This window comes from Sinohyriopsis cumingii, chromosome 16 (genome assembly GCF_028554795.1).
Source record: "Sinohyriopsis cumingii isolate HCF-2022 chromosome 16, ASM2855479v2, whole genome shotgun sequence".
NCBI classification, from domain to species: domain Eukaryota; kingdom Metazoa; phylum Mollusca; class Bivalvia; order Unionida; family Unionidae; genus Sinohyriopsis; species Sinohyriopsis cumingii.
The window spans coordinates 93460482-93532570 of NC_142976.1; the positions used below are offsets into that span (position 1 = coordinate 93460482).

General features: G+C 34.5%; 3 protein-coding genes across 3 annotated transcripts; all 3 read right to left on the minus strand.

Moving 5' to 3' along the window:
• Positions 1 to 10370: 10370 nt before the first annotated feature.
• LOC149781005 (uncharacterized) lies at positions 10371 to 13871 on the minus strand. The gene has a single exon (XM_089936262.1). The coding sequence runs from the start codon at positions 13869 to 13871 to the stop codon at positions 10371 to 10373; it is 3501 nt and encodes a 1166-aa protein (XP_089792388.1).
• Positions 13872 to 14799: 928 nt separating this feature from the next.
• On the minus strand, positions 14800 to 18300 carry LOC149781006 (uncharacterized). The gene has a single exon (XM_089936263.1). The coding sequence runs from the start codon at positions 18298 to 18300 to the stop codon at positions 14800 to 14802; it is 3501 nt and encodes a 1166-aa protein (XP_089792389.1).
• Positions 18301 to 19228: 928 nt separating this feature from the next.
• LOC149781007 (uncharacterized) lies at positions 19229 to 22729 on the minus strand. The gene has a single exon (XM_089936264.1). The coding sequence runs from the start codon at positions 22727 to 22729 to the stop codon at positions 19229 to 19231; it is 3501 nt and encodes a 1166-aa protein (XP_089792390.1).
• Between the last annotated feature and the right edge of the window lie 49360 nt (positions 22730 to 72089).

Here is a 72089-nt window from a genome sequence, read left to right on the forward strand (position 1 = left end):
ATGTTGTTCCGAGAGAAGTCGGTGATGATGGCTGTGGATGTCGAAATTGAAATTTACCACATCAAAAATTGATTTACCAGCACCAAGCGTGACAACACAAATATATGCATGAAGGTAGTATATGAAGAGTATGCCAACAACGTACTGTGGTTGTATGAGATATATTCGTCCTATTAATATTGCTACCTCTATTTCTCTTCTCTGAGCATGCGTGTAGTACCATTCTAACGGGTGTTAGCGCTTACGTAGGTTACAATGTGGAAAAGAATGTTTCTAAAATTCTTTCTGGTATCAAAAATAAATTTTAAAAAATGAACGACTGAAACATGTTGTCAGAAAAGAAATGCTTCGAATTGTATCCCTTGAATTGTTTGTTACAGCTCCTAACGTGGACCAAGTTAGTTAGGAGAAAGAAATATTGCCTACAAACGAGATACCAGGTGGAGTGTAATCGAACAAAACAATTGTGGGCTGACAGAAGACTTTAACGCTGTGTTTCAGTGGACAGCGTTGTTCTTTAATGGATACTTGAGCAAACGTGTTACAGAAAGAATATACCGGCCGTTTCTTAACCAAAAGTGTTTTCTCTTTTTTTAAGTTCGATTTTGTTTGCAATGTCCGACCTTTAGAAAATTGCACTCCTCCGTGGTATTTATAAAACGAAAATCTTTTGTCTTGTTTCGTGTTTTAGAGACTATCCATGGTAGTTGTGCTTTCTCTTTCAACAGAACTCTAAAAATAAAGAAAATGCCCATGGAACGGGTCTCAACAACAGAGAAACTGATAGAGAGAATAAAGAATGATTTATGTTGCTTATAAGAACAGTCAAGTTAATGTTGCAAGGATATAAACAAATTTACGAAGAAATGCAAAGCAAATTTGGCTGGAACTGAAACAAGGGTAGAATGCTTTATTGTCGTGAATACAAGCGGCGAACCGGACTTTGCAATTAGGAGCCATCTCTTTAGGACGTAGGCAAGAATCTGGCAAAGCTTGACCGCTCTCAGCAGTACATCTGCGTGTTTTCTCTTCATTAACTTTCCGTAACGTACGACTTTGCGAAAAGTAATGATATTTATATATGTTAAATTATTAAATAAGTGTACTATATGAGAAAGAAAAGGAGAGAGAGAGAGAGAGAGAGAGCGAGAGAGCGATAGAGAACGAATATATTTATAAAGACGTGTACCTAATTTTATACTCTATTAAAACTCAGTTGGTTATGATTAATACTAAGTACTTTCATTCACTTACTGTGCTGTTTGCGATCTGAAGTGCGTACGTGCTGTTTGCTATATGATGTGCGTGCGTGCTGTTTGCAGTATGATGTGCGTACGTGCTGTCTACAAACTTATGTGTGCACGTGCTGTTTGCGATATGATGTGCGTACGTGCAATTTGTGATCTGATGTGCGTACCGCCTTTCATAATCTGATATGTGTACGAGCGAGATACCTTAAACAGATTCCACTTCGAGGGTTTTTTATAAAAAAATAATTTGCGAATGTTTTGAAAGAGTTATTGATTTGTTGACACATATCTTGCGCGTTTTTCTTTGGTTTTGTTTTTATTAATTGCTTTTTTACTGCGTAAATTGACCAAACCATTTTGAAGGTACTGAACGACTTAGCACAGACATTGTCTGTTTAGGAGAAATAAAAACAATATCGATACAATGTTAAACAATTATATTAGGGATTCAATTTTCCTTCAGCAGAAATTTCCAAGTATTTTTATATTTTTATTTTGTTCATTGTTGTTCTTAAGCAACTAAGCTCATTATGTCTCAGTTTGTTGATACCACCAAGAGAAACAAAGACAAACGAATAACATCCAAATGCATCCAATAAAAAAGGGTCCCTATGGATTCAGTCCTACCTAGAGATGCTAGATACGTTTTTGGTTCACACCAAAGAGTAACTTATGCGAGCAAATACACGTGAGAATGTAAAACAAACTGTCTGAACAATCAAAACAATTGCTAGATCAGAGGTCGGCAACCCCCCTTTTCCACGGATTAATTATAATGAACGCGTGCCACAAAAGAGTAACACTTTTAACATCGAGATTTTTGGCTAACATCGGGTGCAACACAAAACCTCTTGGCATGCCCCTTGTGGCACGCGTGTCGTAAGTTGCAGACCCCTGTGGTGGATCTACGTTGTCTATTTGTAACGATATTAGGTTACCGATTTGTCAGATCCTGGTCACCAAATATGTCATTTCTAGGCCATCTATCAGTCAGTAACAGATTACTGATTCGTCAGTTATCGGCTAACGATCTGCAATTTAAAAGTTACACATGTTTCAGTTCTGAATTTTCGCTCTGTGACTTATAGGTTACCGATATGTCAGTTTTAGATTATCGATCTGTAAATGTAAAGTAACCAGTTCTAGGAGAAGAAGAACGAAATGGCAAAGAAAGCAGTTGTGTATTATTAATCAGGATGCCATAGCAAACCCTATGCTTAGAGTATAAATTGTGTACTAGCTTTTCAGAGTGTGTGTGTGTGTGTGTGTGTGTGAGAGAGAGAGAGGGGGGGAGATAGGGAAGATTGAAGGGGAGAGAGGGTTGGTTTATGGAAACAATATTGTTGCGAAAGAAGTCACGGATGATGGATGTGGGTGTCGAAATTGAAATTTACCACATCAAAAATTGATTTACCAGCACCAAACGTGACAACACAAATATATGCATGAAGGTAGTATATGAAGAGTATGCCAATAACGTACTGTGGTTGTATGAGATATATTCGTCCTACTAATATTGCTACCTCTATTTCTCTTCTCTGAGCATGCGTGTAGTACCATTCTAACGGGTGTTAGCGCTTACGTAGGTTACAATGTGGAAATGAATGTTTCTAAAATTCATTCTGGTATCAAACAAAAAATAAATGAACGACTGAAACGTTGTCAGAAAAGAAATGCTTCGAATTGTATCCCTTGAATTGTTTGTTACAGCTCCTAACGTGGACCAAGTTAGTTAGGAGAAGAAATACTGCCTACAAACGAGACACCAGGTGGAGTGAAATCGAAACAATTGTGGGCTGACAAAAAGACTGTAACACTGTGTTTGAGCGGACAGGGTTGTTCTTAAATGGATGCTTGAAGCAAACGTGTTACAAGAAGAATATACCGGCCGTTTGTTAACCAACAGTGTTTTTTTTTTTTTTTTTTAAGTTCGATTTTGTTTGCAATGTCCGTCCTTAAAATAACTGCACTCCTCCGTGGTATTTATAAAACGAAAATCTTTTATTTCGTTTCGTGTTTTAGAGACTATCCATGTTAGTAACAATAAAGGACACTTTTGATATTCTAAATAAACTTGACAAAAACAAATTAGCTGGTCTAGATGGAATTCACCCCAAAACTCTGAAAATGTCGGCTTTATCAATCTCAGAGTCGTTGAAAGAAATAATTAACTGTAGTATCACTTCCTGTATATTCCCGGAATCATTGAAGTTAGCAAAAGTATTCGCAATTTATAAGGGAAATGAAAAGAATGATCCATCCAACTATCGACCCATATCTGTTCTATCCGTACTTTCAAAAAATATCGAAAACCATGTCACGTAAGCATATTTTGAGTATCTTGACAAGTACCGACTCCTCCATAGATCACAATCAAGTTTTCTAAAGAATCATTCATGTCAAACTGCAATGACAAAACTTATAGACCAATGGCTCATAGCAGTAGAATCAGGCGAACTTACTGGCGCAATCTTCACCGATTTTAAAAAAGCATTCGATTTGGTTGACCATTCGGTGCTCATTAAAAAAATTTTCAGCCTACAAGTTTTCTCCAAACTCAGTTGCCTGGTTCACGTCGTATCTCACAAACAGACACCAGGTTGTTTGCACGGGTAAATATATATCCGAACCAAGTCGTATCTTAAGTGGTGTTCCTCAAGGATCTATATTAGGGTATCTTCTTTTTCTACTATTTATCAATGACTTAATCTTGTATCAAGCGCACGCTAACACAGATCTTGTCGCTGACAATTCCACATTGCATTTATCTGGTAAGTCTCTAGACTCCATTAAAAATAAACTTCAAATCGACCTCAACAATATATCAGTTTGGTGTCATCAAAACAAAATGCATATTAACATCTCTAAAACGAAATGTATGACAATTGGAACAAGGCAGCGTCTATCTACTAACATGGATTTACTTCTAACTCAAAATGGCTTAGACGTGTATATTGTCAAAAATCAAAAACTTCTTGGTATCTACATTGATCAACACCTCAGCTGGAATGCGCATATCGATCACCTATGTGCAATGGTAGTCAAAAGAATAACTCTGTTAAAATTGCTTTCGAAATTTCTACCTCCAGAATCACTTGAAATTTCTTTTTCGGGTTATATACTACCACTGATAGATTACGGCTGTACCATATGGAGAAACACATCAAAATTATAATCTGTCCTGAATGGATAGACTCCAGAAAAGAGCAGCCCGAATAATACTGAAACTTCCTGTTATGACTCCCTCAAATGTTTTGTTTTCACGTCTGCAATGGCTATCTATGCAAAAACGTATTCTTTATTTTAAAGGAATCATGACATACAAGTCTTTAAACGGTCTTTCTCCAGATTATATCTCTAACATAACTGAACTAAGATCATCAATTACTGAGCGTAATCTCCGATCCACGATTAACAATGGTTTCCAGATTCCTTGGTCGAAAACCAACCATTACAAAAGATCATTTACTGTATCAGCACCTATTGTATGGACTTTCTTACCAATGAGGATACGAAATTCAACTTCCCTTGTTTCTTTTAAGATATCATTAAAGAAATTCTTTCTAGACCAGCTGAAATGACATATTAAAAGCTCTGAATATAAAACTTTATAATCATCTCCATAATTGATATATCCAGATTTCATTACACACACACACACACACACACACATATATATATATATATATATATATATATATATATATATATATATATATATATATATATATATATATATATATATATATATATATATATAATAAGTAAGACATGCTGAAATGTATGTACCTGTGTATTGAATATTGTTCATATTTGTATGCTTCCCAGTATAGTCACACATAGACATTCATGTTAAATATGTACGAATGAGTGTGCGACGATACCTGGTTATGTGCATGGTCTTCTATTTTTATTTTGCGTATTTTGTATCTTCTTCTTATTTTGTATTAAATATTTTTTAATTTTTTTAACATAGCCGATTACAAAAACTGAGGATCACATGGCAGGTGTGTCAGCCATGACCAAATGTGTTATCCTCGGTAAATATAGTTGTTTAATTTTATTATTATTATTATTATTATTATTATTATCATTATTTGTGCTTTCTCTTTCAACAGAACTTCTCTACAAGTCAAGAAAATGTCCATAGAACGGTTTCCAACAACAGAGAGAATGACAGAGAGAATAAAGAATGATTTATGGGGCTTATACGAAGAGTCAAGTTAATGTTGCAAGTATATAAACAAATTCACGAAGCAAATTTGGCTGGAACGGAAATAAGGGGTGACTGCTTTATTGTCGTGAATACAAGCGGCGAACCGGTTTTTGTAATTAGGGGCCATCTATTTAGGACGTACGCAAAAATCTGGCAAAGCTTGACCCCTCTCAGCCGTACATCTGCGTGGTTTCTCTTCATTAACTTTCCGTAACGTACGACTTTGCGAAAAGTAATGATATTTATATGTTAAATTATTAAATAATTGTACTATATGAGAAAGAAAATGAGAGAGAGAGAGAGAGAGAGAGAACGAATACATTTATAAAGACGTGTACCTAATTTTATACTCTATTAAAACTCAGTTAGTTATGATTAATACTAAGTACTTTCATTCACTCACTGTGCTGTTTGCGATCTGATGTGCGTGCGTGCTGTTTGCGATCTGATGTGCGTACGTGCTGGTTGTGATTTGATGTGCGTACCGGCTTTTATAATCTGATATGTGTACGTGCGAGATACCTTAAACAGATAACCGCTCCGGGGGTTTCTTGGAAAAAAATAAGTTGCGAATGATTTGAAAGAGTTATTGATTTGTTGACACATATCTTGCGCGATTTTCTGTGGTGTGGGTTTTTATTAATTGCTGCTTTTTTACTGCGTAAATTGACCAAACCATTTTGAAGGTACTAAACGACTTAGCACAGATATTACCTGTTTAGGAGAAATAACAATAATATCGATACGATGTTAAACAATTATATTAGGGATTCAATTTTCCTTCAGCAGAAAGTTCCAAGTAGTTTTATATTTTTATTTTTTTCATTGTTGTTCTTAAGAAACTAAGCTCGTTATGTCTCAGTTTGTTGATACCACCAAGAAAAACAAAGAAAAACGAATAACATCCAAATGCATCCAATAAAAATATGTCCCTAGGGATTCAGTCGTACCTAGAGATGCTAGATACGTTTCTGGTTCACACCAAAGAGTAAATTATGCGAGTAAATACACGTGAGAATGTAAAACAAACTGCCTGAACAATCAAAAATACTGCTAGATCAGGGGTGGCAACACCTTTTCCACAGATTAATTACAATATGAACGAGTGCGTGACACAAATAAGAGAGTAACACTGTTAAGATCGAGATTTTTGGCTAACTTCGGGTGCAGCACAAAACCTCTTGGCATGCCACCTTGTGGCACGCGTGTCCTAAGTTGTCGACCCCTGTGCCAGATATATGTTGACTATTTGTAACGATATTAGGTTACCGATTTGTCAGATCCTGGTCACCAAACCTGTCATTTCTAGACCATCGATCAGTCAGTAATAGATTACCGATTTGTCAGTTCTCGGTTAACGATAAGTAGTTTTTCTGAATTATCGTTCTGTCCCTTATAGGTTACCGATCTGTTAGTTCAAGATTACCGATATGTCAGTTTTAGGTCACCGATCTGTCAATGTTAAGTGACCAGTTCTAGGAGAAGAAGAACGAAATGGCAAAGAAAGCAGTTGTACATTATGAATTATGATGCCTTAAGCGGCCCTATGCTTAGAGTATAAAATTTTGTACTAGCTACTCACTGTGCGTGTGTGTTTATGAGAGAGAGAGAGAGAGAGGTGGGGAGGAGGGAGGGAGAGAGAGGGTTGGTTTATGGAAACCATATTGGTGTCAGAGATATCGCTTATGATGGCTGTGGATGTCGAAATTGAAATTTACCACATCAAAAATTGATTTACCAGCACCAAACGTGACAATACAAATATATGCATGAAGGTAGTATATGAAGAGTATGCCAATAACGTACTGTGTTTGTATGAGATATATTCGTCCTACTAATATTGCTACCTCTATTTCTCTTCTCTGAGCATGCGTGTAGTACCATTCTAACGGGTGTTAGCGCTTACGTAGGTTACAATGTGGAAATGAATGTTTCTAAAATTCATTCTGGTATCAAACAAAAAATAAATGAACGACTGAAACGTTGTCAGAAAAGAAATGCTTCGAATTGTATCCCTTGAATTGTTTGTTACAGCTCCTAACGTGGACCAAGTTAGTTAGGAGAAGAAATACTGCCTACAAACGAGACACCAGGTGGAGTGAAATCGAAATAATTGTGGGCTGACAAAAAGACTGTAACACTGTGTTTGAGCGGACAGGGTTGTTCTTAAATGGATGCTTGAAGCAAACGTGTTACAAGAAGAATATACTGGCCGTTTGTTAACCAACAGTGTTTTTTTTTTTTTTTTTAAGTTCGATTTTGTTTGCAATGTCCGTCCTTAAAATAACTGCACTCCTCCGTGGTATTTATAAAACGAAAATCTTTTATTTCGTTTCGTGTTTTAGAGACTATCCATGTTAGTAACAATAAAGGACACTTTTGATATTCTAAATAAACTTGACAAAAACAAATTAGCTGGTCTAGATGGAATTCACCCCAAAACTCTGAAAATGTCGGCTTTATCAATCTCAGAGTCGTTGAAAGAAATAATTAACTGTAGTATCACTTCCTGTATATTCCCGGAATCATTGAAGTTAGCAAAAGTATTCGCAATTTATAAGGGAAATGAAAAGAATGACCCATCCAACTATCGACCCATATCTGTTCTATCCGTACTTTCAAAAAATATCGAAAACCATGTCACGTAAGCATATTTTGAGTATCTTGACAAGTACCGACTCCTCCATAGATCACAATCAAGTTTTCTAAAGAATCATTCATGTCAAACTGCAATGACAAAACTTATAGACCAATGGCTCATAGCAGTAGAATCAGGCGAACTTACTGGCGCAATCTTCACTGATTTTAAAAAAGCATTCGATTTGGTTAACCATTCGGTGCTCATTAAAAAAAACTTTCAGCCTACAAGTTTTCTCCAAACTCAGTTGCCTGGTTCACGTCGTATCTCACAAACAGACACCAGGTTGTTTGCACGGGTAAATATATATCCGAACCAAGTCGTATCTTAAGTGGCGTTCCTCAAGGATCTATATTAGGGTATCTTCTTTTTCTACTATTTATCAATGACTTAATCTTGTATCAAGCGCACGCTAACACAGATCTTGTTGCTGACAATTCCACATTGCATTTATCTGGTAAGTCTCTAGACTCCATTAAAAATAAACTTCAAATGGAACTGAACAATATATCAGTTTGGTGTCATCAAAACAAAATGCATATTAACATCTCTAAAACGAAATGTATGACAATTGGAACAAGGCAGCGTCTATCTACTAACATGGATTTACTTCTAACTCAAAATGGCTTAGACGTATATATTGTCAAAAATCAAAAAACTTTTTGGTATCTACATTGATCAACACCTCAGCTGGAATGCGCATATCGATCACCTATGTGCAATGGTAGTCAAAAGAATAACTCTGTTAAAATTGCTTTCGAAATTTCTACCTCCAGAATCACTTGAAATTTCTTTTTCGGGTTATATACTACCACTGATAGATTACGGCTGTACCATATGGAGAAACACATCAAAATTATAATCTGTCCTGAATGGATAGACTCCAGAAAAGAGCAGCCCGAATAATACTGAAACTTCCTGTTATGACTCCCTCAAATGTTTTGTTTTCAAGTCTGCAATGGCTACCTATACAAAAACGTATTCTTTATTTTAAAGGAATCATGACATACAAGTCTTTAAACGGTCTTTCTCCAGATTATATCTCTAACATAACTGAACTAAGATCATCAATTACTGAGCGTAATCTCCGATCCACGACTAACAATGGTCTCCAGATTCCTTGGTCAAAAACCAACCATTACAAAAGATCATTTACTGTATCAGCACCTATTGTATGGACTTTCCTACCAATGAGGATACGAAATTCAACTTCCCTTGCCTCTTTTAAGATATCATTAAAAAAATTCTTTCTAGACCAGCTGAAATGACATATTAAAAGCTCTGAATATAAAACTTTATAATCATCTCCATAATTGATATATCCAGATTTCATTCCACACAAACACACTCACACACACACACACGCACACACGCACACACCCACACACCCACACATATATATATATATAAATATATATATATATATATATATATATATATATATATATATATATATATATATATATATATATATATATATATATATATATATATATATATATATATATATATATATTGTTACGGGGTACAAAAGTTGCAAACAATAACATCCAACACAAAGTATATTCCCAGCCAATTTTTAATGTTCACCCAAGCTAGGGCTCAAGACGACTGCTCCTTACAGAGAACAATTCTTTAGTTTTACACCAGGGCAATAGTTTATCAAAACAACAGTGATGACAACTGCAGACTCCAACTCCAATGGGTCAGAATCTTTATCAGTATCAGATGTGAACTAGGTAGAATTTGTTTCTAACATTACCATATCTGACCGCTTAAAATCCATTAAACTAAAACTATCATGTACACTACTGTCTCTTGTCTTAATAATAATCAATATTTATACAATAAATTGGAGGGAAATGTTAAGCATTAATATGACGGCAACACCTTCCCCCTTAAGAGAAAACCAGTTTTCGAACAAAATTATAAAGGATGGACAAGCAAGATCAAAGGGTTAATATTTGGCTGTATACAGTTCTGTGCAATTACCTTACTTCAAGAAATTTAAAAGTTCTAGCATCTCCCTGGCAATTAGAGTTCTATCAAAAGTATATAGTACAAGCATTCAATGACTCGCTAAATATTTCCATATTCCGAATACAACATTTAGCATAACATCTAAAACAAACATTTTGGATTCACTTAAAATCAAACTGATCTGTATTACGAAAGTACTTCATTAGTACACAAGCTATAATGCACATCATCATATGGGTCTTAATTCAGATAAGTCCAACAAGAATGAACACTAAAACACATGGTCTTAGACTCCAGCACGTGACAATCCATCAGCATTTGCATTCTCTGCTCCCCGACGGTGTTTGATCGTGAACTCGTATGGTTGCAGACAAAGGGACCATCTCAGAAGCCGTTGGTTTTTTCCTTTGTTTTGGCTTAGCCAAGTTAGTGGGTTATGGTCAGTTTCACCACTGAATGGAGCACCACACAAGTAGTAGTGAAGAGATTCTATCGCCCATACTATCGCAAGGCATTCCTTCTCAATTGTAGAGTAATTCTGCTCCCTGGGCAATAGTTTGCGGCTGAGATACGCTATCGGATGTTCGTCCTTATTGTCATTGTACTGACTCAAAACAACTCCAATGTTCACATCACTTGCATCCGTTTGCAGTACAAATGGGCGTTCAAAAACAGGATTGATCAAGATAGGTGCCTTTACAAATGCACTCTTCAAGTCACTGAATGACTTACCAGCTGTCTCATCCCATGTAACACGATTTGGCTGTCCCTTCCTTGTCAAAATACAAAGCGGAGCCGAGAGCTCAGCGAAATTCCTGATGAATTTTCTATAATAGCCCACCATTCCTAGAAAGGATCGAACCTCTTTCTTTGTTGTCGGGAGTGGGAAGTCAACCTGTCCTCCTCCATCAAATTCATCACACACAGTTGCTGATAACAGTACAGCTCTTTTGTACTGACGTAATAGGTTACTATGGTAGGTTACTTGTCCTCGCCTACCACCAATGTTAATCTTGTAATTAACATCATTGACCTTACAAATGACCCGATAAGGTCCCTTCCAGTGAGCTTTCATCTTCGATGCATCAGATGGCAACAAAACTAGGACCTCATCTCCCGGCCTAAATTCCCGTTTGGTAGCATTTTTGTCGTACCATGATTTAACTTTCTTGTGACACTCTGTCAGATTTTCTTTCACTAACTCACTCACATCAACCAATCTCTGGCGAATCAAAAGCACATGTTCTACAACTGACTTATTTGTCTCACCCTCACCAGTGAATAGATCCTTAAGAATCTCCATCGGCCCTCTTACTGGCCAACCATACAGCAGCTCAAATGGCGAAAACCCAGTTGCTTCATGTGGTACCTCCCTATAGCAAAACAGTGCATAAGGCAGCATCACATCCCAGTCTTCACCGTTCGTGGAACACAGTTTCTTCAAGACAGCTTTGAGTATGCCATTCAATCTTTCGACCTTTCCATTGGATTGTGGCCTGTAAGGAGAAGTTGTGATCCCCTTGATGTTCAACATGTTGTAGAGTTCTTTCAGAAGTGTGCTTGTGAAGTTGGTACCTTGGTCTGTAAGGATAATCCTAGGTATACCAACCCGACTAAATAGGCCAATTAAGGTGTTGGCCACTGTTTTGGCATCAATGTCCTTCAAAGGAAATGCTTCCGGATACCTGGTAGCTTCATCTACTATGGTTAGTATATATTTGTTCCCCGCCTTTGTGCGCTGTAGTGGGCCAACGATATCCATCGCAATCTTGACAAAAGGGTCAGACACAATTGTTGGACACACCATTGGAGCTTTCTCCTTCCCTGTTCTCCTTGCTGTCTTTTGACAGATGTCACAGGCCTGACAGTGCCTCTGAATATCCCCAAACATTCCTGGCCAATAAAATGCGGTTGTTATTCTTGCTTTCGTTTTCTCCCTTCCTAGATGACCAGTAAGCGGTCTATCATGTGCCAACTCTATCACTGCTTGACGTAACTGCTTTGGCAAAACTAATTGGATTCCATATTTTTCTCCATCCGACGACTTCCACTTCCGTTTTAAAATTCCATGCTCCCAGAAAAATGCATTGTCCATGCCTTCTACTTCACTTGCGGATGACAGGGCCTTTTCTCTTACTCCAGCCAACGAGCTGTCATTCTTTTGATACTGAGAAATTAATTCCACATTAACATTGTGCAGCTGATCAAGTGACAAGTTCTTGTCATCAGCCTCATCTTCACAATGGATGTCATCCTCATCCTCATCAAGACCATGATCACTATTTTCGTCCGAAAATAGCCTATCTAGATGCACATCATCCAATTCATGGGATCGGACCCCACATTCTTTTATTTTCCTTTCACTTTCTTCAGCGTCCTCTTTCTGTGCTCTTGCCTGGTTCCTCGTTACTACCATAGTCCTTTTTTTCCTACGTAGAATGTCCATACCCAGCAGCGCTTGTGCTGCCAAGTCAGATACCAGTCCAACCTGGACATGACCCTTGTAGTATGGCGTGTCTAATTCTACTATGGCTAATTTCGCCTCAAAAGGCTGTCCAATGGCAGTGTAGAGTGTCAGGTTCTGTCCTTCAAGGATACATGACTTATCGACAAGGTCGTCACGTATCAAGGTCATTTCTGCGCCTGTATCTTTAACAAATAATACTTCCTTGTTGTTCACTGTTCCCGGTACATGTATTAACCGTTCACCAATGGTATTCTGGACAAAGTAGGTTGCTTGATTTTGTTTTCTGCTGGGACAGTCACGCAAAATATGACCCTTCTGGTGACATTTATAGCACTTTTTGTCTCCATAGGATTTTTCTATCAAACCAGTTTTCTTGGACTGAGGTGAACTTGATGCTTGGTTATTTGCTTGTTGTCGGCTGTGCTTATGGTCGAACTTGCTGTCACTGATGGGCAAAACATAATCCTCAGCAGCATCGACAACAGAGCCATTGCCTTTATTGCGCCTTATCCACTGGGCCTGCACTGGTGGGAGAGCCTTCAAGAAGTATTCATCTGCTAAACATCTATGTGGATCACGACTATCAATGAACCGTGTTAAATACTGCTCTATACGTGCCATCAGACCTCTGTATGTTTCATTAGCATCTCTTCTTATGCTAACTAACTGGCTAAAATATTCATGAGGTCTTTTCCCAAACCTATTTATCAGGGCCTTTCTTAGCTCAACATAGCTTTTACTTGTTTGTTGTGCTACCTCTCTTGCCTCCCCTGTTAGCAGCGTTCTCAGTTGCAGGGTTTTCATTTCTTCGCCCCATTTGGCGTGATCAGCCACGGCATCAAATTCTGAGAGAAATGTAAGAATGTCTTCATTCGCTTGATGATTGTAAGTTTGAAGCTTGACTTTGAATGGGAGGCTGTCATTCTTTTTATCTATGTCTTTCTGATGTTTCACCCTTTCTATCTCTAACTCCAGCTCTTTAAGTTTAAGACTGTGCTCCATTCGCAACTTCTCCCTTTCAAAGTCTAATTTTTGTCTCTCAATTGCACATTCCCTCTCTAACTGTAACCGGTCACGTTCAGTTTGCTTGTTGGTGTCCTTGGATGTTTTTAGTTTGCTCTGTGTTTTCTTTAGTTTTCTTACAGGCTGCTCTTCCTCTATTTCCATGTCATATGGTTCTTCACCACTGAAATCTCCCTCAATATCTGTGAATTGCATCAAATTTGTTTGCTGTTTCCGTCTGGTTCTATCCCGTGCAATGCTGTGTTCTTCAACAATCGTTCCTACTTCCTCATCTATAACGCTACCTTGGGTCGTCATTTCAATCCTTATTTTGTTTATCCTTGGCTTAACAGGAATCTCACCCACACAAAGTTACAGAGTATATCCAATAGCAATTTACAGCTACACTACTCAGACAAAACTTTGGTACTTGTGCTGTTTCAATGTTACTGTCAAATTTCCAACAACTTTGCTATCCCGCCGCTGCCATCAAAATTGTTACGGGGTACAAAAGTTGCAAACAATAACATCCAACACAAAGTATATTCCCAGCCAATTTTTAATGTTCACCCAAGCTAGGGCTCAAGACGACTGCTCCTTACAGAGAACAATTCTTTAGTTTTACACCAGGGCAATAGTTTATCAAAACAACAGTGATGACAACTGCAGACTCCAACTCCAATGGGTCAGAATCTTTATCAGTATCAGATGTGAACTAGGTAGAATTTGTTTCTAACATTACCATATCTGACCGCTTAAAATCCATTAAACTAAAACTATCATGTACACTACTGTCTCTTGTCTTAATAATAATCAATATTTATACAATAAATTGGAGGGAAATGTTAAGCATTAATATGACGGCAACACCTTCCCCCTTAAGAGAAAACCAGTTTTCGAACAAAATTATAAAGGATGGACAAGCAAGATCAAAGGGTTAATATTTGGCTGTATACAGTTCTGTGCAATTACCTTACTTCAAGAAATTTAAAAGTTCTAGCATCTCCCTGGCAATTAGAGTTCTATCAAAAGTATATAGTACAAGCATTCAATGACTCGCTAAATATTTCCATATTCCGAATACAACATTTAGCATAACATCTAAAACAAACATTTTGGATTCACTTAAAATCAAACTGATCTGTATTACGAAAGTACTTCATTAGTACACAAGCTATAATGCACATCATCATATGGGTCTTAATTCAGATAAGTCCAACAAGAATGAACACTAAAACACATGGTCTTAGACTTCAGCACGTGACAATCCATCAGCATTTGCATTCTCTGCTCCCCGACGGTGTTTGATCGTGAACTCGTATGGTTGCAGACAAAGGGACCATCTCAGAAGCCGTTGGTTTTTTCCTTTGTTTTGGCTTAGCCAAGTTAGTGGGTTATGGTCAGTTTCACCACTGAATGGAGCACCACACAAGTAGTAGTGAAGAGATTCTATCGCCCATACTATCGCAAGGCATTCCTTCTCAATTGTAGAGTAATTCTGCTCCCTGGGCAATAGTTTGCGGCTGAGATACGCTATCGGATGTTCGTCCTTATTGTCATTGTACTGACTCAAAACAACTCCAATGTTCACATCACTTGCATCCGTTTGCAGTACAAATGGGCGTTCAAAAACAGGATTGATCAAGATAGGTGCCTTTACAAATGCACTCTTCAAGTCACTGAATGACTTACCAGCTGTCTCATCCCATGTAACACGATTTGGCTGTCCCTTCCTTGTCAAAATACAAAGCGGAGCCGAGAGCTCAGCGAAATTCCTGATGAATTTTCTATAATAGCCCACCATTCCTAGAAAGGATCGAACCTCTTTCTTTGTTGTCGGGAGTGGGAAGTCAACCTGTCCTCCTCCATCAAATTCATCACACACAGTTGCTGATAACAGTACAGCTCTTTTGTACTGACGTAATAGGTTACTATGGTAGGTTACTTGTCCTCGCCTACCACCAATGTTAATCTTGTAATTAACATCATTGACCTTACAAATGACCCGATAAGGTCCCTTCCAGTGAGCTTTCATCTTCGATGCATCAGATGGCAACAAAACTAGGACCTCATCTCCCGGCCTAAATTCCCGTTTGGTAGCATTTTTGTCGTACCATGATTTAACTTTCTTGTGACACTCTGTCAGATTTTCTTTCACTAACTCACTCACATCAACCAATCTCTGGCGAATCAAAAGCACATGTTCTACAACTGACTTATTTGTCTCACCCTCACCAGTGAATAGATCCTTAAGAATCTCCATCGGCCCTCTTACTGGCCAACCATACAGCAGCTCAAATGGCGAAAACCCAGTTGCTTCATGTGGTACCTCCCTATAGCAAAACAGTGCATAAGGCAGCATCACATCCCAGTCTTCACCGTTCGTGGAACACAGTTTCTTCAAGACAGCTTTGAGTATGCCATTCAATCTTTCGACCTTTCCATTGGATTGTGGCCTGTAAGGAGAAGTTGTGATCCCCTTGATGTTCAACATGTTGTAGAGTTCTTTCAGAAGTGTGCTTGTGAAGTTGGTACCTTGGTCTGTAAGGATAATCCTAGGTATACCAACCCGACTAAATAGGCCAATTAAGGTGTTGGCCACTGTTTTGGCATCAATGTCCTTCAAAGGAAATGCTTCCGGATACCTGGTAGCTTCATCTACTATGGTTAGTATATATTTGTTCCCCGCCTTTGTGCGCTGTAGTGGGCCAACGATATCCATCGCAATCTTGACAAAAGGGTCAGACACAATTGTTGGACACACCATTGGAGCTTTCTCCTTCCCTGTTCTCCTTGCTGTCTTTTGACAGATGTCACAGGCCTGACAGTGCCTCTGAATATCCCCAAACATTCCTGGCCAATAAAATGCGGTTGTTATTCTTGCTTTCGTTTTCTCCCTTCCTAGATGACCAGTAAGCGGTCTATCATGTGCCAACTCTATCACTGCTTGACGTAACTGCTTTGGCAAAACTAATTGGATTCCATATTTTTCTCCATCCGACGACTTCCACTTCCGTTTTAAAATTCCATGCTCCCAGAAAAATGCATTGTCCATGCCTTCTACTTCACTTGCGGATGACAGGGCCTTTTCTCTTACTCCAGCCAACGAGCTGTCATTCTTTTGATACTGAGAAATTAATTCCACATTAACATTGTGCAGCTGATCAAGTGACAAGTTCTTGTCATCAGCCTCATCTTCACAATGGATGTCATCCTCATCCTCATCAAGACCATGATCACTATTTTCGTCCGAAAATAGCCTATCTAGATGCACATCATCCAATTCATGGGATCGGACCCCACATTCTTTTATTTTCCTTTCACTTTCTTCAGCGTCCTCTTTCTGTGCTCTTGCCTGATTCCTCGTTACTACCATAGTCCTTTTTTTCCTACGTAGAATGTCCATACCCAGCAGCGCTTGTGCTGCCAAGTCAGATACCAGTCCAACCTGGACATGACCCTTGTAGTATGGCGTGTCTAATTCTACTATGGCTAATTTCGCCTCAAAAGGCTGTCCAATGGCAGTGTAGAGTGTCAGGTTCTGTCCTTCAAGGATACATGACTTATCGACAAGGTCGTCACGTATCAAGGTCATTTCTGCGCCTGTATCTTTAACAAATAATACTTCCTTGTTGTTCACTGTTCCCGGTACATTTATTAACCGTTCACCAATGGTATTCTGGACAAAGTAGGTTGCTTGATTTTGTTTTCTGCTGGGACAGTCACGCAAAATATGACCCTTCTGGTGACATTTATAGCACTTTTTGTCTCCATAGGATTTTTCTATCAAACCAGTTTTCTTGGACTGAGGTGAACTTGATGCTTGGTTATTTGCTTGTTGTCGGCTGTGCTTATGGTCGAACTTGCTGTCACTGATGGGCAAAACATAATCCTCAGCAGCATCGACAACAGAGCCATTGCCTTTATTGCGCCTTATCCACTGGGCCTGCACTGGTGGGAGAGCCTTCAAGAAGTATTCATCTGCTAAACATCTATGTGGATCACGACTATCAATGAACCGTGTTAAATACTGCTCTATACGTGCCATCAGACCTCTGTATGTTTCATTAGCATCTCTTCTTATGCTAACTAACTGGCTAAAATATTCATGAGGTCTTTTCCCAAACCTATTTATCAGGGCCTTTCTTAGCTCAACATAGCTTTTACTTGTTTGTTGTGCTACCTCTCTTGCCTCCCCTGTTAGCAGCGTTCTCAGTTGCAGGGTTTTCATTTCTTCGCCCCATTTGGCGTGATCAGCCACGGCATCAAATTCTGAGAGAAATGTAAGAATGTCTTCATTCGCTTGATGATTGTAAGTTTGAAGCTTGACTTTGAATGGGAGGCTGTCATTCTTTTTATCTATGTCTTTCTGATGTTTCACCCTTTCTATCTCTAACTCCAGCTCTTTAAGTTTAAGACTGTGCTCCATTCGCAACTTCTCCCTTTCAAAGTCTAATTTTTGTCTCTCAATTGCACATTCCCTCTCTAACTGTAACCGGTCACGTTCAGTTTGCTTGTTGGTGTCCTTGGATGTTTTTAGTTTGCTCTGTGTTTTCTTTAGTTTTCTTACAGGCTGCTCTTCCTCTATTTCCATGTCATATGGTTCTTCACCACTGAAATCTCCCTCAATATCTGTGAATTGCATCAAATTTGTTTGCTGTTTCCGTCTGGTTCTATCCCGTGCAATGCTGTGTTCTTCAACAATCGTTCCTACTTCCTCATCTATAACGCTACCTTGGGTCGTCATTTCAATCCTTATTTTGTTTATCCTTGGCTTAACAGGAATCTCACCCACACAAAGTTACAGAGTATATCCAATAGCAATTTACAGCTACACTACTCAGACAAAACTTTGGTACTTGTGCTGTTTCAATGTTACTGTCAAATTTCCAACAACTTTGCTATCCCGCCGCTGCCATCAAAATTGTTACGGGGTACAAAAGTTGCAAACAATAACATCCAACACAAAGTATATTCCCAGCCAATTTTTAATGTTCACCCAAGCTAGGGCTCAAGACGACTGCTCCTTACAGAGAACAATTCTTTAGTTTTACACCAGGGCAATAGTTTATCAAAACAACAGTGATGACAACTGCAGACTCCAACTCCAATGGGTCAGAATCTTTATCAGTATCAGATGTGAACTAGGTAGAATTTGTTTCTAACATTACCATATCTGACCGCTTAAAATCCATTAAACTAAAACTATCATGTACACTACTGTCTCTTGTCTTAATAATAATCAATATTTATACAATAAATTGGAGGGAAATGTTAAGCATTAATATGACGGCAACACCTTCCCCCTTAAGAGAAAACCAGTTTTCGAACAAAATTATAAAGGATGGACAAGCAAGATCAAAGGGTTAATATTTGGCTGTATACAGTTCTGTGCAATTACCTTACTTCAAGAAATTTAAAAGTTCTAGCATCTCCCTGGCAATTAGAGTTCTATCAAAAGTATATAGTACAAGCATTCAATGACTCGCTAAATATTTCCATATTCCGAATACAACATTTAGCATAACATCTAAAACAAACATTTTGGATTCACTTAAAATCAAACTGATCTGTATTACGAAAGTACTTCATTAGTACACAAGCTATAATGCACATCATCATATGGGTCTTAATTCAGATAAGTCCAACAAGAATGAACACTAAAACACATGGTCTTAGACTCCAGCACGTGACAATCCATCAGCATTTGCATTCTCTGCTCCCCGACGGTGTTTGATCGTGAACTCGTATGGTTGCAGACAAAGGGACCATCTCAGAAGCCGTTGGTTTTTTCCTTTGTTTTGGCTTAGCCAAGTTAGTGGGTTATGGTCAGTTTCACCACTGAATGGAGCACCACACAAGTAGTAGTGAAGAGATTCTATCGCCCATACTATCGCAAGGCATTCCTTCTCAATTGTAGAGTAATTCTGCTCCCTGGGCAATAGTTTGCGGCTGAGATACGCTATCGGATGTTCGTCCTTATTGTCATTGTACTGACTCAAAACAACTCCAATGTTCACATCACTTGCATCCGTTTGCAGTACAAATGGGCGTTCAAAAACAGGATTGATCAAGATAGGTGCCTTTACAAATGCACTCTTCAAGTCACTGAATGACTTACCAGCTGTCTCATCCCATGTAACACGATTTGGCTGTCCCTTCCTTGTCAAAATACAAAGCGGAGCCGAGAGCTCAGCGAAATTCCTGATGAATTTTCTATAATAGCCCACCATTCCTAGAAAGGATCGAACCTCTTTCTTTGTTGTCGGGAGTGGGAAGTCAACCTGTCCTCCTCCATCAAATTCATCACACACAGTTGCTGATAACAGTACAGCTCTTTTGTACTGACGTAATAGGTTACTATGGTAGGTTACTTGTCCTCGCCTACCACCAATGTTAATCTTGTAATTAACATCATTGACCTTACAAATGACCCGATAAGGTCCCTTCCAGTGAGCTTTCATCTTCGATGCATCAGATGGCAACAAAACTAGGACCTCATCTCCCGGCCTAAATTCCCGTTTGGTAGCATTTTTGTCGTACCATGATTTAACTTTCTTGTGACACTCTGTCAGATTTTCTTTCACTAACTCACTCACATCAACCAATCTCTGGCGAATCAAAAGCACATGTTCTACAACTGACTTATTTGTCTCACCCTCACCAGTGAATAGATCCTTAAGAATCTCCATCGGCCCTCTTACTGGCCAACCATACAGCAGCTCAAATGGCGAAAACCCAGTTGCTTCATGTGGTACCTCCCTATAGCAAAACAGTGCATAAGGCAGCATCACATCCCAGTCTTCACCGTTCGTGGAACACAGTTTCTTCAAGACAGCTTTGAGTATGCCATTCAATCTTTCGACCTTTCCATTGGATTGTGGCCTGTAAGGAGAAGTTGTGATCCCCTTGATGTTCAACATGTTGTAGAGTTCTTTCAGAAGTGTGCTTGTGAAGTTGGTACCTTGGTCTGTAAGGATAATCCTAGGTATACCAACCCGACTAAATAGGCCAATTAAGGTGTTGGCCACTGTTTTGGCATCAATGTCCTTCAAAGGAAATGCTTCCGGATACCTGGTAGCTTCATCTACTATGGTTAGTATATATTTGTTCCCCGCCTTTGTGCGCTGTAGTGGGCCAACGATATCCATCGCAATCTTGACAAAAGGGTCAGACACAATTGTTGGACACACCATTGGAGCTTTCTCCTTCCCTGTTCTCCTTGCTGTCTTTTGACAGATGTCACAGGCCTGACAGTGCCTCTGAATATCCCCAAACATTCCTGGCCAATAAAATGCGGTTGTTATTCTTGCTTTCGTTTTCTCCCTTCCTAGATGACCAGTAAGCGGTCTATCATGTGCCAACTCTATCACTGCTTGACGTAACTGCTTTGGCAAAACTAATTGGATTCCATATTTTTCTCCATCCGACGACTTCCACTTCCGTTTTAAAATTCCATGCTCCCAGAAAAATGCATTGTCCATGCCTTCTACTTCACTTGCGGATGACAGGGCCTTTTCTCTTACTCCAGCCAACGAGCTGTCATTCTTTTGATACTGAGAAATTAATTCCACATTAACATTGTGCAGCTGATCAAGTGACAAGTTCTTGTCATCAGCCTCATCTTCACAATGGATGTCATCCTCATCCTCATCAAGACCATGATCACTATTTTCGTCCGAAAATAGCCTATCTAGATGCACATCATCCAATTCATGGGATCGGACCCCACATTCTTTTATTTTCCTTTCACTTTCTTCAGCGTCCTCTTTCTGTGCTCTTGCCTGGTTCCTCGTTACTACCATAGTCCTTTTTTTCCTACGTAGAATGTCCATACCCAGCAGCGCTTGTGCTGCCAAGTCAGATACCAGTCCAACCTGGACATGACCCTTGTAGTATGGCGTGTCTAATTCTACTATGGCTAATTTCGCCTCAAAAGGCTGTCCAATGGCAGTGTAGAGTGTCAGGTTCTGTCCTTCAAGGATACATGACTTATCGACAAGGTCGTCACGTATCAAGGTCATTTCTGCGCCTGTATCTTTAACAAATAATACTTCCTTGTTGTTCACTGTTCCCGGTACATTTATTAACCGTTCACCAATGGTATTCTGGACAAAGTAGGTTGCTTGATTTTGTTTTCTGCTGGGACAGTCACGCAAAATATGACCCTTCTGGTGACATTTATAGCACTTTTTGTCTCCATAGGATTTTTCTATCAAACCAGTTTTCTTGGACTGAGGTGAACTTGATGCTTGGTTATTTGCTTGTTGTCGGCTGTGCTTATGGTCGAACTTGCTGTCACTGATGGGCAAAACATAATCCTCAGCAGCATCGACAACAGAGCCATTGCCTTTATTGCGCCTTATCCACTGGGCCTGCACTGGTGGGAGAGCCTTCAAGAAGTATTCATCTGCTAAACATCTATGTGGATCACGACTATCAATGAACCGTGTTAAATACTGCTCTATACGTGCCATCAGACCTCTGTATGTTTCATTAGCATCTCTTCTTATGCTAACTAACTGGCTAAAATATTCATGAGGTCTTTTCCCAAACCTATTTATCAGGGCCTTTCTTAGCTCAACATAGCTTTTACTTGTTTGTTGTGCTACCTCTCTTGCCTCCCCTGTTAGCAGCGTTCTCAGTTGCAGGGTTTTCATTTCTTCGCCCCATTTGGCGTGATCAGCCACGGCATCAAATTCTGAGAGAAATGTAAGAATGTCTTCATTCGCTTGATGATTGTAAGTTTGAAGCTTGACTTTGAATGGGAGGCTGTCATTCTTTTTATCTATGTCTTTCTGATGTTTCACCCTTTCTATCTCTAACTCCAGCTCTTTAAGTTTAAGACTGTGCTCCATTCGCAACTTCTCCCTTTCAAAGTCTAATTTTTGTCTCTCAATTGCACATTCCCTCTCTAACTGTAACCGGTCACGTTCAGTTTGCTTGTTGGTGTCCTTGGATGTTTTTAGTTTGCTCTGTGTTTTCTTTAGTTTTCTTACAGGCTGCTCTTCCTCTATTTCCATGTCATATGGTTCTTCACCACTGAAATCTCCCTCAATATCTGTGAATTGCATCAAATTTGTTTGCTGTTTCCGTCTGGTTCTATCCCGTGCAATGCTGTGTTCTTCAACAATCGTTCCTACTTCCTCATCTATAACGCTACCTTGGGTCGTCATTTCAATCCTTATTTTGTTTATCCTTGGCTTAACAGGAATCTCACCCACACAAAGTTACAGAGTATATCCAATAGCAATTTACAGCTACACTACTCAGACAAAACTTTGGTACTTGTGCTGTTTCAATGTTACTGTCAAATTTCCAACAACTTTGCTATCCCGCCGCTGCCATCAAAATTGTTACGGGGTACAAAAGTTGCAAACAATAACATCCAACACAAAGTATATTCCCAGCCAATTTTTAATGTTCACCCAAGCTAGGGCTCAAGACGACTGCTCCTTACAGAGAACAATTCTTTAGTTTTACACCAGGGCAATAGTTTATCAAAACAACAGTGATGACAACTGCAGACTCCAACTCCAATGGGCCAGAATCTTTATCAGTATCAGATGTGAACTAGGTAGAATTTGTTTCTAACATTACCATATCTGACCGCTTAAAATCCATTAAACTAAAACTATCATGTACACTACTGTCTCTTGTCTTAATAATAATCAATATTTATACAATAAATTGGAGGGAAATGTTAAGCATTAATATGACGGCAACATATATATATATATATATATATATATATATATATATATATATATATATATATATATATATAAAGTAAGACATGCTGAAATGTATGTACCTGTGTATTGAGTATTGTTCATATTTGTATGCTTCCCAGTATAGTCACACATAGACATTCATGTTAAATATGTACGAATGAGTGTGCGACGATACCTGGTTATGTGCATGGTCTTCTATTTTTATTTTGTGTATTTTGTATCTTCTTCTTATTTTGTATTAAATATTTTTTAATTTTTTTAACATAGCCGGTTACAAAAACTGAGGATCACATGGCAGGTGGGTCAGCCATGACCAAATGTGTTATCCTCGGTAAATATAGTTGTTTATTATTATTATTGTTATTTGTGCTTTCTCTTTCAACAGAACTTCTCTAAAAGTCAAGAAAATGTCCATAGAACGGTTTCCAACAACAGAGAGAATGACAGAGAGAATAAAGAATGATTTATGGGGCTTATAAGAAGAGTCAAGTTAATGTTGCAAGTATATAAACAAATTCACGAAGCAAATTTGGCTGGAACGGAAATAAGGGGTGACTGCTTTATTGTCGTGAATACAAGCGGCGAACCGGTTTTTGTAATTAGGGGCCATCTATTTAGGACGTACGCAAAAATCTGGCAAAGCTTGACCCCTCTCAGCCGTACATCTGCGTGGTTTCTCTTCATTAACTTTCCGTAACGTACGACTTTGCGAAAAGTAATGATATTTATATCTGTTAAATTATTAAATAATTGTACTATATGAGAAAGAAAATGAGAGAGAGAGAGAGAGAGAGAGAGAGAGAGAACGAATACATTTATAAAAACGTGCACCTAATTTTATACTCTATTAAAACTCAGTTGGTTATGATTAATACTAAGTACTTTCATTCACTCACTGTGCTGTTTGCGATCTGATGTGCGTGCGTGCTGTTTGCGATCTGATGTGCGCAAGTGCTGGTTGTGATCTGATGTGCGTACCGGCTTTTATAATCTGATATGTGTACGTGCTAGATACCTTAAACAGATAACCGCTTCGGGGGTTTCTTGGAAAAAAATAAGTTGCGAATGATTTGAAAGAGTTAATGATTTGTTGACACATATTTTGCGATTTTCTGTGGTGTGGGTTTTTATTAATTGCTGCTTTTTTACTGCGTAAATTGACCAAACCATTTTGAAGGTACTAAACGACTTAGCACAGATATTACCTGTTTAGGAGAAATAACAATAATATCGATACAATGTTAAACAATTATATTAGGGATTCAATTTTCCTTCAGCAGAAAGTTCCAAGTAGTTTTATATTTTTATTTTGTTCATTGTTGTTCTTAAGCAACTAAGCTCATTATGTCTCAGTTTGTTGATACCACCAAGAGAAACAAAGACAAACGAATAACATCCAAATGCATGCAACAAAAAATATGTCCCTAGGGATTCAGTCGTACCTAGAGATGCTAGATACGTTTTTGGTTCACACCAAAGAGTAAATTATGCGAGTAAATACACGTGAGAATGTAAAGCAAACTGCCTGAACAATCAAAAATACTGCTAGATCAGGGGTCGGCAACACCCTTTTCCACGGATTAATTACAATATGAACGAGATTTTTGGCTAACTTCGGGTGGAACAGAAAACCTCTTGGCATGCTACCTTGTGGCACGCGTGTTGTAAGTTGATGACCCCTGTGCTAGATATACGTTGGCTATTTGTAACGATATTTGGGGTGTTTGTATCCATCGACTTCCTGAGCTCTTCTAATTTTACAGGCTAAGTTAATAAACCCAAGAATGCTCCTGTGTGTGTGTGTGTGTGTGTGTGTGTGTGTGTGTGTGTGTGTGTGTTAATTACTAAACATTGTGACATTCTTTGGTCATATCAAAGCAAACTTACATATCAATCCCACTGATAAGGGTATATATCTCCAGATTAAGTCCAGTCATCCAGAAGTTATTAAATTGACTATCATGTATGATCGCAAAACTTTGTATGGAAGAATTTTCAGTGTGATCACGGCTTCCCCTTAAGCGCCCCCTTATCATGAGACCTACAATAAACTGGAAATGGAGAAATGAAGTGAATGTATAAGTTCATTCCACACACGACTGAAAGCTACAACTGCGATCTTAACTTTGCCGATTATATGGTGCTCTGAGGCAGATTTTCTGCAGAATCTCTCCATTTATGACGCCAAGCAATGAAACTTCGATGAAATTTATGAATGAAAGAAACCATTACGTTCATCAACAGACTGCTCACGTTTTTTACCAATCTTCTGACGCAGTTTAAATTATCTATTTCCATTCAAGATCGTAGCGTTTTACGGCTTCTCATATTGAATGACGTCATAGAGTTTTCTTTCCCCTTGACGCATGTGACTTTTTACTCCTCTAATTTACAGGGAAATATTGCATGATCCCACTCATATCTTTGCAAAATGCCACGTCACTAGAAAGTACCTACGGTCATTCTTGTGTGTTCTGCCGTTAGATGTCGCACTATGATGCCGTAAGAATCATATGTCATTCTCCTTTATTGAAATGTGACATTCAGAAATGGAAGGTTTCAATTACGCTATAAATACAGAAAACCGGATAGCATCAGTTCTTTGACTTTCCACTGAGACAAGCAGACGAATACATTCACAGGTGGTGTGTATTGCTTAGATCAAAACATGGCAGCAGCCGAAGTTCCGGAGGAGGCACAACCAGAAACGTTTCCAGGTAGGATTTTATGGCAGATACAAAAAGAGACACACATGCACACTCAGACAGACAGACACACTGACATAGAACGTATATATTAGTCAAGAATTTTGACTAATAAAAATTATAAAACAGGATGGAAATTAAAATTCTGGACAAAGATCCATTTTGATAATATTGTTATTAACTGAAATACTATGGACATCCTTTTACACTAAAAAACGTATTTGGAAATGAAACAGATAAAAACAAAGATAATGGTTATTATGATTTGCATTCTTGATGCAATGATATTCAAGTGAATAAGCACCTAAAATAACTTTTTTTTCTTCTTTTTATGTGTTTTATATATAAACAATATATGCGTACATTAACCTAAATGAAACAATGATCAATTAATAAAACCGAATTGAGTGGGATATGATAATAAAAAGAATTCATAGAATTTAATGATAATAGTTAGCCATAATTTCCGTTATTACCTTGAAGGTGTATAACTCCTGATAACTCTACAGAGAACTTGTAATTGACATTTGTTTCCTAACATTTGGCGGGATGAGTATCAAAAGTTGGTTGTGTTGATTATTATATACGTAGTTCTTCACAAAACCAGCATACAAATAATTGTATACAGTACGAACTTTTATAACAGAAAATCCATCAAATACCTTAATTTTTTAATTTATTTATTTATTTTATTCTTTTATTTTTTTTAATTTTTTTACGAATTTAGACTTGTTCATTAGCAATTTACACTTCCTCAATTACATAAATTCTTATAGAGTGGAACTAGATACACAAATTAAAATAATAATCTGATACAAAATTACACACAATCGGACAAACTACAAGGAATCTGACTTACAAGTTAATACATTTCATCGATCCCACCCACACCCACACCCCAAATCTATGTAGAAAGGGATTCTTATCGAATCATGCAATTTTAGATCTTTATTTTATTCCTGTATTAATGATAAAATGTTTTTGTATCAGCATATTGGTAATTTGTATTAATTAAGGTTTGGTATTAATTAAGACTCGCAAGTGCTGATAAATATTTGAAATATGTTTTGTCTGAAAAATGGCAAAGGAATATTTTGAATTTAAAAATGCCGAAAGATTTTCTTTCTGTAACTGTACGATTTTGCCCACTCTGAGATTTAATCGTTTGACTTTTATATCACATTGTTACGTTCAGGATTTATTTATTTAGTTATTTAGTTATTTATTTAGTTATTTATAATTGATTGAGGTAGAAGCACGGGCTTTTGTACTTTTTTAAAACAAACAAAAAATATTTCACGGAAGATGTCCTCAGTACATCCTTTGGTCAGTTTTACTTAACTTTTACCATCATTCTTAAGTCCAGAAATATCGTGTGATGACACAAACGAAAATCCTCTACGTTCGTCATTCCATAGATCCATAGAATTTAGCCCATATCTTACTACGATGGTCCAGAGAGAGAGAGAGAGAGAGAGAGAGAGAGAGAACTTTTGATATCTTCATATTTAATTAATAATAATCGATTTTTAGAACATTATAGTATGTTTAATAAACAACAACAAAAACAAAATACAACACAGTCTGTGTACCAAAACATGAGGAATTTACTGTATAATGTTGACATCGTTTGCAACTTTATAGCATTTATAAACACTAGACAAATCCCAAGGAAAGTGTACATGTATCGTTACGAAGAACCATATTTTTGTAGGTTACTTGGTGTAATTTCTATTTCAAGGTTTTTAATCCAGCACAAATTCCTTTTCTCTCTCACTCCACATTTATCCGTAGTTTGTCCGTTATGCATGAGAGGGGAGGGGGCACAGAAGTCAGAAAGTAGTGTGATAAAAATGTGTCCCATATTAAATTCATTTATAACGAGGATTATTAATACTTTTTATCGTTATTTTCATGCGTCACAAATGATTAATGTGTGGAAATTCATCACTGATCTAGAATCAGCTGCAGACTGTCGCTAGAATGTTTATGTATACGTATCATTTGCTCCATGGGCGGATCACAATTTGAGATACCAACAGCATTGGTATTGATATATCAAATCGCTTTATACCAACGTATATATATATATATATATATATATATATATATATATATATATATATATATATATATATATATATATAGTGGAAGCGCTGGAAGGAAATCATAATCTTGCTCACTGCGAACACTCCAAAGTCCATTTATAAAAATAATTATTAATGGTACTGGAAATAGTTGGAATGGAGAAAAGTACTTTATCTTTTTTTATGACAATGACTGTGTATGGTGTTTGCAAAAATATAATTTTGTCTACGCTGGGATATTTTCAAAACGGCAGAATTTATAATCTATCGAATTCTCTTTTGTTGTTCTGTGTGTATTTTCTTTGTAAATATAAAATGTTGCCTACGACTGGGATATTTTTGTAACCACAGAAACTGTAAACCATCTTAGGCTCATTTGGTGTTTACTGTGAATTCACTTATTTTCGCGGGCACACATCCTCGTAAACTACATTTTCGTCGGTATTTAAATCCCTGACTAAGCCGCGGGCATTCATGTCACTTAGGACGAAATATTTAACACAGTCTTTGATAGAAATGGCACTTAGGATAAAGTCTCGAACATTATTGGAACTTAGGTCAAAGTCTCTGACAAAAATGGCTCTTAGAGCGAAGTCTATGACAAAAATGGCACTTTTTGGTAAAGTCTTTGACAGAAATGGTATATACGGCAAAGTCTTTGAAGGATATAGCACTGAGGACAAAGCCTCTGAAAGAAATTAAACATGACATTTAAGGCGAAGTCTCTAAAGTACTGACACTTAGATTAGTATCTAAGAAAACTGGCATTTACGACAAAGTCTGACTGTAATGGCACTTATGGCGATGTCTGAAAGAAATAGCACTTTTTGGTTAAGTCTATGACAAAATGGCACATGGGGCAAAATCGCTGGCCGTTCTTGGTTCATTCATAGAAGACGTCTTCTTAACATATTTAAATTTTTCGTGTGTATTTAACCTCGAAATCTACTAGTATTGGTAACAGAGAGTCGTCAGTGCTTCAAAAAGTAGACAAAAGCCGTGATCACGACTAATAGAAGAATGAAAGACAAGCCTAAAATAACTAAATGTTAGCAGGGGAGTAATGCAAGAGCTGAATTGAACGAATTTATGATTTTCGTTCTATAATTTAATGGCCGCATTTTGTTAGATATTGTTTATTTGAAAACAGTTTTTGGTTTGCGTGAGAGTAACGTAATGGAATCTGCATTCGTCAACAAAAAGCTAATGATTAAAAACAAAACTCGCTGGTTATGTTCATAATTGAGCAAAGTTTGTTTCTGACTTCTATTTTTATTGACCACGCACAGATTACCAGGGATTTACACAGTGGCATCACTAGGGTTGGTGTCACCCAGTGCGGTAACTCATGATGTCACCCCCTTGGACATCCTTCCTGCACAAAAAATGTATAGAGAGTCATGTGCGGTAACTCATGGTGTCACCTCCAGGGACCCCCTTCCTGCACAAAAAATTCAAAACTTTTACGTGCGGTAACTCATGTTGTCACCCCCATGGGCCTCCTTCCTGCACAAAAACTCAAAAATTTTATAGACAGTCATTTTGGTGTCACCCCTTCTGATGGTGTCACCCGGTGCGGTCCGCATCCCGCTAGTGACGCCACTGGATTTACATCTCCCCAACGTTCCACTTGATTCCGGATATAGGTTTTTATAATTTAAAACTGAGATCATTGTGTGTGTGTGTGTGTGTGTGTGCGCGCGCGCGCGCGCAAGTGCATGTGTGTGTGTGCATAAGAGAGAGCGAGAGGTTTGTCAAATCATATCAGATGATCATGCCATTAAAATTCATTTGAATCATGAAACACAAGTTTTTCTTTGTTAAGACCTGAATAATGGTTTCCAATGTCAGCAGATCAACATAAAACTAGTTTTATTATGGAGGACAATCCTGGTGCCGATCTAGTCTGAGAATTCTACATATTATCTTAACTCCCAGTGTACTGACGAAATTCCCATGACGTCCAGAAGAGACTTATTTGATTCCTTAAGTTAATATTATGAAACAATTGTCATATAAGTAAAATATTTTGAACTTATACGCAATTTATGCTGAAAAATATATCCGATTAGACTGTTTGGGGCAGTGTTCGACGGGCTTCTGAGGAGGTCCGAATGAGTTCACACAAAGAAAGTTCAGTAGCGTTTCAATAACCATTTCGTGATGCATTTTACACCAAATAAAGACACAGACAACGTTCGTTTGTAAATCGCCAATGAACAAAAAGGAAACAGTGTTCAAACTGAAAGATATAAGTTTTCATCGTCACGCTCAAGAATTTGAAAGCTCTGGTCCTTGGTAAATTATCAGCGAGAATCTCATTCATGGTGTCATCTTTGTGACGTCACATACTAACTCTAAAAATGAATCTATTACGCTGCCTTGCCGTGGTTGCAAAACTGCTTTCTTCCTTTCTTGATGAAGTTTCTATGTTTCTGTTGTTAATAATAAGTTACCATATTCTTTTCTTTTTCTTTTATGTAAGGGATCTGTGGTTTCCGGTACCACTCTTTGAACATATTCAAAATAAAACAAAGGTTATACAAAATATGTATCACGCGGCAATTTTGCTGATTATTCTCCTGTCACCTAAATTTAAACAGATATTTTAAATAAAAATGTGTCCTCTGGATTATCCGTTTTGACCGCTCTGCAGCCACCATCATCTTCGAAGTGAACTTTTCTTCTAAAATCTTAAATTCGTGATTTTGATTTTCTGCAAACAAAATTAGTCCTATATCACATGGTTAATAATGGTACCTGCAAATATTTAGCAATAATACGACCCTATCAATGTTCAACATGTGTAAGCTATTATGTTTGCAGTGATAAAAGAATTCGCGTGGACGGTTTGTTTTCATGATTAAGAAAGGTAGATACCGCAATTAGTAGGAAAATCCCAGTGTTGGGTCAGTCTTTTGAGACACAGCTCCATCAATGCAGCAATATATTCTGACAAGGATAATCTCATACTCTAAAACAGTAAATATCGTAAACAGACGATGCACCAATTTGGTACTTTGAGTTGTTCATGGGCTGCATATATCCTTTAAAATGCACGTGCTAAGCACTCCCGAAGATGCACAGGGTGTCTATTTAATTACATTCAAAATGAACTCGTCCAGTCGGTTTATTTGCATTTTATCTGTGTATTCCATACCATTATATCGTGTTACTGTGACATAGTCTGGTATTTTAGAATCACCCTCGGCTCTAGAATGAGATATTATCACGAATGTCGGCAAACTATATAATATGCGTATGTAAAATAGGTGACCATCTTGCCCGCACTGATTCGTGCCACGAGAAAACATAAATTAAAATATATATATTTTTTGGATTCTTTTCATTCTCATTCATGTCTTATATTTGATTTTTCTTCTTCATCTTCTGTGTTTTTCTTGCCATATTGCAAGTGTAAGACTTAATGAACTGATTTCAAACTTTGCTATCTGCAATTTTAAAGTTTGACACAGTTGTACTAAAAGATCGTCCTCGTCTGTCTTCAAAAGTGTCTGTATCTTTCAAGGAGAGGAGCTATATAGAACGCTTGTATCTTCAAGGGGGCGCTCACCAGTTATTATGTACTTTTGAGAGAGTGACGTATATAAGGTGAAGTTGTTTGCATTTAAAACATGCACAGTGGAGAGAATTTTGGCATACCTCTATGCTACATTAATGTAATGTGGATGATAATTCTTTGGATATTGTACTTTTGGAAATTGTACATGATTTAAGCATACTGCTAACTCAAATGACTGCTCCCTCGTGCTAAAAAATCAGCCTGAATTAGTCTAAAGTACACTATACATAGCAGCTATTAAAATAGGGGAAATGAATTTTGCCAGACTAGACAATACCAGCTTCTTAAAGTGCAATGAATGAATTACCAAATATATAAAATGTAAAAAAAGTTATCGGCTCTTTTTTAAACAATTTACCTTAAAGTTCAGGAAGTGAAAATGGCCAAGTGGAGCTAGCACTTTTTTGAAAGGTGCACATCTGGAGTAAAGCCAAGCTGTATACTCTATAACCCACATTACACCCATCAATCATACACCAAACTAAAGGGAATTAAAGGTTCTTTGAATTATACCTAAGATATACGAGGTCTTATTTAAATAGCCAGTGTAACCAGTGAGGAAAGCCGGGGAAATTCTTTTTCTTTAAAATTCAATGCAAAATACGAAACTGTAGAGCGCCACATAAAGGAGAAGAGCTATATAGGATATGTGTATCTTTAAAGGAGAAGAACTATATAAGACGTTCGTATCTTGAAGGTGGCGCACACTTCGTAGCTTGAATAGGGTATAGACGTTTAAAGAAAAAGAATTTCCCTGAGTTTCCTCACTGGTTATACTGACTGTTTAAAAAAGACACTGTATATCTTAGGCATAGTTCATATGTATATAAAAGAATAGAAAAATAAATCATTAAACATTTAACTAGGGTCACGTATGACAACAAAAAAGTGTGTATTGTCGGGTATATACGAAGTAATAATAACAATAAAAATAAAACTGATGATGCTAATAATGTATTTATTTTAAGACAATAACATATCTAGCACTAACCTTTAACATGGTCCGCGTAAAATGTATACATACTACATTCATATATACATCACATAAATTACTTAAACTTAAAACTCAAACAGATGATGTTATATATATATATATATATATATATATATATATATATATATATATATATATATATATATACACACACTCATTTATTCATTCCGTTTTCAATTCAATTTTGTATAATGCAAAACTATTCGGGGAAATAACTTCACTACAAATAGTCTGAAAACGATATTTCCTGTACCGATGTCAAGTTGACTGCAAATACTATGGCCTTTACTGAGTTTAAGTTGACTGTGAATGTTACGGTCCGTATGGAGGTTAATTGGCTGTACATGTTATGGGTCCGTACGGAGGTTAATTGACTGTACATGATATGGGTCCGTACGGAGGTTAATTGACTGTACATGATATGGCCCGTAGTGAGAGTAATTTGACTGCACATGATATGGGTCCGTACGGAGGTTAATTTGAATGTACATGATATTGCCTGTATTGAGATTAATTTGACTGTACATGATATGGCCCGTACGGAGGTTAATTTGACTGTACATCATATGCCCGTACAGAGGTTAATTTGACTGTACATGATATGGCCCTAACGGAGGTTAATTTAACTGTACATGATATGGCCCGTACGGAGGTTAATTTGACTGTACATGATATGGCCCGTACGGAGATTAATTTGACTGTACATCATATGCCCGTACAGAGGTTAATTTAACTGTACATGATATGGCCCGTACGGAGGTTAATTTGACTGTACATGATATTACTCTTGCTGAGGTTACTTTGACCTAATTCCTAAATCCTTCAAAATCTAAGATATACTTATTTTCTTTTAGGCTCAATTGCTCGCAATTGAATACAAATTCAATATTTGTTTGTCATTTTAAGCATACAGTTTTCTTAGAGGACAAATAATGCATCATTGGCAGGTTTGTGATCAAAATATTCTAATATTACTATTTAATCGCTTATAATCAAATCGAAGTGAAAATGAATGGAAAATGGATATGTTAAAAATAAAAGACATATATATACAAATACACACACCCAAGCTGTGTCAATTTTATAATTTTCATAATTACATGACTTATAACGTATGAATTGTTAAAGTTTGCTATGTCTGTTGTATTTTTCGAACAATTTGACATAATAATAAAAAATTACATGTTTGAATGTAATCTCTCTGTATACTCCAATTTCCTAGAATTTTTAATTGAAAAATACAAGACTTACACCCCCAACCCGATCCCCATTCATTTAGACTCCACGTTAGAGAGAAACAACAAGATTTACCTCAAACAGTTTTGACGGATAATAACTAATACAGTCTTGTTAATGACACAGTTCTATATACAACGTCTTTCGTATCCAGCGATATGTATACGATTTCTGTTGAGAAAAAAAAAACGAGAAAAAGAAGAAGAAAAACCAAACAACCAAACTGATTACATCTTAAACTATCACAGATAAAACAAACGTTTTAAAAATTTCCGATTCACTCATTTCACTATATCTGTATGATGCATATTGCAAACTTCTGAGGCTTGGAATGATGTATGTTTGAACCGTGTAATATTTTATAAAATATTTCTTGATATAATTGAACACTATATTTAGAGATTTTGCAACTTTACTTTACTTATACTTTCTAGTGTGATGTAAACAAAAATAATTGATTTTTTTACATGTTTCTCGTTCTAACTAAAAATAAATATAGAACTGTAATAATAGTTTAATAATTCGTTACTTTTTTAATGAAATTATATTGTCGAATATATTGTATGCATTTCATATGTATGTATGTATGTATGTATGTATGTATGTATGTATGTATGTATGTATTGTAATAAATTTAGAGTATGCGCACTTGGTTATAGCGCCCCGTTTTAAGCAATCCTTAGATTTGGTGATTACTTGTGTGATTATTGGAATTCGGCGCCGTGGAAATATTCCTAACCCGAAACAATGAGCTTATTATTGGGAGCAAACGTCACGAAGTGGAGTGTTAGTGTGTTTCCATGATGTTCTGGTTCACTAGTAGTGAATTCCGACCACAACGAATGAATGTCCCTGTCGTAAAATTGTCCATATTAAAATCTAGTGGTATACATTTATAGCGTGACTGCAAGGACAGTACTTACGGTATTAAACCGGTAAATTACACAAGGGAATAAATAAAAAGGGACTTGGCAGACACCGTTTATGTCGCCATGTGGGCAAATATGGTGCAGTTATGTTGGCGAAATGTGCCTGGAAAGCATACATTGACTGGCCTAAGGTGGCGGAGTTAAAATAGTTCCCATTGTTAGGGAGTACTCATATATGTTCTAAGGCGTGAACGGTTGGTGGTACGGAAACATGATGAAGCCAAAACACGCAGATGTACGGTTGATAGATAGTTGGCAGTTTGGTTTATCTGTGGTCTTGCATTAATTAGAGGAAAATTTAGGTATAGAATGGACACGTCGGGCTTTCTAATTTACAACTGAGGTTGTATGGAAGTCTTTGGAAAGTCGGGGTAAACTTATGACTTCTAGCGAGAATAGCGCCAGGGTTTGACAACCGCTCGGTCAAGTAAATACCCGTGTGCGTGTAACAGTATGTATGTATGTATGTATGCATGCATGCATGCATGCGTGTGTGCGTGTGTGCGTGCGTGCGTGTATATATGTTGTTATGTATATTTAATTTAAGTTGTAAGTTAGTTTTTATTTCATTTTTATATTTCATTACTTGTTATTGTAATGTAAGATTGTATGTTGGACTTGACCTTTTCCAAAACTTAGTTCATTTCTGCTTGACCTGAATTGATTTTTTAAATATTTTATTCTGTAAACAATTAATACATAGCTAAATATTCCCTTTGTTTATGGACAGAAGTAAACATGTTTATTTGGGTCTATGTCATGAAATATCCGCTATACCTGATATAGTCCAAGTTTTAATTTTAGTAATAGGTTTCTAATAATAACTAACATTTTTATGTTGTAAACATCAAGATCATTCTAGAAGGTTATTTTCCATTAGGTAATAGTCATTTTTAGAAAATGCTAATTGTGACATAAGACCAAGTAGATGGCTATATAATATTGTCTCTGTATGGAAAATTCATTTGTGCTCTAGGTTCTAGCACAATCAAGTTGTGTTATATGTTGTGTCCAGTATTATTTCAGGCAGGTATCTATTTTCTTAAAATTACTGAACTCAAGTGATTGTTTTCGCTAGAAATAAAATAGTGCTTTGATAAAATTCTTGGATAGGGACATTCACTGGAATTTTGTGAATTCAAATATGGCATTATGTTACTGTGATTCAACAAGAGACCGTTGTCCAATCAACACTCTACTAGCTACAACATAGCCACTTCAACACCTTCAACTTTGCAGTTAATTTTGGATTTCTACTAACTTTTATTCAGGACTTTAAATTATTATGACTTGCGTCTGTAATTCTGGGATAATTCTGGAACTTAATTCGCAATACCGTAAGTTATTCTTTTTCATTTTCACTTTGCATTCATGGAAACTAAATTATTTGTTGAATGTTAGAAAGCTTGTTATTTTTCACTCTTTTCTGTTACTTTTTTAAGAGCAGTAACTCGTAACAATGTATGTATGTATGTATGTATGTATGTACGTACGTACGTACGTATGTATGTATGTATGTATGTGTGTGTCTGTGTGTGTGTGTGTGTGTGTATCATTACACATGATTGGATCAGCCATAAGGAGATGTTTGGATTCAAATAACAAAAACTTCCAAGTCTCAGACTTCAATGACATGTTCGGATTAAAATAACAAACCTTCCAAGTTTCAGACTAAAATAACATGTTTGGATTAAAATAATAAAACTTCCAAGTTTCAGACTCCAATATCATGTTCGGATTAAAATGACAAATCTTCCAAGTTTCAGACTTCAATGACATATTTGGATTAAAGTAACAAAACTTCTAAGTTTCGGACTTCAATAACATGTTTGGACTTTTTTTAAAAACTTCCAAGTTTCGGACTTCAATGATATGTTTGGATTAAAATAACAAAACTTCCAAGTCTCAGACTTCAATGACATGTTTGGATTATAATAACAAGACTTCTAAATAACATGTTCAAATTAAAATAACAAAACTTCCAAGTTTCAGATTTAAATAGCATGTTCAAATTAAAATAACAAAATTTCTAAGTTTCGGGCTTCAATGACATGTTTGGATCAAAATAACAAAACTTCCAAGTATCAGACCTCAATAACATGTTTGGATTAAAATAACAAAACTTCCAAGTTTCAGACCTCAATAACATGTTTGCATTTTTTTTTAAAACTTCCAAGTTTCGGACTTCACTGATATGTTTGGATTAAAATAACAAAACTTCCAAGTCTCAGACTTCAATGACATGTTTGGATTAAAATAACAAGACTTCTAAGTTTCAGACTTAAATAACATGTTCGGATTAAAATAACAAAACTTCCATGTTTTAGATTTAAATAGCATGTTCAAATGAAAATAACAAAATTTCTAAGTTTCGGGCTTCAATGACATGTTTGGATCAAAATAACAAAACTTCCAAGTATCAGACCTCAATAACATGTTTGGATTAAAATAACAAAACTTCCAAGTTTCAGACCTCAATAACATGTTTGGATTTCTTTTAAAACTTCCAAGTTTCGGACTTCACTGATATGTTTGGATTAAAATAACAAAACTTCCAAGTCTCAGACTTCAATGACATGTTTGGATTAAAATAACAAGACTTCTAAGTTTCAGACTTAAATAACATGTTCGGATTAGAATAACAAAACGTCCAAGTTTCAGATTTAAATAGCATGTTCAAATTAAAATAACAAAATTTCTAAGTTTCGGACTTCAATAACATGTTTGGATTAAAATAACAAAACTTCCAAGTTTCAGACCTCAATAACATGTTTGGATTAAAATAACAAAACGTCCAAGTTTCAGACCTCAATAACATGTTTGGATTAAAATAACAAAACTTCCAAGTCTCAGACTTCAATGACATGTTTGGATTAAAATAACAAGACTTCTAAGTTTCAGACTTAAATAACATGTTCGGATTAAAATAACAAAACTTCCAAGTTTCATATTTAAATAGCATGTTCAAATTAAAATAACAAAATTTCTAAGTTTCGGACTTCAATGACATGTTTGGATTAAAATAACAAAACGTCCAAGTTTCAGACCTCAATAACATGGTTGGATTAAAATAACAAAACTTTCAAGTCTCAGACTTCAATGACATGTTTGGATTAAAATAACAAGACTTCTAAGTTTCAGACTTAAATAACATGTTCGGATTAAAATAACAAAACTTCCAAGTTTCAGATTTAAATAGCATGTTCAAATTAAAATAACAAAATTTCTAAGTTTCGGACTTCAATGACATGTTTGGATCAAAATAACAAATCTTCCAAGTATCAGACCTCAATAACATGTTTGGATTAAAATAACAAAACTTCCAAGTTTCAGACCTCAATAACATGTTTGGATTTTTTTTTTAAAACTTCCAAGTTTCGGACTTCAATGATATGTTTGGATTAAAATAACAAAACTTCCAAGTCTCAGACTTCAATGACATGTTTGGATTAAAATAACAAGACTTCTAAGTTTCAGACTTAAATAACATGTTCGGATTAAAATAACAAAACGTCCAAGTTTCAGATTTAAATAGCATGTTCAAATGAAAATAACAAAATTTCTAAGTTTCGGACTTCAATGACATGTATGGATTAAAATAACAAAACTTCCAAGTTTCAGACCTCAATAGCATGTTTGGATTAAAATAACAAAACGTCCAAGTTTCAGACCTCAATAACATGTTTGGATTAAAATAACAAAACATCCAAGTCTCAGACTTCAATGACATGTTTGGATTAAAATAACAAGACTTCTAAGTTTCAGACTTAAATAACATGTTCGGATTAAAATAACAAAACTTCCAAGTTTCAGATTTAAATAGCATGTTCAAATTAAATAACAAAATTTCTAAGTTTCGGACTTCAAGGACATGTTTGGATCAAAATAACAAAACTTCCAAGTATCAGACCTCAATAACATGTTTGAATTAAAATAACAAAACTTCCAAGTTTCAGACCTCAATAACATGTTTGGATTTTTTTTTAAAACTTCCAAGTTTCGGACTTCAATGATATGATTGCATTAAAATAACAAAACTTCCAAGTCTCAGACTTCAATGACATGTTTGGATTAAAATAACAAGACTTCTAAGTTTCAGACTCAAATACCATGTTCGGATTAAAATAACAAAACGTCCAAGTTTCAGATTTAAATAGCATGTTCAAATTAAAATAACAAAATTTCTAAGTTTCGGACTTCAATGACATGTTTGGATTAAAATAACAAAACTTCCAAGTTTCAGACCTCAATAACATGTTTGGATTAAAATAACAAAACTTCCAAGTCTCAGACTTCAATGACATGTTTGGATTAAAATAACAAGACTTCTAAGTTTCAGACTTAAATAACATGTTCGGATTAAAATAACAAAACTTCCAAGTTTCAGATTTAAATAGCATGTTCAAATTAAAATAACAAAATTTCTACGTTTCGGACTTCAATGACATGTTTGGATTAAAATAACAAAACTTCCAAGTTTCAGACCTCAATAACATGTTTGGATTAAAATAACAAAACTTCCAAGTTTCAGACCTCAATAACATGTTTGGATGTTTTTTAAAACTTCCAAGTTTCGGGCTTCAATGATATGTTTGGATTAAAATAACAAAACTTCCAAGTCTCAGACTTCAATGACATGTTTGGATTAAAATAACAAGACTTCTAAGTTTCAGATTTAAATAGCATGTTCAAATGAAAATAACAAAATTTCTAAGTTTCGGACTTCAATGACATGTATGGATTAAAATAACAAAACTTCCAAGTTTCAGACCTCAATAGCATGTTTGGATTAAAATAACAAAACGTCCAAGTTTCAGACCTCAATAACATGTTTGGATTAAAATAACAAAACTTCCAAGTCTCAGACTTCAATGACATGTTTGGATTAAAATAACAAGACTTCTTAGTTTCAGACTTAAATAACATGTTCGGATTAAAATAACAAAACTTCCAAGTTTCAGATTTAAATAGCATGTTCAAATTAAATAACAAAATTTCTAAGTTTCGGACTTCAAGGACATGTTTGGATCAAAATAACAAAACTTCCAAGTATCAGACCTCAATAACATGTTTGAATTAAAATAACAAAACTTCCAAGTTTCAGACCTCAATAACATGTTTGGATTTTTTTTAAAAACTTCCAAGTTTCGGACTTCAATGATATGATTGCATTAAAATAACAAAACTTCCAAGTCTCAGACTTCAATGACATGTTTGGATTAAAATAACAAGACTTCTAAGTTTCAGACTTAAATAACATGTTCGGATTAAAATAATAAAACGTCCAAGTTTCAGATTTAAATAGCATGTTCAAATTAAAATAACAAAATTTCTAAGTCTCGGACTTCAGTGACATGTTTGGATTAAAATAACAAAACTTCCAAGTTTCAGACCTCAATAACATGTTTGGATCAAAATAACAAAACTTCCAAGTATCAGACCTCAATAACATGTTTGGATTAAAATAACAAAACTTCCAAGTTTCAGACCTCAATAACATGTTTGGATTTTTTTTTTAAAACTTCCAAGTTTCGGACTTCAATGATATGTTTTAATTAAAATAACAAAACTTCCAAGTCTCAGACTTCAATGACATGTTTGGATTAAAATAACAAGACTTCTAAGTTTCAGACTTAAATAACATGTTCGGATTAAAATAACAAAACTTCCAAGTTTCAGATTTAAATAGCATGTTCAAATTAAAATAACAAAATTTCTAAGTTTCGGACTTCAATGACATGTTTGGATCAAAATAACAAAACTTCCAAGTATCAGACCTCAATAACATGTTTGGATTAAGATAACAAAACTTCCAATTTTCAGACCTCAATAACATGTTTGGATTTTCTTTTTAAAACTTCCAAGTTTCGGACATCAATGACATGTTTGGATTAAAATAACAAAACTTCCAAGTTTCAGACCTCAATAACATGTTTGGATTAAAATAACAAAACGTCCAAGTTTCAGACCTCAGTAACATGTTTGGATTAAAATAACAAAACGTCCACGTTTTAGACTTCAGTGACATGCTTGGATTAATATAAAAATACTTCCAAGTTTCAGACTCCAATAACATGTTCGGATTAAAATGACAAAACCTTTAAGTTTCAAACTTCAATAACACGTTTGGATTAAAATAACAAAACTTCCAAGTTTCAGACCTCAATAACATGTTTGCATTTTTTTTTAAAACTTCCAAGTCTCGGACTTCAATAATATGTTTGGATTAAAATAACAAAACTTCCAAGTTTCAGACGTCAATAACATGTTTGGATTTTTTTTAAAACTTCCAAGTTTCGGACTTCAATGATATGTTTGGATTAAAATAACAAAACTTTCAAGTCTCAGACTTCAATGACATGTATGGATTAAAATAACAAGACTTCTAAGTTTCAGACTTAAATAACATGTTCGGATTAAAATAACAAAACTTCCAAGTTTCAGATTTAAATAGCATGTTCAAATTAAAATAACAAAATTTCTAAGTTTCGGACTTCAATAACATGTTTGGATTAAAATAACAAAACTTCCAAGTTTCAGACCTCAATAACATGTTTGGATTAAAATAACAAAACGTCCAAGTTTCAGACCTCAATAACATGTTTGGATTAAAATAACAAAACTTCCAAGTCTCAGACTTCAATGACATGTTTGGATTAAAATAACAAGACTTCTAAGTTTCAGACTTAAATAACATGTTCGGATTAAAATAACAAAACTTCCAAGTTTCATATTTAAATAGCATGTTCAAATTAAAATAACAAAATTTCTAAGTTTCGGACTTCAATGACATGTTTGGATTAAAATAACAAAACGTCCAAGTTTCAGACCTCAATAACATGGTTGGATTAAAATAACAAAACTTTCAAGTCTCAGACTTCAATGACATGTTTGGATTAAAATAACAAGACTTCTAAGTTTCAGACTTAAATAACATGTTCGGATTAAAATAACAAAACTTCCAAGTTTCAGATTTAAATAGCATGTTCAAATTAAAATAACAAAATTTCTAAGTTTCGGACTTCAATGACATGTTTGGATCAAAATAACAAATCTTCCAAGTATCAGACCTCAATAACATGTTTGGATTAAAATAACAAAACTTCCAAGTTTCAGACCTCAATAACATGTTTGGATTTTTTTTTTAAAACTTCCAAGTTTCGGACTTCAATGATATGTTTGGATTAAAATAACAAAACTTCCAAGTCTCAGACTTCAATGACATGTTTGGATTAAAATAACAAGACTTCTAAGTTTCAGACTTAAATAACATGTTCGGATTAAAATAACAAAACGTCCAAGTTTCAGATTTAAATAGCATGTTCAAATGAAAATAACAAAATTTCTAAGTTTCGGACTTCAATGACATGTATGGATTAAAATAACAAAACTTCCAAGTTTCAGACCTCAATAGCATGTTTGGATTAAAATAACAAAACGTCCAAGTTTCAGACCTCAATAACATGTTTGGATTAAAATAACAAAACATCCAAGTCTCAGACTTCAATGACATGTTTGGATTAAAATAACAAGACTTCTAAGTTTCAGACTTAAATAACATGTTCGGATTAAAATAACAAAACTTCCAAGTTTCAGATTTAAATAGCATGTTCAAATTAAATAACAAAATTTCTAAGTTTCGGACTTCAAGGACATGTTTGGATCAAAATAACAAAACTTCCAAGTATCAGACCTCAATAACATGTTTGAATTAAAATAACAAAACTTCCCAGTTTCAGACCTCAATAACATGTTTGGATTTTTTTTTAAAACTTCCAAGTTTCGGACTTCAATGATATGATTGCATTAAAATAACAAAACTTCCAAGTCTCAGACTTCAATGACATGTTTGGATTAAAATAACAAGACTTCTAAGTTTCAGACTCAAATACCATGTTCGGATTAAAATAACAAAACGTCCAAGTTTCAGATTTAAATAGCATGTTCAAATTAAAATAACAAAATTTCTAAGTTTCGGACTTCAATGACATGTTTGGATTAAAATAACAAAACTTCCAAGTTTCAGACCTCAATAACATGTTTGGATTAAAATAACAAAACTTCCAAGTCTCAGACTTCAATGACATGTTTGGATTAAAATAACAAGACTTCTAAGTTTCAGACTTAAATAACATGTTCGGATTAAAATAACAAAACTTCCAAGTTTCAGATTTAAATAGCATGTTCAAATTAAAATAACAAAATTTCTACGTTTCGGACTTCAATGACATGTTTGGATTAAAATAACAAAACTTCCAAGTTTCAGACCTCAATAACATGTTTGGATTAAAATAACAAAACTTCCAAGTTTCAGACCTCAATAACATGTTTGGATGTTTTTTAAAACTTCCAAGTTTCGGGCTTCAATGATATGTTTGGATTAAAATAACAAAACTTCCAAGTCTCAGACTTCAATGACATGTTTGGATTAAAATAACAAGACTTCTAAGTTTCAGATTTAAATAGCATGTTCAAATGAAAATAACAAAATTTCTAAGTTTCGGACTTCAATGACATGTATGGATTAAAATAACAAAACTTCCAAGTTTCAGACCTCAATAGCATGTTTGGATTAAAATAACAAAACGTCCAAGTTTCAGACCTCAATAACATGTTTGGATTAAAATAACAAAACTTCCAAGTCTCAGACTTCAATGACATGTTTGGATTAAAATAACAAGACTTCTTAGTTTCAGACTTAAATAACATGTTCGGATTAAAATAACAAAACTTCCAAGTTTCAGATTTAAATAGCATGTTCAAATTAAATAACAAAATTTCTAAGTTTCGGACTTCAAGGACATGTTTGGATCAAAATAACAAAACTTCCAAGTATCAGACCTCAATAACATGTTTGAATTAAAATAACAAAACTTCCAAGTTTCAGACCTCAATAACATGTTTGGATTTTTTTTAAAAACTTCCAAGTTTCGGACTTCAATGATATGATTGCATTAAAATAACAAAACTTCCAAGTCTCAGACTTCAATGACATGTTTGGATTAAAATAACAAGACTTCTAAGTTTCAGACTTAAATAACATGTTCGGATTAAAATAATAAAACGTCCAAGTTTCAGATTTAAATAGCATGTTCAAATTAAAATAACAAAATTTCTAAGTCTCGGACTTCAGTGACATGTTTGGATTAAAATAACAAAACTTCCAAGTTTCAGACCTCAATAACATGTTTGGATCAAAATAACAAAACTTCCAAGTATCAGACCTCAATAACATGTTTGGATTAAAATAACAAAACTTCCAAGTTTCAGACCTCAATAACATGTTTGGATTTTTTTTTTAAAACTTCCAAGTTTCGGACTTCAATGATATGTTTTAATTAAAATAACAAAACTTCCAAGTCTCAGACTTCAATGACATGTTTGGATTAAAATAACAAGACTTCTAAGTTTCAGACTTAAATAACATGTTCGGATTAAAATAACAAAACTTCCAAGTTTCAGATTTAAATAGCATGTTCAAATTAAAATAACAAAATTTCTAAGTTTCGGACTTCAATGACATGTTTGGATCAAAATAACAAAACTTCCAAGTATCAGACCTCAATAACATGTTTGGATTAAGATAACAAAACTTCCAATTTTCAGACCTCAATAACATGTTTGGATTTTCTTTTTAAAACTTCCAAGTTTCGGACATCAATGACATGTTTGGATTAAAATAACAAAACTTCCAAGTTTCAGACCTCAATAACATGTTTGGATTAAAATAACAAAACGTCCAAGTTTCAGACCTCAGTAACATGTTTGGATTAAAATAACAAAACGTCCACGTTTTAGACTTCAGTGACATGCTTGGATTAATATAAAAATACTTCCAAGTTTCAGACTCCAATAACATGTTCGGATTAAAATGACAAAACCTTTAAGTTTCAAACTTCAATAACACGTTTGGATTAAAATAACAAAACTTCCAAGTTTCAGACCTCAATAACATGTTTGCATTTTTTTTTAAAACTTCCAAGTCTCGGACTTCAATAATATGTTTGGATTAAAATAACAAAACTTCCAAGTTTCAGACGTCAATAACATGTTTGGATTTTTTTTAAAACTTCCAAGTTTCGGACTTCAATGATATGTTTGGATTAAAATAACAAAACTTTCAAGTCTCAGACTTCAATGACATGTATGGATTAAAATAACAAGACTTCTAAGTTTCAGACTTAAATAACATGTTCGGATTAAAATAACAAAACTTCCAAGTTTCAGATTTAAATAGCATGTTCAAATTAAAATAACAAAATTTCTAAGTTTCGGACTTCAATGACATGTTTGGATCAAAATAACAAAACTTCCAAGTATCAGACCTCAATAACATGTTTGGATTAAAATAACAAAACTTCCAAGTTTCAGACCTCAATAACATGTTTGGATTTTTTTTTTAAAACTTCCAAGTTTCGGACATCAATGACATGTTTGGATTAAAATAACAAAACTTCCAAGTTTCAGACCTCAATAAAATGTTTGGATTAAAATAACAAAACTTCCAAGCCTCAGACTTCAATGACATGTTTGGATTAAAATAACAAGACTTCTAAGTTTCAGACTTAAATAACATGTTCGGATTAAAATAACAAGACTTCCAAGTTTCAGATTTAAATAGCATGTTCAAATTAAAATAACAAAATTTCTAAGTTTCGGACTTCAATGACATGTTTGGATCAAAATAACAAACCTTCCAAGTATCAGACCTCAATAACATGTTTGGATTAAAATAACAAAACTTCCAAGCCTCAGACTTCAATGACATGTTTGGATTATAATAACAAGACTTCTAAGTTTCAGACTTAAATAACATGTTCGGATTAAAATAACAAGACTTCCACGTTTCAGATTTAAATAGCATGTTCAAATTAAAATAACAAAATTTCTAAGTTTCGGACTTCAATGACATGTTTGGATTAAAATAACAAAACTTCCAAGTTTCAGACCTCAATAACATGTTTGGATTAAAATAACAAAACTTCCAAGTATCAGACCTCAATAACATGTTTGGATTTTTTTTTAAAACTTCCAAGTTTCGGACTTCAATGATATGTTTGGATTAAAATAACAAAACTTCCAAGTCTCAGACTTCAATGACATGTTTGGATTAAAATAACAAGACTTCTAAGTTTCAGACTTAAATAACATGTTCGGATTAAAATAACAAAACTTCCAAGTTTCAGATTTAAATAGCATGTTCAAATTAAAATAACAAAATTTCTACGTTTCGGACTTCAATGACATGTTTGGATTAAAATAACAAAACTTCCAAGTTTCAGACCTCAATAACATGTTTGGATTAAAATAACAAAACTTCCAAGTTTCAGACCTCAATAACATGTTTGGATGTTTTTTAAAACTTCCAAGTTTCGGGCTTCAATGATATGTTTGGATTAAAATAACAAGACTTCTAAGCTTCAGACTTAAATAACATGTTCGGATTAAAATAGCAAAACTTCCAAGTTTCAGATTTAAATAGCATGTTCAAATTAAAATAACAAAATTTCTAAGTTTCGGACTTCAACGACATGTTTGGATCAAAATAACAAAACTTCCAAGTATCAGACCTCAATAACATGTTTGGATTAAAATAACAAAACTTCCAAGTTTCAGACCTCAATAACATGTTTGGATTTTTTTTTAAAAACGTCCAAGTTTCGGACTTCAATGATATGTTTTAATTAAAATAACAAAACTTCCAAGTCTCAGACTTCAATGACATGTTTGGATTAAAATAACAAGACTTCTAAGTTTCAGACTTAAATAACATGTTCGGATTAAAATAACAAAACTTCCAAGTTTCAGATTTAAATAGCATGTTCAAATTAAAATAACAAAATTTCTAAGTTTCGGACTTCAATGACATGTTTGGATCAAAATAACAAAACTTCCAAGTATCAGACCTCAATAACATGTTTGGATTAAAATAACAAAACTTCCAATTTTCAGACCTAAATAACATGTTTGGATTTTTTTTTTAAAACTTCCAAGTTTCGGACTTCAATGACATGTTTGGATTAAAATAACAAAACTTCCAAGTTTCAGACCTCAATAACATGTTTGGATTAAAATAACAAAACTTCCAAGTTTCAGACCTCAATAACATGTTTGGATTAAAATAACAAAACTTCCACGTTTTAGACTTCAGTGACATGCTTGGATTAATATAAAAATACTTCCAAGTTTCAGACTCCAATAACATGTTCGGATTAAAATGACAAAACCTTTAAGTTTCAAACTTCAATAACACGTTCGGATTAAAATAACAAAACTTCCAAGTGTCAGACCTCAATAACATGTTCGGATTAAAATAACAAAACTTCCAAGTTTCAGACTCCAATAACATGTTCGGATTAAAATAACAAACTTCCAAGTTTCAGACTTCAGTGACATGCTTGAATTAATATAAAAATACTTCCAAGTTTCAGACTCCAATAACATGTTCGGATTAAAATAACAAAACTTCCAAGTGTCAGACCTCAATAACATGATCGGATTAAAATAACAAAACTTCTAAGTTTCGGACTTCAATCACATGTTTGGATCAAAATAACAAAACTTCCAAGTATCAGACCTCAATAACATGTTTGGATTAAAATAACAAAACTTCCAAGTCTCAGACCCCAATAACATGTTTGGATTAAAATAACAAAACTTCCAAGTATCAGACCTCAATAAAATGTTCGGATTAAAATAACAAAACCTCCAAGTTTCAGACTTAAATGACATACTTGGATTAAAATAACAAAACTTCTAAGTTTCGGACTTCAATAACATGTTTTTAATTTTTTTTAAACTTCCATGTTTAAGACTTAAATGACATACTTGGATTAAAATAATAAATCTTCCAAGTTTCGGACTTCAATAACATGTTTGGATTAAAATAACAAAACTCCAGGTTTCAGACTTTCTTCCACTTTTATCATGGAAGTCATCAGAATAATAGTGAAGTTCTGTTTTTATCATTGTACTTACTTTCAACAGCATGTAAACAATCCGAATAAAAAAAGCAAGTGCAATAACGTTGTAGTACAAGTCACTATTTTCTTCACACTATTTTCTTCAATAGCCGTTATCTTTTACGGGACAGGTTGAGCGAATATTGAGCATATAAATTGCATGAACCACATGCCATACACCTAACCCCACCCCATTAAAGAAACAAAAACATTGCAAACATCAGTAGTCGCCATTACACGAGTGTCCACATATGTTACCAGAACTACTTATCATATACTCAAATTCTTCTCTTTCTGGGGGCAATATAATTTGTTTGAAAATATTAGACCATCATGACTACTACAGTATAATTTGTTTGAAAATATTAGACCATCATGATTACTACGGTATAATTTGTTTGAAAATATTAGACCATCATGACTACTACAGTATAATCTATTTGAAAATATTAGACCATCATGACTACTACAGTATATTCTATTTGAAAATATTAGACCATCATGACTACTACAGTATAATCTATTTGAAAATATTAGACCATCATGATTACTACAGTATAATTTGTCTGAAAATATTAGACCATCATGACTACTACAGTATAATTTGTTTGAAAATATTAGACCATCATGACTACTACAGTATAATTTGTTTGAAAATATTAGACCATCATGACTACTACAGTATAATTTGTTTGAAAATATTAGACCATCATGACTACTACAGTATAATCTATTTGAAAATATTAGACCATCATGACTACTACAGTATAATTTGTCTGAAAATATTAGACCATCATGACTACTACAGTATAATTTGTTTGAAAATATTAGACCATCATGATTACTACAGTATAATTTGTTTGAAAATATTAGACCATCATGATTACTAGAGCATAATTTGTTTGAAAATATTAGACCATCATGACTACTACGGTATAATTTGTTTGAAAATATTAGACCATCATGACTACTACAGTATAATTTGTTTGAAAATATTAGTCCATCATGACTACTACAGCATACTTTGTTTGAAAATATTAGTCCACCGTGACTACTAAAGCATAATTTGTTTAAAAATATTAGTCCACCGTGACTACTACAGTATAATTTGTTTGAAAATATTAGACCATCATGACTACTACGGTATAATTTGTTTGAAAATATTAGACCATCACGACTACTACGGTATAATTTGTTTGAAAATATTAGACCATCATGACTACTACAGTATAATTTGTTTGAAAATATTAGACCATCATGACTACTACAGTATAATTTGTTTGAAAATATTAGTCCATCATGACTACTACAGCATACTTTGTTTGAAAATATTAGTCCACCGTGACTACTAAAGCATAATTTGTTTAAAAATATAAGTCCTCTGTGACTAGTAAAGCATTAATTTGTCTGAAAATATTAAACCATAATGACTACTACAGTATAATTTGTTTGAAATGTGAGTCCACCATGACTACTACAGCGTAATTTGTTAAAAATATTAGTCCACCATGACTACTACAGCGTAATTTGTTTGAAAATATTAATCCACCATGAATACTAAATCATAATTTGTTTGAAAATATACTACTAAAGCATAATTTGTTTAAAAATATACTACTAAATCATAATTTGTTTGAAAATATTAATTCACCATGACTACTAAAGCATAATTTGTTTGAAAATATACTACTAAAGCATAATTTGTTTACAAATATACTACTAAATCATAATTTGTTTGAAAATATACTACTAAATCATAATTTCTTTGAAAATATTAGTCCATCGTGACTACTAAAGCATAATTTGTTTAAAAATGTACTACTAAATCAAAATTTGTTTGAAAATATTAATCCACCATGACTACTAAAGCATAATTTGTTTAACAGTATACTACTAAATCATAATTTGTTTGAAAAGATTAATCCATGACTACTAAATCATAATTTGTTTGAAAATATACTACTAAATCATAATTTGTTTGAAAACATTAATCCACCATGACTACTAAAGCATAATTTGTTTGAAAATATTAATCCACCATGACTACTAAAGCATAATTTGTTTAAAAATATACTACTAAATCATAATTTGTTTGAAAATATTAATCCACCATGACTACCAAAGCATAATTTGTTTGAAAATATTAGTCCACCATGACTACTAAAGCATAATTTGTTTGAAAATATTAGTCCACCATGACTACTAAAGCATAATTTATTTGAAAATATGCTACTAAATCATAATTTGTTTGAAAATATTAGTCCACCATGACTACTAAATCATAATTTGTTTGAAAATATTAATCCACCATGACTACTAAAGCATAATTTGTTTAAAAATATACTACTAAATCATAATTTGTTTGAAAATATTAATCCACCATGACTACTAAAGCATAATTTGTTTGAAAATATTAATCCACCATGACTACTAAAGCATAATTTGTTTAAAAATATACTACTAAATCATAATTTGTTTGAAAATATTAATCCACCATGACTACTAAAGCATAATTTGTTTGAAAATATTAATCCACCATGACTACTAAAGCATAATTTTTTTTAAAATATATACTACTAAATCATAATTTGTTTGAAAATATTAGGCCACAACGACTAACAAGGCATAATTTATTTGAAAATATTAGGCCACAACGACTAATAAAGCATAATTTATTTGAAAACATTAAGCCACAATGACTACTAATGCAAAATTTGTTTGAAAAAATTACGCCACAAGCATAATTTGTTTGAGAATTGCAGGGCCTCTATGACACTACACCAACAAGAAACAATGAGCAGTACAATATAGAGAAATCAAATTTAAAACCTAAGAAAGAAAAAAAGAGGTTAAAGTTTTCCTGCGAAGTGAGAGGAAAGGCTATAGCCAGTTATCCAGCTTTTTTATTTATGACATAAATAAATTAAATATGAAATTTTTAAAGCAGGCAACAAACTTTCAAAATTAAACTAAGCAACACTACTGCTGACCAAAAGCCACAACTACTACCTTTTTTAATGCGCGCTATTCGTCTAGCCATGTTTTAGCCATTCTGATAGCCAACAATTGAAAATAATTACCAATTTTCACTTTTTAATTTTAAATATTTACGGAGAATTACACAACAATAGGGATTTAAAAATAGGCCAAAAACGTTTTCAATTTTACCAGGTTTGGTCGAAATATAATTCTTAGAGAAAAACTTTAATAAAATGTTCCTATCTTTTAAGCAGATAAAATAATTTATACCGAAGATAAATAAAAAGAAATTGTACGACCACTGTCTGCATCGCATTAATGACCTTTGTACAAAACTTAGGTTGCGTACATTATTCCGAGGGTTTGAAAAAATGAAAGAAAATACTAATAACTGTCTTTCTTCGATAAGATTATGTTAATTAAGTTTGGTCTGATATTTTTTCACCGAGCACTGTGTGTAAAAAATAATACTGCAATTGTAAAGGAAGGAAAGAAAGAAGGAGGAAGAAATACAATCATCAAAATACATTTTCACCTTCTTCTACCTACAGAGAAACTAAACGAATATGCATGCTACAGTACGTAAAAGAGATAGAGAAGGAAAAACCTGAAGAAATAAAATAAGATAAAATCAATACAAATTAGGAAAAATACGTTGGATGTATCATTCTTTTAAAGCAGAGAATTAACTCTGTCGGTGTCCACTGTGTATAAAATCAAACATGAAAAAGAATCAGTTCAGCTACAGGTAAAACATTCAGTGATTAAAGACCCAATAAGTGGAAAGATAAACAATGCAATATTATATATATATATATATATATATATATATATATATATATATATATATATATATATATATATATATACAACTCTTCCAAAATATATTGACATTATGTAAATTGTAAACAACAACATCCCTGTTAAAACAAAGAAAGGAAAGGATATGAGCCGCGGCATTTTCTGGACCTGCATGGTTGAAATTTGTGCTTTCAATTCCGCACCAAAGAGTCAGCTGCTAATTTTAGTAATGAGTGTTCCCAACTCAAGACTGTTAAAGGACTGAAATTCCATCAATAAAACAATTTCTCATATTTTTTCACTTACAACTAGGATAAGCTCTAAAAAATTTCTTTTTCCCACAACATAACTTACATTATTAACCAATCCTGATCAGCCAAACCCATATACACTCTATTTTATCACCCATTTCCAGGGCGGTTCCCATTTTTCCATATCATTAGTACTGCGTGCCCTATACAGGACGTTTGAATCTTTAAAGGAGAAGAGCTATATAGGACTTTATGTATTTAAAGGAGAAGAGCTATATAGGACTTTATGTCTTTAACGGACAGAGCTATATAGGACTTTATGTCTTTAACGGACAGAGCTATATAGGACTTATGTCTTTAACGGACAGAGCTATATTGGACGTTTGTATCTTTGGTGGCGCACTATAGTTTTGTATTTTGCAAAGGTTAGAATTTTAAAGAAAAAGAATTTCCCCTGTTTTCCTCACCGGTTATACTAGCTATTTTTTTTTAAAAAAACCTTGTATATCTTAGGTATATTTCAAAGAACCTTTAATTCCCTTTATTTTGATGTATGATTGATGGATGTAATATGGGTTATAGAGTATACAGCTTGGCCTTACTCCAGATGTGCACCTTTCAAAAAAGTGATAGCTCTCCTTCGTCATTTTCACTTCCTGAACTTCAGAGGTAAATTGTATTTAAAAAAAGAGCCGATTAGATTTTTTTTTTTTTTATAGATTTTATATATTTGATAATTCATTCATTGCACTTTCAGAAGCTGGTATTGTCTAGTCTGGCAAAATTCATTTTCCCTATTTTAATAGCTGCTACGGATAGTGTACTTTAGACTAATTCAGGCTGATTTTAGTTACCAGTGTGCTTAGATCATGTACAATTTCCATAAGCACACTATCCAAAGAAATGTCAGCCACATTATATCAAAGTAGCAGAGGTATGCCAACATTCTCTCCACTGTGTATGTTTCAAATGGAAACAACTACACCTTACATACGTCACTCTCTTCAAAGTACATAATAACGGTGAGCACATAGGTATTATTATTGTATTTATTATGTGATTTATTTTTGATTGTATGGCTCTAACGTTTAAGTCGCAAGTATAAAAATAGTCCTTTTGAATAATTTCCCTGTATTTCCCTCCACATAACAATTTTTATTAGTGTCAGAGTCTCCCACAAGTCCTACCAACCCCCCATGATGAAAAGTATTTTTTTTTTTTTAAAGCACATTAGATTTTGTCAACATAGCAACCAATGTTATGCTGGAAGACAGAAACATGAAACTTGCCAGAATTATTCCTGAGATGTCACCAATACGTTTTACAGTTTGAAAAGTGATCGAGCATATTTGGTTCATGAAGGTCAAAGGTCAAATGTTAAATCATTTGCTTATTGTTTAATATGGAAGAAAGCGAATTTGCTTTGTCATCGTTTATTTTTTAATTTCATTGCAAATAAATGAAAAGAAACATTTTCACTATGTATTTCTTTCACTTAATGTAAGTTTTAAATTTAAGTTGACTTCGTTCCTATATTCTAAGACTATAATTGCCCCATAATTAAAGTCATTACTCACACAATACTGCCTCAAGGCATATCATGTAAGCAAGAGCAAAATAAGCATAATTAGCTTATTTTCATGGGTAAAATCAATGTTAATGTACCATTTTGTTCAGAACACAATACACATTGATATGAAAATAGGAACAATAATTGCATAAATTTTCACTTTTTGATTAAGGCACACACAGTATATATATATATATATATATATATATATATATATATATATATATATATATATATATATACATATACCCCCTCTCATGCAAATATCTTGGTAGCCTTAAAATACGCAAGTATTTTTAATGACAAAAGACAGAAAGAAAAACAGTAAGAAAGAAAGAAAGTAAGAAAGACAGAAAGAAAGACAGACAGAAAGAAAGGAAATAGTCTCAATAATTCTGAGTGATGTTGTACAGACTTTCATTGTGGAATATAGACCTAAAAAATAAATAACCAAAGACACCATACATAGTGTTTTCACAAAATGTTGAAATTTTCCTGATATAAGCTGAAAAATACGGAAAGGTGTAACTATGATCACGGATTCCTAATTCACTGTATACATTAACTTGTTCTTTATGCAATTTGTGACATTTGTTAGTTATTTAGCGCATCAAAAGCTAGATTTCGGTACGATCACGTGATACTTGCATTACAATAAATAATGCAGGGTAAATTTGTGACGTTTGCTCATGAATGCCTTGATTATTTACTTAAGTATCTCGGTATGCCTTGCATAAAAAATACAATTTCAGTGTAATATTTCAAATTCATTTATTTCAAACACTAACTTATTCTTTTCTTAAGTACCTTTCTCTCAAGATAACAATAAGAAAATGTATCTTTTCACTCTTAGACGTTCATTATTATACATGGAATTTAATGTGCGGATTGTCGTCGCGATTTGTTTCTATAATGAGGCTATTTAATTCCGTCGAAATATGGTGATGACAGGCTGGGAAAGAAAACAATTTTAACTTAAACTATTTTCCTTAATTTCCGTTTGATTTTCCATCTTGGAAATTTTTAAAGGTATGTCAGCTCCATTGTATGATAATTTCGGATGCCTTCGGTTCGGTTGCATGTTGTTTACAAGTTGCATGTTGTTTACAACTCTGCTTTGCTTATTTTCTCTCAACGTACCTGATTCAGTTACATTAAGCAACAACTCTGTTCAAGATTTTCTGCGTAATCCAAGCTCAAATTCCTTCCCCCCGCCACCCAGATTAGAAAGCTTCCTCGTCAGCATGCCATGGCATAAGGAAATAAAACAGGGTTTATAATCAGCATGCCATGGCATAAGAAAATAAAAAAGGGTTCATAATCTCATCTACTTTTCTTTCTGCATTTGTATGGGTTTTATTTTGCAAGAGAAATTAATTATTTGGAAAATATCACAATCACCGTTTTTTAAACAATGCAGTTATTGCAGAATGGAGTTAATTTACATCCATGATCAACGACAGGCTCTATTTTTGTATTCTTGTTATTCGTTTTCTTGATGTTCTAAATTATTTTTCAAGCCATCCATTGCTGGACTAGTTATCGCTATAGCGCATTGTGAATTATTGTTCAGTTGTCAACTGATTACGTCACGGGATCAAAACAATGATCACACGAGTGCACTCGATTGCTCCAAGTGCGTCAAAAGCATGACACGTAACATCAAGGACTCCACACAGAAACAGCTTTAAATACTCATTGAAAAAGATGTACTCGCTGATAACATGACGTACGTTAAGAAAGACTTAGAAGAAAAAAAAATGTATCTACATATCTGTCTCTTTTTTCCTTATATTTCTCTTGGTATCCATGGTTGTGTTCAGAATATGTAGAAGGTGTGAAAAAGAAAATTCCGATGGATGCTTGAAGGGCAAATTTTAAATCAGAAATTGTAATTATTCTGTATACCGTATGTATTGCATTTGTATTAGTTTGATAGTAGCATAATCATGCTAACATTCAAATCTGGTGTATACTACCTATGTGAAGCACGTTAGATTATATAATAATTTTATTTGTAATATTGGCATGCAGGAATGATGTAGTTGGTCGATAAATTGTCCCGTTTTCTTGAAAGCAGTATATAGGGATAATGCAAGATGTCGATATTTGGTTTGAAGCATTACGGCATAGCAGCACAAATAGGTTATTTAGTCCCAGGCACTTGGCGGTAAGTGCCTTGCCCAATGTCACGCCACGGTAACTGATCTGGGTTGGGCTGGGCTGGTGATAGGATTTGAACTTGCACCATTTCTGTTTTGAGTCTGGTACGGGAACAAATGAGCAACCACGGTTCAAAATATGTAATTTGTCCCCTTTTGTTTAAAGCGGCATATATGAATTTGTTGTTACGTTTCATAGTTTTGAGTACTGTACATAGGCGCCGATATTGCACACTTTGTATATGAACTTTGATAACACGGTTTATTTGTGATGAAAGCGGCGGCATAATATTTATTTTATTAAAAAATGTTTATTACACTATTTTGCTCACGTAACAACACACACACAGACACACAGACACACACACACACACATACATACATACATACATACGTTCAATTAAGATATTCTTATGAGATCAATATATCAATTTGGTTAAATGTGCTAAAACAATGGATGGCAACTGGTGTGAAAGGAGCAATACAAAAACGATGCCGCAGAAAGTACATTGGCTTGTTTATTATTTTATTTTTATTTGCAAAAACGGACAGTATGTATATTGTTCAATAACGGTTCCCTGCCCCTTCAGCGGCCTCAGGATTTTACTGCAGAAAGCGGAGATGCCAGAACATCGATTTTTGCGTGGGTGGACGTGGAAGTTCATGGTTTCTTCCCTATCTAGAGGCTCCTCAAAGGAAAAAAGGGCATGAAAGAAAACACCAGAACAAGAATAATAGAGGACTCTTCGGGTACCAATTTTATTCTTGTTCTGATGTTTTCATTAATGTAATATACCAGAGTTTTAACTGAGGTTAATATGCATGAACACATTATTTTGTACATGAAGTGATGACGTTCGTTTCATATAGGACGTTCTTGTTTTTGGGGTTATATAGGATAGAGTTTCATAATCGCGTTAGGATTACGATTGAAGTCAAAGGAAAAATGTCATTACAGGAGGAACAGGTAACTGTTACCACAGGAATCTGACGTTTTATCAATAAAGTTCAGCGAAATCTCTGACAACATGAAATCACCTTATCGGCAATATAAATGAACATTTCAGTGATTTCGCCGTACTTTATTGATGAAACGTCAGATTCCTGTGATGTTACCTACGTCGCCTCGTAAGTGTATACATATTTCGAAAGGGATAGCCTTGTAATGTACACAAACATGGAACCGATTGATGAAATAAAGCTGAATGGGAGAACTTAATGTATGTACACGGGCATAACTAACAACAAGATGTCAAGGAGAAAAATAAATATCCTTATTAGGCATGGAAACTATAACTGCAGAGGGGGTGGGCATGCCGGTTCTGAGAGCAGATTTCAATTTTAGCTTATTTCAGTACCAAAGAAATTATGGTTGTCAACTGTTCAAAAGGTCATGGCCAATAAGACTGATATATCGGATCACAAAAGTATTTCTAATGTCCTTGATATGTCCCTAAAACAGTCAGGAAATTTGATTTACAGAAAAATAATCCAAACCAGTACCGAAATGAAAGGTTAGTGGACCAAAATTCACATAAAGTTTATAACATACTATACAGTAACTACAACTATAATTAGCACATCAGTATCACAAATTAGCACCACAGTATCATAAATTAGCACCACAGTATCACAATTTAGCAGCACAGTATCCATTATCACAAATTAGCGCCACATTATCACAATTTAGCACCACAGTATCCATTATCACAAAGTAGCACCACATTATCATAAATTAGTTCGTCAGTATCACACATTAGCTCCACAATATCACAAATTAGCACCACATTATCCATTATCACAAATTAGCTTTAATGTATCACAATTTAGCACGTCAGTATCACAATTCAGCACGTCAATATCACATATTAGCACCACCGTATTACAATTTAGTACCACATTATCACAATTTAGCACCACAGTATCCCAAATTAGCAAGTCAGTATCACAAATTATCACCACATTATCACAAATTAGCAACTCAGTATCACAAATTAGCACCACAGTATCACAGTTTAGCACGTCAGTATCATAAATTAGCACAACAGTTTCACAAATTAGCATCACAGCACTATAAAAATTGGACAAGACGTGCTTCTAACCTATTGGTTTAATTAACGTCAGATTTTTTAAATATTTGATGAATAGCATAATTTCATCATTTCAAAAGTTGTGTATTAGATTAATCCTTTTACACTGTTTTCCAGTTTCAAATGCACACCTCTCTGGGCAAGAACGTGAATTGTAGCTTGCAGCTCCAAGCCGAGTATTCTGTGCCAGTATTTTATACAGTGTTAGGCCTTGAGACCATCTAAACCTGATCCCAAATACAAGAACGAGCTTTGCAACTATCAAGATGTGATCAGGAAACGACATGGAAGTTACTTTACAATCTTAAGTGCGTGTGCAAAACTATAAAGAACACATTAAACTCTGAAATTATGCTGTATTACTGAAGGCTGCCTATCGATGAGTTACAAATTAAAATGACTCACAGAACAAAGAACGTTCTGGCTATTGATTAGCACAGAGGGAACATAACAGCCAGAAACATGGACAGAAACAGTTGCTGCATGATCAATTTTTATTTTGAAATCAGTACAAGTGGTTATTATTCTACACAGAAGTCATTCACAAGCGACAAAAAGTTAGTTCATTTTAATTTGTCGAGTGTAGACATTATTTAACGCTATTGGCAAGTCAGTATCATAAATTAGCACCACATTATCACAAAATAGCACCACAGTATCACAATTAACCACACCACAACTTTCAATTTCTACCACACATCGTTTGAACTAGCTGAACTAGTCCAAACCACACTTACACTGGAACAAATGTCAGTTCATATTTTCTGCCTATATCGCCCTCCTCCTAGTAGAAAAAATAAGCTGACTGAATCTCTCTTTTTGGAGCAGTTTCAGAATCTTCTGGAGTATGGAGATTCGATAGGTGGAAACCTGATTATTCTTGGAGATTTCAGCTTTTACTTTGACTCTCTCGGAAATCCAAACACATACAAAATCCTAGATTCCATTATTGTTTTCAAGCTCAAACAGTCAGTTAACCAACCCACCCATAAACTTGGTCACATTTTAGACTGGATTCTTCATAGACCTGATGATAATAGTCTACGGTCCTCCCTGGTATCTCACGAACTTGCATCAGATCATCTCTGCATTATATGCCATCTTAACATATCAGTCCCTAACCATCCACCTTAATCTGCTACTAAGAGAAACCTCCGTATGATCAATAGAACCAAACTAATGGATGACATCCAAGCAAACCTAACAACTTGCCTACCTCCTGCAGCAGAACAACTCCGATAACTGCCTGCGTCCATTGTTCGACAAACATGCCCCAGCCACCAAGTGCAGATTATCAATTCAAAAGTGTTCTCCATGGTATAGCAGTGTTGGGGACCAGCTTCGCACTGCTAAAAGAGACCGCCGTAAAGCTGAGAGGCTTTGGCTTTCCACCAGACTCACTATTCATAAGCAAATCTATGAAGCCGCTAAGAAGAACGTCACAAACATAGTCCATGCAGCGAAATCAGCCCACTACACTACTAAGATCATGGAAAGTTTCAGCTGCAAAGAGCTCTTCGAGATTACTAACAAGCTAATGTCACGGAATAAATGTACACCACTTCATATTTCATATTTCTTCCGTGACAAAGTGTAAACCATTAGAGATAAGCTTGACAACCCCATTTCGAATGATTCGTCGTCACCATACAGATGGGATAGAGAATTTCAGCGACAACCATTAGCAGCATTTGAACTTGTTTCTATGGATTTAGTACGTACAATTGTGACGAAGAGTGCACCAAAGTCATGTGAACTTGATCCAATTCCATCATCACTGCTGCTTGAGTGCTTAGATCCAGTATTGCCTTCACTAACAGATGCCATTAATACATCTCTCTAATCCAAGGAATTCCCATCCTTTTCCAAACTACCATTGCAAAGTCTCTGCTGAAGAAACCAACACTCGACCATAGCGATTTCAAGAACTACCGCCCAGTTTCCAATCTCCCATTCATATAAAAAGCTTAGAAAAGGTTGTTCTATCCCAGTTTGTATATCGCCTGAATTCATTTTATCAATGTACAATCTGCATATCGTCCTTGCCACAGTACTGAAACTACTCTTCTAAACGTAGTTAATGACATTCTCTCTGATTTGGATAGCGGAAAGATTACAATCTTCACCCTCCTTGATTTGTCTGCAGCATTTGACACAATAGACCATGATATATTACTTCACCGTCTCCAGCATGTATTTGGCATCATGATGCAGCCGTACTGTGGTTCAAATCCTACTTGGTCAACAGGATACAATTGTATCTGCAAATGGAATACACTCCAGCCCAGTTAGTATATGTTGTGGTGTTCCACAGGGGTCTGTTCTTGAACCTGTTCTCTTTTTTTCTATACACTCAGCCGCTCTCAAGTGTCATAGATCATCATCCAGTGTCTCACCAACTGTACGCTGATGACACCCAAATAATACAAATCTAGCCCTGCAACTGAAGTTGATGCTAACATCCAAGGTGTAGAGAGGTGCATTTCTGATGTGAAATCATGGATGACATGTAACAAGCTGCAGATGAATGATGATAAAACTGAGGTCATTGTGATCACAACACAAAGACTTTCTCAGTCACATATTTTACCTCAAACAATAAATATCAGTAACACCAACATTAAATTCACACAGTCAGTACGAAACCTAGGTATCACTCTGGAAAGTACTCTTTCGTTGCACCAACATGTAATAAACATATGCAAGGCTGCATATCTTGAGCTGAGACCCATCAGCTCCATTCGCAAATATCTTTCAGCTGATGCCACTAAAACACTTTTATGTTCATTCGTACTTTCAAGACTGAACTATTGTATTGTTCCCGGTCAAATGAAATTATATTTGCCCGGGTAGATTTTATATACATAATTTTAAACTAATTTGCTGGAGATCTATTTTGTCGGAACCGGAAGTTTTCCACACAGTGCTTATGTTAGGACTTTTAGATGCATCATGTTGTTCTAAGTCTTTGGAACTCATATTTTATTTCATGCATAAAAATCTAAACAAACGTTAGTGCTATCAGAATGGAAGAAAAAGGAAAAAACTGATCCAGGTTGAAGGGTATTTTGCCAATTTTAGACCGCCTTAACGCTTTGGGGCAAATTTTATATTTGCAGAAACATAGCTTAGTGATAGGTTCCATCTTTGGGTGAAGGTCGTTCTGACCTTGATCGAACGTTGCAACCTTTCACATGCTGTGGGTTTTTGTGTGCATAAGGATATCAGCAATACTAGAGTATACTCAACATTGTACTCAGTACTAGAGTATACTCAACATTGTACTCAATACTAGAGTATAATCAGCGTTGTACTTACTGACGTCTTTATTCCTATTTCTTTAAAATAAGAGTCATTTTGAACATTTCGTTTTTATGTGGGTTATGTAATCAACTTTAATATAAGTAGACATTTTGTATAGCGTTATTCCAAGGCTTCCCATTTCAATATCATGTATAATTGTCTAATGGGGAAAAATGTGAAAGACGTTTACAATTTCATTCCTGTAGCAACATAATTCATTTGGAAACATTACTAAGTATTTATGTGCCGTTTGAATCCTTAAAAATAAAATTGCATGCTAAAATAAGAAACAAACGTGTTGAGCCTAACCTCGGCTCCTTCAAAATACTGACACTTTATTGCTAATAACAGCCATCGGCCCCTTCAAAATACTGACACTTTATTGCTAATAACAGGCATCTGCCCCTTCAAAATACTGACTCTTTAATGCTAATAACAGGCATCGGTCCCTTCAAGATACTGACACTTTATTGCTAATAACAGGCATCGGCCCCTTCAAAATACAGACACTTTATTGCTAATAACAGCCATCGGCCCCTTCAAAATACTGACTCTTTATTGCTAATAACAGCCATCGGCCCCTTCAAAATACTGACTCTTTATTGCTAATAACAGCCATCGGCCCCTTCAAAATACTGACACTTTATTGCTAATAACAGGCATCGGCCCCTTCAAAATACTGACACTTTTTGCTAATAACAGCCATCGGCCCCTTCAAAATACTGACACTTTTTGCTAATAACAGCCATCGGCCCCTTCAAAATACTGACACTTTATTGCTAATAACAGGCCTCTGTCCCTTCAAAATGTGTTTGATTACTGTGCAGTATATACACGTATCTCACATATATAATAAAAAAGCAATAATTATTACTTTCATATATATTACTTGTTATAAATATGATGTTCTTTATTTTCACACTATAACATCTTTTTGTACCGCATGATGTATGGATATGTATCATGGGCCAGTGGCATATATTACGAATAAACACTATTATTTATTTTAAAAAAGATTACTATTGTTGTTGTTGCAGCTGTTTTGTGTTGTTTTAAAAACGCACAATATATAAATATATAATGGTCTTCTAGATGCATGCAAACTTATCTTATTTCTAAAACAAAATATGAAAGACAATTAGACAATATAGACATATGTAGAGAAAGAGAGAGAGAGAGAGAGAGAGAGATCCTCATTCTCAAAATGGCGAACTAATTAATGTTCAATGACATCCGTACCTTTATCACATGTTCCCTAAAGGTGTTTTTAAAATTTAAGCTGATACATTGGTTTTTGCATCAATTCTTTACAGAACACGTACTCTTACGTATTTTACATGCACACAAAATATCTAACAGAATTTGTATCTCGTCTGAAAAACGCTAAATCCATGCAATTTTAAAGCGCTTTTCCTTTCCCCAAACCCTGCTTTAATTTCTGAGATTAGTAAAATACAGTATATTTTAATTCAACCTGTAATGTATGGTATGTTTCACTTCTCTTTGTAATGTACCCAGAAGTAACTGACTTGTATCCACATTGAAGATATCACTGAATGGACTAACGTGTGTCCACATTCAAAATATTATTGAATGGTATGATTGTATCCACACTGAATATATCACTGAATGGTACGATTTGTATCCACATTAAAAATATCACTGAATATTCTGACTTGTATCCACACTGAATATATCATTGAATGGTATGTCTTGTATCCACATTAAAAATATCACTGAATATTCTGACTTGTATACACACTGAATATATCACTGAATGGTATGTCTTGTATCCACATTAAAAATATCACTGAATATTCTGACTTGTATCCACATTGAATATATCATTGAATGGTCTGACTTGTATCCACATTGAATATATCATTGAATGGTCTGACTTGTATCTACATTGAATATATCATTGAATGGTGTGACTTGTATCCACATTGAATATACAATTGAATGGTCTGACTTGTATCCACATTGAAAATATCATTGAATGGTCTGACTTGTATCCACATTAAATATATCATTGAATGGTCTGACTTGTATCCACATTGAAAATATCATTGAATGGTCTGACCTGTATCCACATTCCAACCAGAATTTATATAATTGTATGTTAAATATAACACATCATTAAATGAAAACACTGTTTCAGGTATTTGATACTTATATTATTTCTAAGACAAGAAATACATTGTTATGTATATTTAATTTAATTTATACTTGATTTAATTTAATTGTTTGTTTGTTAGTTGTTGTTTTTTTTATATTCCATTACATGATATTGTAATATAATTTTTTTTTACTGGATTTGATATTTTCCAGAAATTCAGTTTAGTTTTTCGAAAACCTAATATTAGAACTTTGTGTAAAATGTTGACCTAGTTCCTGACCTTGATTCAGAATCAGTAAGAGTTGAAGTAAACAACTTCTTTTTTCCTTTTCATTCTTAGTGTGGGATATATGGAATGAAATTGAGGCTGTTCTGGGAGTACTTTAAACATGTAGCAATTATTTCGAAATTCTGGTTTTACATGAGGGTTGACTCTTATTCGGTCGTCTGTTTTGCGCAGTAGCCAGATTTAAGTAATATTTTAGAAATAAAGTCAGTTTGGATATAAAACAGTGGCACTTAAAGGTGTTTTGTTGTGACCAGTTTCAGTTGAAATTCTATTATTGTATTATTCATTCTTTTTCCTGGGAATATTAAAGTGCTCATACAGAATTATTGGACAAAGACATTTATTTAAATTGTATTTGGAATTAAAAACTGGAATATTATATTATGTGGTTCAACAAGGAACTGTTGACTCATCTGTACTATACTGACTACAGCATACGTCATCGCCTTCCATTCTGGATTTTCGTCGGGACTCGAATTCAAATTCATTATAACATTTTATTATTAGAACTTCTAATTTTTAATTCTTCGATTATTCTTGGTTATTTTTGGATTTGATTCTTAAAACCGTAAGTTCTTTTTCTCCTTGTTACCTTGTTTTTCTAGGGAAATAAATTATTTGTTACGTTTCACAAAGCTTGTTGTTTTCACTTTTTTCTTGTTACTGTTTATGAGGGCCTAAACATGTAACAATTGTTTTATTGAGATCAAGAAATCAAGAACATACAGCTTAAATTTATGAAAATAATACTGATGGTTAACACTGAGACAAGAAATGCTACTACATATGTAACGATATTGAGAGATAAATCTATATAAAAAATTATGAGTATGGTTTAGGATATTTTTTTATTCACGAACCAGACGACTGGTTCTCTCGGTGTTAAAGTAATTAGTAGTCCGATACCGATATCCCGATTTGTTACGGTGAAACCAAAGTTACGCAAAATAACACTTATCCATCAAGAGAAAAAAGCACAAAACTGTACAGGCTGAACTATTTACATTTTGGTTAATTAAGTATTCGAATTTAGCACGAAGGCTATTAGGTTTCATTTTGTCCCCAGATGGTCGAATTTTTCAGTTCAGTTTGTCCCCAGATGGTCCAGTTTTTCAGTTCAGGTTGTCCCCACATGGTCCAGTTTTTTCAGTGCTGTAAACAAATTTATGACGATGTTTTCATTATATTTGACACTGGAGGTGCTCATTGTATCCGTGATATTCTGTTGACTGTAATTTTGTCACATGTAATTCAATTTCGTAGTCTGTATGCCTACTCTCACTAAATTTATCAAACAATAAAGTGAAGAAACAGCAATTTATGCCTTTGTATATTTTTCATGCATAACCGAATTTATCTATTTCTGTTTATTTTTATTCAGTCGTCGGCATCTATAGGCTTCGTGCGAGTCAAGCTGGATCTTGTATAGATATGGTATAACTTTTATGTTAAGAAAAATTGATTTTCTACGTACAAAAAGGTGAATTTCTTTAATTTAATATCCACCTCATGTAGAAGACCTGAAATATTTGGAAGTACTGTGAGTAAAGTGTAGTCGTATAAAAAAGGTGTAAATCACGACCACCATCACGAGCGATGTGTGCGTCACTTGAAGGAAATTTGTCCCGGAATACGTGGATAGCAGAGTCAACATGGAGTAACCCTGATAGAATTAATTTTCGGCCTATTGAATATTGAATTTCTCATTAGACAGAACTTTGAGGATTTGCTTAATAGCTTAGAATTTAATGAGGACGAATACAACGATAATAAGATTAGATTTTCCCCATTAAAATCGTCAACTTTCAGTTATAATCACAGTTTACATTTGTCTGTCTGTTTGCGCGGACTTGCTGGTAAAGTATATGAAATTAAAAAAGCACGACTATTATCGGTAGCTAATTAAATATATCCCGAATATAATGAAAACACTGACATAAACTTGTGACTAATCATTGTTGTTTACGTAGTTTTATAGTTTACATTCTGTAGTCCGATTAGTTTTTCAGTACCCATGGTGTCAACTATAGCTAACCTCTCATCACATACCCTAAATCGATTTCATCATCATCATCATCATCATCATCATCATCACCCTGTAGCAATTCATCGTTTATAGTTAAATCAGTGTTGTCTTTACATTAGTTTTAAATGAATTGGCGGGTCTGAAATGCTGTGTGATCATATAGCTTGTTTGGCCATCACTGAGCCTCAGACCGTCTATACAGCTTGATTGGCCATCCCTGAGCCTTCTACACTCTATACAGCGTGATTGGCCATTACTGAGCCCCATACCATCTATACAGCTTTACTGGTCACCTCTGAGCCTCATCTCCTCTATTCTGCTTGACTGGCCATCCCTGAGTCTCATATTCTTTATACAGCTTGCTTGACCATCCGTGAGTCTTATAACCTTGATACGGCTTGACTGGCCATCCCTGAGCCTCGTACCATCGAACCACGAGGTGTTGTCTTACCTAAGTATCGGGGGTTTTGACATGTACATTTTATGCTTTTCAATGTTTTAAAATATATATTTGAAGTTAACATAATAATAATAATAATAATAATAATAAGAATAATGCTACTACTACTACTACTACTAATAATAATAATAATAATAATAATAATGACATTGAAAGATTATAATGACAAATTCACTATTAGCAAAATATGTTGATAATCATCGTCATCATTATAATATATTAAATACAAAGTTCCTAATACTAGTTGCAGTAGTAGTAATGTTTGTATTAGTAGTAGCAGCAATAGTAGTAGTAGTAGCGGTAGCATAAGTAGTAGTACTGTTAAGATAATCATGATAAGTGAGAAGGAATGAAGATCGTTATTGTATCCATTATCATAATGATGTTCATAATTACTGTTAATATTACTCTAAAACATGTTCGTCATTACTGTTAGTATTATTCCTAAAGATACTCGTCGTTCATATTAGTATTATTCCTAAGGATGCTCGTCATTAATATTAGTGTTACTCCTAATGAAGCTCATCATCATTATTAGTATTATTCCTAAGGATGCTCGTGATTTATATTAGTATTACTCCTAAAGATACTCTTCATTAATATTGGTATTACTCCTAAGGATACTCATTATTAATATTAGTATTATTTCTAAAGATACTCGTCATTAATATTGGTACTATTCCTAAGGATATCCTTAGGAGTAATACTAATATTAATGACGAGTATATTTAGGAATAATACTAATATAAATCACGAGCATCCTTAAGAATAATACTAATAATGATTATGAACTTCGGTAGGAGTAACACTAATATTAATGACGAGTATCCTTTTGAGTAATACTAATATTAATGACGAGTATCTTTAGGAATAATACTAATAGTAATGACGAGTGTCTTTAGAAATAATACTAATATTAATAACAAGTATCCTTAGGAGTAATACTAATATTAATGACGTATCTTTAGGAATAATACTAATATTATTATGTACTTTTCAGAGAGTGACATGTGTAAGGTGAAGTTGTTTGCATTTAAAACATGCACAGTGGAGAAAATGTTGGCATACATATGTGCTACTTTAATGTAATGTGGCTAACATTTCTTTGGATATTGTACTTTTGGAAATTGTGAATGATCCAAGCACACTGCTAATTAAAATAACTGCTCCCTTCTGCTCCAAAAAATCAGCTATTAAAATAGGGAAAATTAATTTTGCCAGACAAGACAATGTCAGCTTTTGACGGTGCAATGAATGAATTACCAAATATATATAATGTAAAAAAAGTTATCGGCTTTTTTTTTATTCAATTTACCTCTGAAGTTCAGGAAGTGAAAATTACCAAGTCGAGCTAGCACCTTTTTGAAAGATGCACATCTGGAGTAAGGCCAAGTTGTATACTCTATAACTTATATTACAATTATCAATCATACATCAAAATAAAGGGAATTAAATGTTCTTTGAACTATATCTAAGATATACAATGTTTTTCTTTTTAAAAAAAGGCCAGTATAACCAGTGAGGAAAGCCGGGGAAATTCTTTTTTCTTTCTTTAAAATTATAACCCTTATGCAAAAGACGAAACTGTTGAGCGCCACTTTATCAATATCTGAGTCTTTGAAGGAAGAAACTAATTATAATATCACTTCGTGTAAAATTCCAATAAAATTAGCAAAAGCATTCCATAAGGAAAATGAAAAGAATGACTCATCCAGCCATCGATCCATGTCTGTTCTTTCTGTACTTGGAAATATTATTGAAAAAATTGCGCAATCTTTAATGATTTAAAAAGCTTTCGATCTAGTTGACCAGTCGATGCTCATAAAAACAATATATTATGAGCCTACAAGTTTTCTTCAAACTCAGTAGCTTGGTTCACGTCTTATCTCATTAACAGACCCCAGGTTATTACCCCACGAGTACAGGGTCTGCCTTAGGCAGATTGGACCATTTTGGCCCTGCGCTCACAGGGGCCCCGCGCGTTAGTAATTTTAAAAAATATATCTCTTGAGAGAAAGTGATTTTAAAGCGATAGAAGAAAATTCCTTGGAAGTCAATGTGTACATGCATTGGACGAAAACGCTCCTTGATAAAGCACTTAAAAGATTTTAGGTAAATTACACGTAATTCGATACTGCCGTTCATGCAGTGTGTAATCGATTTTCAAGCTTCATGACGTCATGAATCCGGCTAAAACGTGAAGTTCAATTCGTAAGAAGCCCCGTAAGCCTTTGGGCAACTCGACAGCTATGGCTTCCAAGTACCATAAGAAACATTAATAACTTCGTATAGCAATATTTTTTTTCTTTCTTCACTTATTTATAGACGACCTGTTTTCACTCCAAGTCCAGATTCCATCTCCAAAAGGATTAAGACCAGGAAATATATATATATATATATATATATATATATATATATATATATATATATATATATATATATATATATATATATATATATATCCTAACATATTCCTGCTCTCAGCATCCTATGTCATTTAACTTTAAAAAAATATTATCAGTATAACCACACATACTCACGAACCTTAGCATCCTGCTCTATTGCACAAACATTTTATAAAATTCTTGCCAATAAACGTAATCTTGCAGGAACAACATCCTGTGATATTAAACCTTGAATACATTTTTAAGAACTGCACAATATGCCGTTTCAAAAACTAAAAACAAGTGCCAATCAGAAACCCTAAGCTTTTGCAATCCCAACCAATAACCCTAAGCTTTTGCAATCCCAACCATTAACCCTGTAATATTGCGATCCCAACCAATAACTCTAAGCTTTTGCAATCCGAACCGATAATCCTGTACTATTGCAATCCCATCCAATCACCCTGTACTATTCCAATCCCAAATAATCACCCTGTACTATTGCAATCCCAACCAATCACCCTGTAATATTACAATCCCAACCAAGCACCCTGCACTATTGAAATCACAAATAATCATCCTGTACTATTGCAATCCCAACCAATAACTCTGTACTATTGCAATCCCAACCAATAACTCTAAGCTTTTGCAATCCGAACCGATAATCCTGTACTATTGCAATCCCATCCAATCACCCTGTACTATTCCAATCCCAAATAATCACCCTGTACTATTGCAATCCCAACCAATCACCCTGTAATATTACAATCCCAACCAAGCACCCTGCACTATTGAAATCACAAATAATCATCCTGTACTATTGCATTCCCAACCAATCACCCTGTAATATTCCATCCCAAATACTCACCCTGTACTATTGCAATCCTAACCAATCACCCTGTACTATTACAATCCATACTAATCAACCTATACTATTACAATTCCAACCAGTTACTCTGTACTATTGCAATCCCAATCAATTACCCTGTACTATTGCAATTCCAACCAATAACTTTTACTATTGCAATCCCAACCAATCACCCTGTACTATTGCAATCCCAACCAATCACCCTATACTACTGCAATCCAAACCAATCACCCTGTACTATTGCGATCCCAACCAATAACCCTGTACTATTGCAATTTCAACCAATAACACTACAATTGCAATCCTAATCAATAACCCTGTACTATTGCAATCCCAACCAATCACCCTGTACCAATGGAATCCCAACCAATCACCCTGTACTATTGCAAACCCAACCAATCACCCTGTACTATTGCAATCCAAACCAATTACCCTGTACTATTGCAATCCCAACCAATGACGCTATACTGTTGCAATCCCAACCAATCACCCTGTACTATTGCAATCCCAACCAATCACGCTACAATATTGCAATCCCAACCAATCACCCTGTACCATTTCAATCCCAGCCAATTACCCTGTACTATTACAATCCCAACCAATCTCCCTTTACTACTACAATCCCAACCAATCACCCTGTACTATTGCAATCCCAACCAATTACCCCGTACTATGCAATTCCAACCAATCACCCTGTACCATTGCAATCCCAACCAATCACCCTGTACTATTGCAATTCCAACCAATCACCCTGTACTATTGGAATCCCAACCGATCACCCTGTACTATTGCAATTCCAACCAATCACCCTTTACTATTGCAATTCCAACCAATCACCCTGTACTATTGCAATTCCATCCAATAACGCTATATTGTTGCAATCAACAAAATATCAACCATCCTGAGTGGTATGATGCTGTAAATTATTTAAATAGCTCGTGCGACGTTTTCTAAACATACAGTATAAGAAATACATCAACTTGATTTTGTCACATGTATTTAGAGGGCTTAGCAGTTTACTCTCGCCTCCTAAGCCAAGAAACCCAACTTAATTCATTGCTATAAAATCTGCAGTTGTCTTGTGAGAATTGTTAATATTTTGTCGATGTATGTTTGCTAGATTTTCCAATGCGTTCTTGCACTATTGGCAGATGTATAATGGATTACTTGGAATGAATTTAAATACGGGAGTCAAGGAAGCTATAATTAGCGATTGGTTTGGTATTGTGGGGTTTGACACTATTTTTCAGCACATGATAGACTATTCATGGCAGCTAATACACCTATCAAGATATAGTCTTATTTGAAAACATGATTTATGATATGTAGGTCTGAGTGCATTTATTACTTTTGATTGATGCTTACAAGTGATCATTATTTTATGACATAATAGATTTCATAATTATCTCAGGATTTCTTGTGTTTAGGCTGACTGTTATGCATTTCCCAAAGAAAAGTTAAAATAAATCGAAACGTGTTTCTTTACAGGCTTTAGGATAAAATATTTGAACTATAGAACTCAAGCAACCAAATTATATATATTTTTAAAATCCTTTAATATACTATGCATGACATATAAATTGGAATTAAGAACATTTTCATAATCTCCAACATTAAATTCATATTTTTAAAGGCAGAACTAAATCATGGTTTAAAGGAAAAGTGTCAATACTCTAACGTTGGAATCATGCCACAGATTAATTATTATATCGGCGTGCTAAATTCAGCGATAAGCAAGTAATGGCGTAATCCGAAACAAGATAATATTTGAAAAGAACCAAGGTTAAAGGTAACATCTGCTCAAAATACCCATGAATAAGAAAGTAAAAACATTAGAGGGAGATGGCATTCACGATTCTTTCATTGAAATCTTCAGAGCAAGAAAGCCTGTCAAGATTATTTAAAGGGAACGAATTTCATAACATACTGGATTCACTTGGGGAAATTTACAGCAAGCGATATAACAAAAAAAATAAGTTGTGCAGAAATAAACAGATGAGCGGGTTCTTGTGTCTATAACATAACGAACCAGTATGCTTTGAAAATTCCAAGTTACGAACAAAGGATGGAAACACAGCGTAGCGAGTGATCACCGCCATCTACAGTATAACCCGGTAGAGGTTTGCAAGGAGGTTTCAAAGTTCCAATGAAAGATATTAAGCTAATTGTGTATCGGAATAATAAAATCATAAAAATTTGTAATTACTTGGGTAGATATTTGTGCAAACTTTGTGTCGGTGCAAAACTGGTGACTGGTTTTAATTTTGGTAAGAATGCAACGGGAAGGTTAGATATATTGGCTAATGATTGGTGAATCGTACGTAAGTAAAAAAAATACAAATGCTTGTCTTGATGTTTGTCATGAAGATAATGCGTGTTTCCCAGGCTTTAGATTCAAAGATAATGCGTGTTTACCAGGCTTTAGATTCAAAGATAATGCGTGTTTCCCAGGCTTTAGATTTAAAGATAAACCCACCAAGAGATCATCCGTAACGGCCTCAGAATAATAACCGTACAAAATTTAAATGACGCCAAATCATGATACAAAACTTGCATGATTGTGAACATTATTTTTTAACCTCTCTGTCAATGCATTAAAAACCGTAGGCATATTTAGCAGCTGTGTACATGTGATAGAAAGAGTCACGTGGTTATGCCAGTCTATCTTTATTCAAATAATCGAATAATCTTTATTGGGCAATTCAGGGTTCGTCAAGTTTGGCGTCATCTCAAATTAGCAAAAGCACCAATAAATAATAATAATAATAATAATAATAATAATAATAATAATAATATTATTATTATTATTATTTTCTCAATAATTTAGGTCACCGGCCCATATTACAAAAAACAATACAAGTAAATATAATGTGTGACATGGTTTAAGGAAGTTAAATGTGGTGTTTATCATGAGTATAGATACATAATTAAAAATAATCGGTGCATTATTTTATAAAGATGTTACTACCTCTAAGTATATTATTCACCATTAGTCTGAGTTATC

What these genes read in the sequence shown, in the direction of transcription:
- LOC149781006 (XM_089936263.1), bottom strand. Translation starts at nt 18,300, where the DNA reads ATGACGACCCAAGGTAGCGTTATAGATGAGGAAGTAGGAACGATTGTT.
- LOC149781005 (XM_089936262.1), bottom strand. Translation starts at nt 13,871, where the DNA reads ATGACGACCCAAGGTAGCGTTATAGATGAGGAAGTAGGAACGATTGTT.
- LOC149781007 (XM_089936264.1), bottom strand. Translation starts at nt 22,729, where the DNA reads ATGACGACCCAAGGTAGCGTTATAGATGAGGAAGTAGGAACGATTGTT.